This window comes from Neopelma chrysocephalum, unplaced genomic scaffold (assembly GCF_003984885.1).
Source record: "Neopelma chrysocephalum unplaced genomic scaffold, ASM398488v2 Primary Assembly neopelma1_347, whole genome shotgun sequence".
NCBI lineage: Eukaryota > Metazoa > Chordata > Aves > Passeriformes > Pipridae > Neopelma > Neopelma chrysocephalum.
The window spans coordinates 1,677,479-1,745,656 of NW_020898011.1; the positions used below are offsets into that span (position 1 = coordinate 1,677,479).

Consider the following 68,178-nt stretch of genomic DNA (forward strand, 5'->3'; position numbering starts at 1 on the left):
GCAACACTTGCCAGACTCAGCTGCAGCCTGGTGGTGAGAATTCTTGTTGCCTGAGGAAGTCTCCAGCAGAGCTGCAGGGAACACAGAGTACGGGCGAAGGACGGCTCTTTGTTTTTCCCGAGCTTTGGGACTGCTCCACCTTCGCGGAGCCGCCGGCCCGACAGCCTGGGACAACAGCTCAGCATAAAGCCAACTGCTTTTTCTCCTGAAAAATAAGCAGGGATAAAACCTGATTGCGAAATTGGAGATAGAGGGACGTGCCAGGAGGGAGAGGAAGAGGAGTGCCCAGTTTGGCAGGAGGAGTGTGAGCCAGGGGAGTGGAGCAGGCAGCCCCTCCGGCAGGAAGCTCTCGCCAGGACAACAGGGAAGGCTCAGCAAACACGAAGCCTTTGGGATTAAAGCAAATGCTTCAACTTGGGATGGAAATGCTGATGTTTCAATCAACCGGGCCACAACAATTAAGGGGTTATTTTTATTTCCTTGAAGGAAGTGGGAAATGGACAGAAATGGGGAATTTTCTCGCCTCTCACCTTCAATAGATGTGCAGGGAGTGCTGAGGGAGCTCACAAGGCCCCCGTGACTCCCAGTGCTCCCCAAGTTCACTGGGCAATACTTTTAAGTTATTTGCAGGCAGTAATTGACAGCAGTAGTTTAATTAAACAAAAACAGCAAGACAGTTTCTTGCTGAAAGGGCAGACAATAATAATTTTCTAGAAATGGATCCCTCCAGCTCTCACTGAGGATAAGCACTCAGAGAACTTGCAAATACTGATAAGTGACTTTGAGCCTGCTTTGTTATCTTGCTTTTTTTCATACTGGGAAGTTGTTGGGAGGAATAAAAAGAGCTAGAAATCTTTATTATTCCTCCCAAGGGATTCTTTGCATTCTACTTTGCATTGCTTCATCTTATTACCAATTTTCACTGTACATGCTTTTAATAAATACTTTTTGCTATAAAGATAATAACACTCATCACATTAATGGCTTTGCAGTAGTGTAAATGAAAATGATTATTAATAATGTTAACAGTAACCTTGATACAGTAGAAAGCTGCTAACTGGGAAATTTTTGAAGTGCTTTACAGTATAAGAAACCTTTATTTCTGTTTTTTCTCTGCCAGCGCTGGAAGGGAAAGTAGGAGACGGAAATTTAGATATTTGTGGAAAAGGCTCAATGATTATTTCCTATTATAGATCACTGCAGTCTGGTTTATTAAAAATATCTTTTCATCCCCAACTTCTTCTCCCTGAGGTATTTCTACTGCCTACCAGCACTGCAATGAATGAATGAAGACACCATATGGGCACTTGCCTTCCAGAGAGTGTGTAAATCTTTTGGGCTTCTGCACAGATTCCAGCATATGGGTCAGACTGACATTGCTTTTTTGAACCAGAAGTAAAAAAAGCAATGGTGCTCCAGCAGCTTTTCTAGGCAGTTCTGCATCTTCTCATCCAAAAAGCTTTCCTTTTACATCATTTTTCCCTATGAAAACCATACACCAGCTGAGTTTAGAGCAGCCTTAGCTGCAGCCAGGACGTGCCAGACCAGCTTCACTGATGATTCCATGACAAGGATGACTGTGCTAGCACAGGATTTTATTCCTGCGTGGCAAAATAGAGCCAAGCCAGAGGTTGTATCCCAGGACTGCCTGATGTCCAGGGAGCTGGGAGCTTCCAGGAAGGCACAGATGTCCTGTCCACACATCAGACCTGCACGTCTCCAGCCCATCTGTGCAAGATGAGAGCTGTTGGCCTGGCATGGGTCAGGAACACTGCAATGGCTGTGAACCATCTCTGTGTTTGATCTCCATCACTGTGGGAAACACATCAAACGTTTCCAGTGGTCTCACTGCTTGGTATGAACCACTGCAAATCACTGAGTCACAGACTGGTTTGGGTTGGAAGGGAAATTAAATGTCATCTTGTTCCAACCCCCTGCCATGGACAGGGACAGCTTCCACTAGACCAGGTTGCTCCATGCCCCGTCCAACCTGGCCTTTAAGTCCTGGACAAGTGAAGAAAATCCTTGAAATTGCAGCCCACCAGAGCAGAGAAGTTCGAGGAGCTTTGTAGAACTCGTTCAATAAATCAGTCAACCCCACTGAAGTTTGCACCCTTCTACATTGCATCACTTTGCACGAAAAATAATCACCTGCAAGTAAATCATCAAATATGGTTTCTTTTGCATCCCTGTAGATTTCCCAACCATTTTTCTTTGTTCATATGTAGGCTGCATTTGAGATTGGGAGCACATGGAACTGAGCACCAAAGGTTTTTGCATGATATTTTGCTATAGGCCTAAAAACTCCTACAGAAGCCTTTGATACTGGTAGTTATATGTTCTACAAGAGAGAGAATAATCTATTCTGAACAAAGAGCTCTCAAACATAGGTATTGTTTTGATCTAACATGAGAGGTAATTCCAGTATTCTGGAAGTGCAGTCAGAGGGAAAAAGTATTACAAGATTTCCAGTACTAAGCAGAGATTTTAAACTTAAAGCCCAAAAGTTTACATAAGGTTGAGCCTTGAGATTTTCAGGTCTGAAAAATCTGATAATGTCAAAATTCTTGTCTTTACAGCACTGAGAGCTGTCACATTGCTCATTTGCTTTCATAGTTTGTGGATGTTTTTGCACACTAAGGCATAAATTTAACAGAATAAACAGTAATGTAAAATACTACAGATGGTAACTCAGAGCAGCCAAGCATTGCTTCCAAAGGTGAATTTAACTTTAGGGTTCCCTGGTTTAAGAGGTGGTAGATATTAAACCTGACATTGTACTAATGTAACTTTCATGAATGCAATTTTTTTTGGGGGTGGGGGTCAAATTCACACAGAATTTGCTTTAGCTGGGGCTGCTACATTACCTCAAACACCACATGTATGTGTGGATGTGTAACTCATCTCATTTCAGGTATTTGGGTTTGGCTTTTCAGTTTGGGGAAGGCAGCTGGATTTTACAGAGTATCAGCAAACACCTGGTGACAGAAGTTAGAAGACATTTGAAGTGAAGACGAATTTATTGCATATGATCACCTAGAATAATGTATTGCTCTGCTTCTACCAGGGAGGTGTAAAGAGAGTGGGAGATGTAAATAAGAAAATGTGACTGAATCACTGTAGGAAACTGCACTAACTCCATCAATGACTCCTGCAGAGCTTGAGGAACTGTGCAAGAGCTTGACCTTGCTGTCAACACATCTTTTTTTCCCCTCAACATTACAATGCCCTCAGCATTGGGTATAAATTAAATGTAGATGTATTTTACAGGAATATGTAAATCCCAGCATGCACATCCACCTCTCTGCTTTGGCATTACTAATCTGTCTCTGTTCCTCACTCTGATTTACAGCAGTCCTTAAAATGCACACTAAGGCCTCTCAGTAGTGTTTATGTCGCTGTCACTTTTTCATTTTGTCTTGCTCTTATATTTCCAAGCAGGCAGAAACTGGCAGCCACTGTCTTAGCCATAAAAGTGAATTGAAAAAATTAGCAATGGCCAAAGGATTTTGTGGAAACCAGAGGCGTGAAGGGAGGTGTCCAGGCTTCCTAACAGTGTGATTAAATATGGCAATACAGCCTTGGTGAGTTGATACAGCACCAACTGCCCACAACTAACACCATAATTTTACCACCCAGAAATATTCCAGGGAAAAAGACATTTCTTGTCATTGTCAAGAAAGCTGAATCGGTAATAAACAGAATGATGGTGAAATGCAGAAAGTCTTGGTTCTTAAGCAAAAGCACATTAGTTTCTGGGACGTGAGGATTATTTGTAATAGGGATCTGATTCATATAATCAACACAAAGGCTAAACACTGAAGAGAAGATTTTCAGAAATAAAGATTGATTTCTGTGCCAGTCCTGCTATGCGAAACACGCTCCCAAATTGCATTTTTGTGCCCAGAAGCGGGTGTTTGGATGCCTCAATATCTATTTGTGCCTACCATTGGGCAGTTTGCCTGTGCATCCAGAGGAAAAGCAATAGAGGGATGGGTTTTCCAAATCTGAACTCCCTGGTGGTGCTTCTTGGCTCCCAGTTTGAGGAGAGCTGGCTGGGTGTGCTTCCCTGCCCTGCTCGCTGTTGCTGGGTAGAATCCACAAGCCATTGAAGTGCTCCATGGCACCGCTCCAAGCTCTTGGAATAGGGATGAGACTCTCCCTCTGTCTCCTCTGCTCTACAGCCACTCTTGATATTAATATTTCACTTTTCACCAGAAGTTCTCAAAGCTCTTTTCAAGCCTTATTAAGGTTCACATCACACTTAAGGATGATGCAAGTGTCCTAATGACAGGAAAAATGAGGACAAGAGAAGCGAAGGGACTTGCTCAATATCACACAGTTGCAGCCCTGAGACTGAAACATGAGATGTGAGTCTCGGTAGTTTGCTCTAACCACTAATAAATAATAATGACTGGCCATATTGATAATTAATAGTGCTTTTACTGAGCTTAATACACATAAAGAGCTGTTGAAATACTCATTTGTTCACCCTTGCTGATCACTGGGGCCATACATGGTCTTCATCCTGCAACCCCCTCCACTTTGCAGATGTAGAAAATCACTGAGTTAGTCAGATATGGCTCCACAGCTGGAAGCTGAGCATGGAAGTGCTGGCAGGATGAGGCATGAAAGAGGATGCTCAGAGTGTCTGGATTTTGGTATGTCACTGGAATGCCTGAGTAGGGGTGCTTGAGCTGAGAACTTGGTCTACCTTACTGCCAGAAGAGAAGCAAGCTCCATTAGAAGCCCATTCAAAGCATGTGAATTAGAAGCTATTTCCCTCTGCTGAGCCTCTGGAGAGACGAACATTAGAGATCTCAAGCCAGACATGTGAATATTCTCCCTTAAGTGCTTATTATTATTCCCATTTTGCAGGTGGGTGAACTGGAAAGGACAGGACTGTGCTAAATTAAGCGAGCTGCCTGCACTGGTTAGGCTCCCTCTTTGCTCCCCCATAAAACTCCTGGAAATGTGTCTGAGGGGGAAAAAAAAAAAAAAAGAATGTAAAGCTGAATAAATCTCCAGGGAATATGTTCAGGTTGTAAAAATACAGAGGCAGTATCGAAATACCTCAAAGTGCTCTCTGAATATATGGTGAGTCATGAGCACTGTATATTAAATGGTCAACGCTTCTTCAACAGAGGTAATTTCTCATGCGAGACCACAGGAGTCACAGGAATTGGCTTTGCACCAAACTGCCTGATTCAGCAAGATATTAGCAGTGTGCAGAAGCTCTGCTCTTAGGTTTCAGCTTCTAGGCACTGGGAGAGGACAAGGGGAATTGAGGGATTCCTCACGGTTTCAAAAGTGGCAGCGTTTTAACTGTATGACTGGAAACTTGTCAGAAAAAAAATGCATTAAGAGTAAATAATCACAGAATCACAGAACCACAGAGTGGTTTGGGTTGGAAGGGACCTTAAAAACCATCTCATTCCAACCCCTGCCATGGGCAGGGACACCTCCCACTAGACCAGGTTGCTGAACATAATATATGTATGAAATTCATCTTTCCCATGCTATTTCTTCTGCTTGTGTGAGGGAGACTGAGTTTTATCTCTCTGTTTTCCGCCATCTCTGGTATTTTTTCTAATGTTAAAATTAGGCTGCAACTGTGGTAGTCATTAAAAATTATCATATGAGAAAATGTTTATCAGTTCTATCATTGCAGGTGCACTGGAAGAATGATTGCAAATTAAAATGGCTTGGTAACAAGGCCTGAGTTAGCAAAAAAAAAAGGAAGAAAAAAAAGCAGAAGAAAGGTATATTAATTTTTCTGAAATTAGAAGATAGAATAACACTCGGAGAAAACATTTATCATTATGTCAGCAAGGAGGTATGTGACTGATCTTTGTAATAATGGGTTTCATAACTTTGAAGGTAAAGACAGTTGATCTATGGTGGTATTTTTCATATAACATCTTGCAAGTTAAATGACTTTATTTGTGTATCTAAAATGAAGGCTAATCCAGCAAAAGCAGGTTTGGAAATTCATCTTGTTGCAGTTGTACAAGGTCAAGGCCCATCCTCTGCTCTCGAAGGAAAGCAGGATGGCACAGGCCATCTCCACACCAGTAAACCCTCTTAGAAAAGCAGGCTGACCTCATGCAGTGACCTCATTGATGATGTCATAGCTACAGGAACAGTGAGTGACCTCACTGTTCCTGGAACCAGGTACCCTTTGGGCTAAAATGGAGCATGGAAAAGCACAGAAGCATCGAATCATAGCACATCTTGAGTTGGAAGGGACCCACAAGGACAATCAAGTCCAATTCCTGGCCCTGCACAGGACCACCCCAACAATCCCACCGTGGCAGAGTGGGACCTCTTGGCTGGGCTCCAGACTCTGCCCCTCCCTCCTCTGACACTGGCCAGGTGGCAACTTGTCATCAGGTGTGAGGAATGCCCAGATTCCCCCTTGGATCCCTTCTCATACAGTGACAGGGTTTGCTCTTTATACAAGACCCTCTATTGCAACAGATAGCAGCAATTTCATACAGTGAGTGCTCATCCCACAAACTCAGCATTAATAAATCAGCCTTGGTACTTGAAATATTTATAAATTGTGGCTAAAAGAAACAGTCTTCTTTTTTTTTTGTCCAGCAATATGAGACATTTATCCAGAATGTAAACAATTTTTAAGGGGAGACTCATATGTGCATGGACATATCTTCTATTTCTATGTGTTTCATGCCACAAGCTGTTTTTATAACTCTGGAGCCCCTGCTGAAGGCTGGGGTTTGCAAGGAATTTTGGGTTTAGGCATGAATAAAGAGCAACAGATGGGAAAGAGGAAGGACTAGAGGATGCAGAGAAAAAAGCTTATAAAATGCAGCTAATCTCATTTTTCTTGAGGTAGATAGAATTGTAAAAATCACTTAAGGAAAAAGGGAAAAGGCACACATATAATCCAACACTTATTAGAACACATCCCTGATCAAATTTTAAATGCTCCATTTTGAACCCAGGAGCTGGAGGAGAAGTAATAAATGACATGAAGGTGAAAACTCAGGGCACTAGAGTATAAATGAAAGGGCCCAGTGACCCACAATTCCCTACCAGTGGCTCAGAAATCAAATGTAGTAACACACAAAATAGATCTGGAGAGTGGCAGCTTATGTCTGTGACACAGAGGGAAAAAGATTGTTCTGTAACAGAAACTAAACTCCTCCAAGAGTAACACCCTTCCCTCGTTATCCACAAAAGCAATATGAAACCACAGGGCTGTTCATATGGGAAAGGAGGAACCTGGAGCAGAGCTCCTGCTGACTTCAGTGGCAGTGAGATGTGCCTTGAATCACACGTGATGGGGGCAGAGAAGCCACCTCATCCTTTCAGCAGAGATCTGAGAGGACTTGGAGCATCTTTTCTCATGACCTGATCATTCCAGAGAGATCTCAGAGATCTCAGAACATCTGAGAGATCTCAGAACATCTTCCCCTGTTTAGTCTGTGCTTAGCTGTCTCAAGCTCTTTGTTAATCCAAGCTCATAATGCATTAGAGATTTCTAAAATTTTTTTTATTTTTTTATCAAAGCAAAACCAACTTAAATAGAGCCTGAACCAACCTAATGTCAAGCTGCTGCCTCACCTAGTTTTGCCATTGCTGTGATGAGCCCTTGGGTGCTGTCACATAAGAGTTTTAGGAGGAGCAGTGTCAAACCCTTGGGCCATCAGCACACACGAGCTGTTTCTGGTGCCAGTTGAACCCGTCTCCATTTGTCTTCTAAATCATAACTCCCAGTTCAGATTCCTTTAGAGGCTCACAGAGCTGTGCACATGCAGCAGGTTTAAAGGTTTCTCCTGCCCTAGAAGTCACACACACGTATTTCCAAGAGCAGCAGGTTTCCATTGGCTTCAAGCCTTCTCATGTGCAGTGCCACGAAAGCTTTATGGTAATTCTGAGCACTGAACCATTTAAAATCTATTTTAATTGATTCCTGGCTATTTCACAATTCCAGCATATTGTTAAATCAGTGGTAGACAAAAGTAGCAGGAGGTAACATCTTTTGCGTTGCTGCAGGGAGATCACTTCTAAAATAAGGCAGTAAATTCTGGGCACCTCACTGCCAGAGAGATGCAGACAAATTGGAAGGAATTCAGAAGAAGAGCAATAAAAATGATTAAAGGTCTGAAGAGACTGAATTATGAGTGCAGATTAAAGGAACTTAATATGCATCACTTGGCTAAATGATGACTAAGAGGGGAATGATACCCTTCAACAAGTACATGGAGGGCATAAAGATCACAGCTAAAAAGGAACTCTTTAGGGTGCTGAAGGACACACAGCTCAGGATGAAAGGATGGCATTAGGCAGAAAGAAACTGGCCCTCAACTTTCATCATTAAGATCTAACAGACCATTTGTGGGAAAACAAATTCTGACACATTTATCTAATCAAGTTTCAATATTAATTTTTGCCAGTTCCAGGGACAAAGGCATTGTCTTCAATTAAAGACTGAGCATGAATTCCCAGATGCACTCCAGGGATGTGCCTGCCAAGAAGAATAATTCCCAATCCAAGTTGGTAAAAGAGCAAAAAAGCATTTTGAGTATTTGAAGGTTGATATACCCTTTACCAGGAGCTGAAGGATGTACAAGATACGAAATTAGCGATCTGTATTTTAGGAATGTGTCTGTTGCCAGGATACCAGGGGCAAAATGAAAGTAATAACACATTTCTTTAAAATATACACATTCCATTAATTCCAGTGAGAATTATACCAATATTTTAATGGGAGAAGAGAAAACTAAGAATAGCAAATCTTCCCGCAGTTTTCTCACAGCACCAACTCGCAGCTCAGAGCAAAGTCTCAGAGTTGGAAGAGAGCTGAAATAGTCTCTGGGGGTGTCGGGGGGGCAGCGGCTGCACATCCTAAACCCAGCCCGAGGCAGCAACTGTGCGACTGAGCACCCTTGTGGGGTTGGGCTGTGCCGTGTTGGGCTGTGCCGTGGCTCTGCTCGGCAGAGCAGCTCAGCGGCACGGCACTGGAAATCCTAAAGCTGTTAAGTACAACATATATATCACCTTGTGGTTTTCCAGGCTCACTGCATGGAAACTCCCCGGACAGATTCAGAGGTCCCCACCCAGGAAATTATTTGTTTCCAGCTCCAACTACCGCTTTGCTCAGCTGGGCAAAGGGGGAATCCTGAGGGTGCTCACTCAGGCAGCTCCCTTGGGGAACCTGGTAGGTCCCTTTGCTCCTCACAGCTCAGGGCAGAACAGGGACAGAGGCATTTGGGGGAAGTTTTTGTCTTTTCCCCTCACAACCCACATCCGTTTCTGGTGGAATCACATTTGATGTAAGGATATTAGTTTATGCTGGTACCCTGCAGCAACATCCCCTGAGAAAAGCTTTGGAAAGCACTGTCTGGTGATGGATGGGAGGTCATGGGAAAAGGGCTCCCCAAAAGCAGCCGGAGTGGGAAGCGAAAGCCTCCTGAGTGCTTGTGGGCAATGAACTTCTTCCTCTGGTTTTTGACTTTGGGAGAGAGGAAGCACAGAGCAGAAACATCTGCATTTCTAACCCCTCCCTGTGAGAATAACCTGGAGATGCTGATGCTGTAATAGGCACGTGGAGGAAAAGCAGCCCGTTTCCCGGGATTAGCATCCCATTACAGCGGTGCTCTGAGGACACAATCTGATTTATTTATCCCAGAGTTAAATCTGGCTACAAATGCACAGCTCTGCTGCTGTCAAACCCAGCCAGTGGACCTCTCCACCAGAGTTTTGCCCCAAACCACAGCCAGCAGCAATGAGGAAGGACTCCCCAGCTTAAAAACCACCTTTTAAATTCACACACTTTCGCTGCTAGTTGTGTGTCCAATTTTCAACACTACTAAAGGGCTCCCTCATCTTTTTTTCACCAGATAAGCCTGCTCAGAGCTAAGAAATATGTATAAACTTGTTTTAGAAGTGAGATGATCCATCATATGTTGCAGAGTAAGCATGGCAACCAGCTGAAATTGTATTTACAGAGGTGGAGGTCAGGAGCTTTCTTTTTATGAAAACCAATCCAGTCAGAGATAGTTCTACTATAATGTCTATATTGAAACCTCTTCATTTCCTCCCTCTTTGAACTCCTTGAATCACGAGAATTAAAGTTCAGTCTTAGCTTTTAGATTTTAGGCTATTTATTCCAATTTTCTTCCTCTGGTTATTATTACAAGAACATGTACTGACAGGACAAGAGGGAATGGCTTCAAACAGAGAACAGGGTTAGATTGGATGTGAAAAATCCTTTACTGAGAGGGTGGGGAGGTACCCCATCCCTGGAATTACTTAAGGACAGATTGGATGGGGCTGGTCTAGTGGAAGGTGTCCCTGCCCACGGCAGGGGGTTGGAACAAAATGATCTTTAAGGTCACTTCCAACCCAAACCATTCTATGATTCTGTGATTGTTCATGGTAACACAATTAATTCCTGGACCGTGATTCATTATTCCATAAAAATTTGTACTTCCCTCCCCATCTCACCAGGTAACATTGAAGATTGTTTGTAAGTGTCTGTGATATGAGTAGACACAACCTTTATGGAGTGCCTGGAATTTTGAAGTACCACATGTGGATACCACCATCAAGATACCTATTCCAGCTACTGGCTGGGGAGGAATAATGTAAACAGAGACTTCCTCAGGGAATGAAGATCTTGTTTTCATGACAGCTTCTCTGATTTTCTTTATTTAAAAAAAAAAAACAAACCAGAAAAAGGAAGGGAGTATAATTACACAGAAATCTGGCTAAGGGTAATTGCTATTCAGAGCATCCCAGGAGGCTGAAAAAGACCTTGGAGGGCAGTATATTTAACCCAGAATAACTGAATATCCGTGAGTATTTTATAAATCACAGGTTTCACCTACTCAGGGGCTTTATTTTGTGTGAGTTTTTACCTAAAACCTAGGGGACAGTCAGATGTGATCTGAACAGAGATATACTCACTGTGGTGTAGAAAATGTGTGCATGTGTGACTTTTAAAGTCTGTCTTTTAGTTATTTATATATGGTCTTACAGGTGTGCAATCACCTGCTTGAAATCTTTAATCTGTTTGGCTCCAAGTCATAGCTGTGTAATTTGTAAGCTTCTGTTTTGCATTTTACTATTAAGTTACATATGGTTTCACTTCAAAACAGATTTTCCCACAAATCTGTGTAAGTTTTAGATGCTTCTGAAAATTAAAACCAAAGATGGGTTTGATCATGAAAGGAAGTACTAAAATAGAAAATTCACTGTTCTTTCATGTTTAGCTCACGCTTCATCACCTCCAACTTAGAAATAATATTGCTGAGTCTTAAACACGTGGATTTAAGCCTAGCAGTTAGTGTTAGGAGGGAAATATGAAGAATTTTCCTTCTTCAGATACCATTGGCTTTGCAAGCAGTGCATTAAACCTTCATGTGAAATGGTATGTGCTCTGTCACAGAAGGGATGTGCACGTATCACATGGATGACTTAATAAGCAGACTATACATTTAAATACACATTTATCATCATAGGATCATACAACAGTTTGGGCTGGAAAGGACCTTAAAGACCATCTTGTTCTAGCTCTCTGCCGTGGGACAGGGACACCTTCCACTAGCCCAGGTTGCTCCAAATCCCATCCAACCTGGCCTTGGACACTTACAGGAATGGGGCAGCCACAGCTTCTCTGGGCAACCTGTGCCAGGGCCTCAGCACCCTCACAGCCAAGAATTTGTTTCCAATATTTAATCTCAACCTGCCCTCTGTCGCTTTAACAGTTATGCATATACTCAATTTATCTGTATATATTTATTAATTTGTGGTATGATCCTCTTGTTTGAGAATGAGCCTTGCATGCACCAAGTAAAAGATTTTGGCTCCTTAGCCCATGTCTGTCCTGTTGCCATTTCAAGCCTGGCCCAGGCAGTAGATGGTCTGGAAGGTGTGCAGCAGGAAGGTCTGACTTGCTCCAGCCACAGAGTCCTGGCAGCATCTGAGCCCAGTCTCCTCGGGCTGACCTCTGCCTGCACGCCGGGATTTGGGATGCCGGTCCCACCTACACGCCATTCGCTCGGGACAGCCTGAATTCCTTTCGGATGGATCACGAGAGGTCCGTCTCCTTCCCAAGGCTCTCAAGCCATCCCACCCGGCGCTGCCGCGGCGGTGCTGGAGGACCGGGATGCCGCGGGGGCGATGCCCGGGGGAACCCCCGCATCCCGCTCCGCCCGCACCGGGGGGCTCCGCGCCGCTTCCTCCGCGGGAGGACGGCTCTGTCCGTGCCCCTCTTTCCCCGCCATCCCCGGGGGCACCGCCGGGGACCCCCCGCCCCGCGGAGCCGCGGGGCAGAGCCGAGCGGCAGCACTCCGCCTCCCGGGCTGCGCAGCGCGGCCGGGGAGCGGCGGGGCTGCTCCCTCCCTCCTCCTTCCTCCTCCTCCTCCCTCCCTCCTCCTCCTCCTCCTCCTTCTCCTCGTCCTCCACCCCCCTCCCGCAGGGCAGAGCCGGCGGAGGCGGCGGGCGCGGGGCAGAGCGGAGCCGAGCCGAGCCGGCGGAGGTGGGTGCGCCGGGAATCGCGGGGATGGGCGCTGCGGGAAGAGAAAGGAAGGGGAATGGAAGGGGTGCTCCCCCAGGCCGCGGCTCCCCAAGTTTGGAGGCGGCGGGACTTTGCGGGAAGTTGGGCAGGCGGCCCCGGGAGCGGAGCCCCGCGGGCACGGGGGTCCCGCCGCTGCCTCCGGCTCCGCGGGCGCGGAGGCGCCCCTGGGATAAAACCTGGGGGACACACGAGTATCCCCCGTTCTCAGCGGGCTGGGGCGCCTCGGGGCGCTCCCCGGGAGCAGCATCCCCCCGGTGCTGCGGGAGGGGGGGGGCACGGCGTGGGAACGCGCCCCGGAGCGGGGTCCGGGGGGACGGAGCGGTGACAAAGGTGCCGCAGATGGTGTCACCCCGCCGGGCTGCCCGCGCTGGGCAGGTCCCTGCGGCCGCTGATGGCGCTGGGTTTGGGGGGGTCTGGGAGAGAAGACACTTGTAAAGGGGCTTTTCTGAAAGACCCATTCAGTTCCGGCAGCGCATCCTACCTGGAGTCGAGCCGTGGATGGATGTTGCCATTCACCGATGCATATTTTTAGGTGAAGAGGGGTATTTCTTAAATGCGAGCTGGTGGCTGTTAAAAATAGCTTCATAGCTGCTGAGAATGCAGGCAAGGTTCAGTGACGGGTTATTATGGTCAGAGTCTGTTAAGCAACAATTCACCAGCTGAACTTTGGCGGTGTTATATATGATCTTTTTTTTCTTCTTTTTTTCCCCTGTGCTGCCTCATTGTAATACTACAGCTGTACTCTGCAGTCATTTGGCTTTCTTAGACACAGCCAGATTTGTAGGTTAATAGGATGAATGATAGTATGGCTTGGATGGTGCATCTAAACACCTAGCAAACTTTAAGATATGGATTTTTTTTAGTTTTATTTATTATATTATTCTATGACCTGAAGTTCCCAACACATTGACTTCCTTGCATATGACATAAGAATGCTTTCACTTCTTGAATTGTTAGCCAGCCCAAAAAAACCATCATCATCATCTCCTGTAGAACAAACACGTGCCTTTTATATTTTGTGACTAAAAGAAGCAGAGTAGCCAGCTGAGCACATCACAGATTAAATCTCACAGATTAAATCTCAAAGTTTGCTGGAACTGTTCACAAAGAGTAAATATTTTTAAGGTTTAACTGAAAATCATATGCACTCATTTGGATAAACAAACACCTGATTGAACAGCACTGCTCTTGATACTAACTGGGGAGTACTTGATCTCTGGCAAAAAGGGAAATTTCCATCAATAAAAGGTTTCAATATTTATCTGAACTCTACATATATATTTATATCTATGCTGTTTACATGCATTGATATATGTGTTTTATACACAGACATATATATACACACTCACTTATAAATAGTAAATATCACTTATAAACAGTAAACACTAGTGCAATAGTTGTCTTGAAGCCTTTTTTTGTCAGTGATTAAAATGTTGTCACATGTCTCTTGCCCTGAGAGCTTCTCTGCTGCTGCTGGTGCCATTTCACTCTTGGGCATTGAGTCAAGGGATTCATCTGGTTCTTCACATGCCAAAAGAAAGAAAATCAATTTGAATGCAGAAAAGAGGAAACTACTTGTATGAAGATTTAGTAGTGAAACTACCTTCTTTCTTTCCTTTTTTTTTTTTTTTTAATAGCACTTAGATCCTGTGTCTGAGTGCAGTCACTGTGCAGTTCTGAGATCAATAACAAAACAGTTTTATGGTTCAGATTTTGTAATAGGAGGGCTAATCTCAAATTCAGAGTGTTTTATTTGGTGGTTTGTAACAGGAACATTATGATACAGTGGAGATTTACATGGCAAAACACTTAATTCCACTAATGCAGTGGAAGAGAGTAATGGATTTTATCTTTGTTGTTAAACTAAAAGTAGGTACCTGGAAATCATAGAAATGAGAAGGTTGAAGCAGACCCTCATATTTGAATTATTTCATGTGGTTTAAGTGGAAGGATGAAGGTATGTAATCCACTAGCAGCATTAGCAAGGACAGGATTATGTAGGCATAACCATAGAGATGCAAATAAGATACTGCTTATATTATATTTTAACATTATTTTAAGCAGCCTGTGTCAGGAGCTCTGTGAGAATGGGGAGTTTCAGTGGGCAAAGCTTATATTGGTAGCTCAGGAGATTTCTGTGTTACTGAAAATGTATTTAAAGATGGACTATGGTCTAATACTAAAGCATCTCTCAAAGTGTCTGTGTATATTGAAGATCAAGTTGTTTGGGGGATGACAGCAAACTCTGCCATGATCATGAGCCATTGTTAGGTGTGATACTGCAATCCCTTCACCAAGAAGGATTTGTTACCAGATTCCTCTGCTGACTAGGAAGGGAATCTTTCTTATTATGAACTACTTTTCCTAGTCTGAGTGCTTCCTCATAGGTCCATGGAGCAAAATCTTTGGGAGCTGTAACTCAGCATTGTGTTACCTTCACATGCTGATGTACTTTCTCCAGAGATGAGCCAGCAGTGGTCTGATCTCACCTAAATAACAAATTGTTTTAGGAAGTTAGAGAGCCCATCCGCATTTCTCTTTCAGCACAGATACATCACTAGGGTGAAGAAAGCCATGACACAAGCAGGTGCCAATATACTCCCTCTCCCTCCCAATTACTCTTACAGCTACTGTATATTCCACAATCAGGAACTCCAAGGAAATGTGCTGTTTAAACATTCACTGCTACTCTGGATACTTGCTGTGGAACACTCTGTTCCAAGCATCTTAGAGAGCTGCAGAAGCTGCACCCTGGTTTAAACTGGGCTCTTTAATCACTGTCTTCAGGCTTCCATTCCTCCCCTAACCCTCCTATTTCCCTCCATACCTCGCACAGTGAGGGGTAATTCTAAATTCCCACCATACTCCTTGACTGGAGTTATGCTGCTCAACTGGAAGAATCCAAAGTGCTGTGGCAAAACAAGGTAGATTTCCAATAAGATAGCTTTTTTTTTTCACTGCTTTCCCCCTTAAATTAGTATGTCTTATTTATTCATCTTTTTTAGTGAAGTGCCCTGTTTTTCTTACTGACCAAGTGTGGTGCCAGATCTGGAGTCTAAATACAGCTATTCAGGAGAGGGGAAGGGATCTGTGAGCTTCTGCAAGTCCTTATCCCAAAGCAGCTTGACCAACACCCATCTCTCCACTTACACTGCAATTTCACTAAAATGAACTGATTATCTATAGCACTGTCCACCTATCTCTTAAAAACACGTGTGGCTGCCCATGTATCTCACAGAAAACGTGTTGTAGAGTCACACTGGCTGTTTGTCCCTACAGCCTGTTCATCTCTGTTTCCTGGGCTCGAAGACAGGATTACAATTCTGTCCTGGTTCCTGGATTTGGGTTTTACATGCGAGGGAGACAGGAAAGCTCCCGAGGAGGTGGAGTGCGGCAGGCACGGAGCAATGGGAGCTCTGTAATCCTTTGATTACACAGCTGTGCCTGACATGCCACTAAACAGCACTTGAGGGGCAAGCAGTTAATGTAGCTTTTCCGTGGAATATTTATTAATTTTTGTTACACCTGGTTTCAAGCAGCAGCTGAACGTGGCTTGTAAGCATTAGTTTTAAGGAGCGTGGCGACCGCTGAGAAGAGATAACCAGGTGATGTCCATGATACCTTGTGAGGAGAAACAGAGGGAAAAATATTGTCCTGTTGGGTTCTGGTGGTTGATGGCAATGACAGGGCAGCTGTGGTGGGGATGGGAGACCTGATGTGCTGGTGAATGTGAGTAGGAATGAGTGGTCCACCCCACACTCTGTCCCAATGCTCTACCTCTGTCCTCTAGTGGCAGCACACCAGAGGTCGTAAGATAATCACAGAATGGTTTGGGTTGCAAGGGACCTTAAACAACTACCAGTTCCACCCCCTAGTCATGGCCAGCGACATCTTCAACTAGTCCAGGTTGCTTCAAGCCCCATCCAGCCAGGACTTAAACACTTCCAGGGATGGGGCAGCCACAGCTTCTCTGGGCAACCTGTGCCCATGTCTCACTACTCTCACGGGGAAGAATTTCTTCCCAATATCCCATCTAGCCCTGCCCTCTGGCAGTGGGAAGCCATTCCCCCTTGTCCTGTCACTCCAGATTCTTGTCCAAAGTCCCTCTCCAGCTCTCTTGGAGCCCTTTTATGCACTAGAAGGGGCTCCAAGGTCTCCCCAGAGCTTTGCCTTCTCCAGGCTGAGCAGCCCCAACTCTCTCAGCCTTTCCTCATGGGATTGATGCTCCATGCCTCTGTTCATCTTCGGACTGGAGCAACTCTCCTGCCTGCACTCTCCAACCCCAACACATTGCCTTACCTATTCTCATTCCTTGATCCAGCTTCTTAGAATTCCCACAATAGTTTGAACTGGCTGAAACCCTTGTTTTCCGCACCTCAGAGGTGACTGCTGACTTCCATATGAACTTGTCAGAAGTGAGGCAGTACACATAAGCTCCAGAAACATTTTTGGTGCTCCTGATGCAGTGAACCTTCTCCCCCTTGGTTTGCAGAAAGCTCCTGAAGTGTTAGGGATGGTGGGAGGCACGTGGCTCCCAAGGTGGCTGCCTTTTGTGTTATAGGTTTCCTTGGAAATGAACACAGCTCTGTGGAGAAATGGGGTGATGGAGTGGTATAATATACCAAGCAGTACTAAATACACACTTTTTATTCAAAAACTTAATGTGCCATCATTTGGGCTCATCAAATATGCACACCATTTTATAAATAATGTGTTTTTTCAATGCCAGCTCTGTATCTAAGGTAGGTCGTACACTGTACACTGCCCAAGGTGCAGATCTGTCCCTAAATAGCAAAATACTAGAACTGACATTTTTTATTTGCTTCACGCCCTCCAGTAGGAAAAAATAAGTTTCACAAGGAGATATATTTTCCTGTAAAAAACCTTGATGTTCAGTGTGGGTGAATGTACCCTGCTATCTTACCATAAAATTAGAAAAAACAGATGAGATTGAAAAAGACTTCTGTATTATTAATTTTTTGGCATGTGTTGGTGCTTGGCTTAAATCTGACAAGTTTGACTGGTAACTTCTCAGGATTGCATGGAATATAGGGAAGGACATTTCTTTCAAACAATGGCAATCATTGAGTTACAGGTGAGTTTTAAGTGGGAAGAACTCTCAGATCAAACAAGGGCAAAGATAAAATGTGAGGTTCAAAGTCGTGCAGAGAAAACAAGGTAAGACTGCTTTGAAAAATGAAAACCTCTGTAAGATACATAAAAAAAATTAAAAGGATTTATCTACAATGTGTACTTTGGAGGTGGAAGAAGCCTGGTGATTGCAGTGTTGAAAGAGTGCTCTGAAGGTGGGCAGGATGTTGGAGGTGAGTTTGTAATATTGGATGATTTCAGGTGATTGAAGATGGGAATGTCCTTACGTGCTCCACATACCCAGCTGAAATTCAGGTCTTGGAACAGTGTGGAGAAGAAAACACTTAATGAAAGTGTTTTAGAACTGGCACCAAATTTGTAGTGACATACCAAGAAACAGGAAAGACTTCTGGAAAAAAGGAACAGAAATCAGGATTCTGGAAGGTTTTGCCCATAATTTGAAGAAAATGTAAAAGCCCAGTGTTAACCTTGGTGTGCTAAGGTTATATCCTAAGCAAGGATATAATGGTCCATAAGAACCAGAATTTATTAATCCAAAGAAGAAGAAGGACTCTTTGTCTGGTGCAGCCAGGAGGTTTGTCTGTATAAATCTAGAAATAGCAGGAAATGGAGAAGGATGGTTTAATAGTTTATTAGGAGAATATCACATAATGAGATGGGTTTGCCTGCAGGGCCAGCTCCTCACAGGGGAGCTCCATCTCCTGAAAATTCTTCAGCAGACCTTAAAACCAACACTTCATTGCAAGTCTGTCAAATGCCTTATCAAATATCTCTTCCAGGCCTCTTTGATTTCAGCTACTTTTTAGTTGTAATTTGTCTTATGACTGAGCTATGAAGGTATTAGATAATGTTAAACAGATAATGTTAAGTAAGTGAAGGGGATAATGAATCTCAGATTTCTAAGATTCTCCAGGAACTCTCTGAAAATTCAGCTTTTCATGGATTGTTTCACTATGTTAGGCTGGTGATCGTGCTCCTCTTCTTGTCTCCCATCACCACTTAGTTCATTTGTAGGGCTGCTGCTGTACAGTTCGTCCTTCTGGCTTCATTGCTGAAGCCTGAGGAAACTTCCTGGGGCCACTTTTACAGTGGATTTTGGATGCTGCTGCTGAAGTGGAAGAGGAGCAGGTTGAATGTGTCCATCAGCAAGGTGATGGATACGACATCTGGTTGTAGCAAGGTGGGAATCCATCTCCTCTCCCAGGCAATTAGTGACAGAAAAGAGGAAACGGCCCCAAGCTGTGCCAGAGGAGGTTCAGGTTGGACATCAGGAGGAATTTCTTCGTGGGAAAGGTGATCAGGCATTGGAAGGGGCTGCCCAGGGAGGTGGTGGAGTCATGATCGTGGTGGTGTTTAAGGAACAACTGGGCCTGTCACTCGGTGCTCTGGGTTGGTGACGAGGTGCAGGTCGGTCACAGGTTGGATCTGATGATTTCAGAGGTTTTTCCCAACCTCAGTGGCTCTTTGATTCCGTGATCGGGTTTTGATGCCATGCAGAGGCGGCACCAGTTCAGCCACCTGAAGGAATATTGGTTCCCACTGTGAGGTTGTGCCCCAGGATCGGGGACTCTCTGCTTTGTTTATGTTTCCCTGGAGCTCTGGGCTGGGAGAGCACCGTGGCATCTGGGTTGTAACTGCATCTATTGCAAGCAATAAAAAATCAGATAAAAGCACTGCTGTGCACTAAAGACTGAACATAGAAATTACAGCATGAGGTGTAACGATGGGCCCTTAATTTAAAGAGAAAACCCCATGTTCTTGAGCCTGTCAGCATTGAGTGCTACAGCTTTACACCCTGAGCAACTCATCAGAGCCATTCATAAAGTAAATAATTCAGGTGAAAAGTTTCATAAATTATGAAGCTCTGAAAACAGTTTCTCAGGCTGAGAATTAACTTGCCTGAGGATCAGATAAGGATAAATCAGAATGAAACCACTATTGCACTTGACATTTCGTATTAGAATTACTTTGCAAAGCTATTTATACCATCTTTAAAACAGTTTTAACAAGAAATGAGATGTGAGAGGTGAACAGAAGGGAAGAGAGGAACCTAAGCTCATCCTCTCACTGAGGAAAGAGGAAATAATATGTTTAACATCAGTTGATTTTAAATACTGAAGTTTTTAACCTTTCAGAGTGGATTTTTGGACATTGCTAAGGAGATCAGCAAAATTAAAAACACAGAGCATAGTAAAATGGAATAGATATTGGTATCCATGGAAATCCCATGTGGATTCATCTTGCATTAGGGTAGATCAAGAATAATTCAGCTTTTGGTTTTCACTGGTGTGAGAGAACCAGAACCTGCCTGCTCCAAAATAGGAGCACTCCAAATGTTTTCCAGTTGTTTTGGAGAAATCCAGAGCCCTCTGCTCTCCAAAGTGTGTGGCTGCAGTGGTGGGGCTGGAAAACCTGAGCAGATCTTGGCTGTGACACTCCAGAGCTTGACGGGGAGTGGCTTTTAACTTAAGTCACTAATTCTGGGATGGCTTCTAATCACCTGCTGCTCATTTCTGCATCCAGCTTTGAAAACTGAGCATTCCTGAGGTTTGGTATCGGAGTTGGAATGTTGCAATAACTCATTTTGGTGTAATACAGGGGAATGCATAAAAAGCCTCTGCTGTGTTTTGATAGTGTTTTCTTTTAATGGTACCCATTAAGTGGGTGTAGTTATCTATCCAGTGTTCCAGGTTTTTGTCTTGCTGTGCTAGTACAATGTATAATAAATGAAAAAAAACACAAACAAACACTAAAATGTACCGTGAAAATGCAGATAAACATGTAAATATCAACAGTGATTTTTGCTTCACTATTACAATTCCTAAATTTTAAAGCTTTTCATAATGACAAAATGAACATAAATTTTTATGACCACGAATATTTAGGTGTCAAAAATACTTGCCTGTCCCAGAAACAAGAATATCCCATCCATAATCACTAAACATTTTCCACTGCAGCACCTTAATAACCTTCTTTCTCTATTTTCAAAGATAGCAAATAATTCCGAAATAGCAAATATCATTAAGTTGCACTTAACAAAAGAATTGGAAGGTTTCAAATGAGATAATATAAATGCTGTTTTCATTCCAAATGGCAGTTCTCAGGATGAACCTCTGGCTTCATTAAAGTCAATGAAATGTCTTCCTGCTGACTTCAGCATGCCAGGATTTCAAAAAATAAATTGAAATGGAATCTTAAGAAGTTTTCCCTGTGATGAGTGGCTGGAGCTAAAGTCAGTCAGCTGTGCTTTTCTCTGCATATGTTATTTAGCTCAGCCAGGAGGTCGTAAGGTGAGGGTAATGTCTGGTGGGGATGAGGGAATGCGAAGAGGAAATAATATTTCTCTTTGAAATCATCTATCAGTAGCTGTGTTATCCCTGAGGTTCCCTTTTATGGAGACACTGCAGATGTGCAGCCCCATTTCAGTGCTAAGGGAAGCCAACCGTGCAGGTGGACATTCCTGGGAAGGATATTTAGGCCTTAAAAGTGATGGAAAGCCCCGAAGTCCAACTCTTTATTTAAAGTATTGCATTGCTGCAGGGCGTGGAAGGGGGTTTGGGCAACCTTTTACATCGAGTGCAGCATCCAGACATGGGTTTAGGGACATTTTTAGCTTTGTCCTTTTGGCATCAAGGATTTTTATGCAGCAGTTGAATAGGAGGAAGGAATTAATTTGATTTAGCGATGTCAAGCTGAAAATGAAGTTCCTCCCTGCACATCCTTCGAGGAACCCTCAATGGGCTGGATTTATCCTGCCATCCGCTTCGTTTTTGCTGGGATATTTTTGAACTTCCTCTGCTGATAAATATTTAGAGTCTGTTTATATTTCATCTCATTTCTGTTAAATAGTGCTCACAGATTTTTTTCCCCCCATAACTACTTATTACTGCAGAAATTGGTGTTACAAGCCTAGAAATTGCAGTGCCAGCAATTTTGTAATTTCAACTGTAGCTGACTGACAGTGTGTTTATTAATTATCCAAGAGAGGCTTATAGCTTTCTAAAAGAAAAGTGTATTTCTGGCTGTAGGAGTTTGGAGTTGTAATTGCTTTATGTCTGGAGTGCAGGTTTAGGTGCAGGAGGGTTGGCTGGATTAGATGTGGCCATCACTGAGGATCAATAAGGTGTAAAAAGTGAAAAGGTCGTTTCAAATTTGTAAAAGTTTTAGTCACCAGCTTGCTGCTAAACTCAGAATGAAAACTGCAGCTGTTTCTTTTGTGTTTAATTAAAATCTAATGAGAAACAATCCAGAGAGACCTGAGTTGATATTAATTGCTTTGAGCATGTGAATTCTTGGAGTATGTGAAGGTTTTCTTTTGCAAAATTCTGTACAGCCTTTTCTTACAAACTGGCTCTATTTGATTCTCACTGGTGATGCCCAGCTAAATCTTTGTGCTCTTTTCTTATCCCTTCCTAATTCCTTTCTGGAGTCTTGTTTTTGAATATGAAAATCCTGCTTGAATTAGATAACAGCAGTTGTCACCATGCAGAGGGCCTGTGATGCCCAGGGGTGTCAGAAGTATCTGTGTGAAAATAAGTAAATAAAACATCTAAAAAGCTTTGCTAAGAAGCAGTAAACTTAAAAATTGAATTAGTTAACAGCATTGAAATGAGGTGCCTTATTCTATTACAGCATAAAGCCACCAGATGTCACTTATTTTGTGCACCACTATGCTGGGGAGAAACATGATCTTGGCATGGAAAAGATTAAAAAACCAAAAAAGGCAACTTGCTGTAAGTGGCTTTGTTACTGTTTGTGTTCCTAATTGGCACCTGTCTTCCTTGATAAATATTTTCCTCTTAAAATATATCGTATAAACTCATTTCTCACAGATCAGACAGACTTGTATTTTTTATGAGCCCTAAATGTCAGCAGTGCCATTTTGAGATTCAGTCTTTAAGAAAATAATTAATAGGCTTACTCCATTTTCCAAAGGGGGACAGTACATTTTATGGAAAGGACGGTTTTATTATTATGAACTGTTCTGTCATTAAAGGCACTTTAATGGCTTACACAGATAATTCATCTTGAACCAAGGTAAAAGCAATGAAGGGAGTTTTAAAGTCATGCAGAACTGAAAGCAAGGTGGAAGCACATGTAGAGAGGGGAAGGAATACTGAAATCAGAGAGCAGCATCCACTTACAGAATGATGCAGCTCATCCTCAGGTTTTAAAGGCTTCAAAGAAAAGTGGAAGCAAAGATGGACAGATGGGGATATATCTCCAAAGTGGAAAAGCATCACTTGGCACCCAATGCAAAGCTGTTTATCCCAAGCCCAATGAGCATGACCAGTGTCAGGCAGCAGGATGAGATGACCAATTGCTCACCAGTGAGAGTGAGAAAAGGGCTCCTCATCTGGGTCCTGGTGTTCCATGGTGCGTTTTTCCTCCCATTATCAGAGGTGCCAAGTTGACAGGTGCAGACCCTCATCCTGCTCCGTGGTCACAGAAACCTTGTGCTTATTTATTTTTTGGCCTGTACTCAAAGGCAGCACCATTAGAAAGGGGAAATTTAATTTTCTAGACTTGAAACAGAAAGGCTGAAGATTGAGGGATTTCCTGAAGGGTAATGATCAGTGGTTTGGTAGGTTTTTTTTGTTTGTTTGTTTGTTTTGTTTTGTTTTTTCTTCCCTCTCCCCCAGTGGCAGTACTGTAGTGTGTTTTTACATTCAAATGTGTCCTCTCCCTCTGATTTCAGTTTGGGATGGAGCCATACTCACTCTGTGGATCTCATGCAGGTTGGAGGATGTAAATCCATTGTTCTGAGTGAATTATGTGAGAGTTGCTCTCCAAATTATTTTCCATTTGAGTCCTCAGGAGCAGCTGTGCTGAAAGGCTACCTGCCTTCATTTGTCATCTGAGGTGAAAAATGTACTTTAGCATGACACTCACTAGCTGGAGGCAGAGTATATGACACACTCTCCCCCTCCTGTTTTCTTCTGTGCTTGAGAAAAATAAAGGTCAGCAAAACACTCCTTAACTAATAAAAAAGGTGTCGGCTTCTAAATGCGGTGAATTAGTGTTTTAGCACCTCATATGAAACCAGTTATATTAATGAGGGCTCCAGTTCTTAGCTGAGAGTTGTTTATGAGACTGAGGGTTTCATTTCCTCGCTGCAGGTCTTGCACCATTGCTCCTGAAGGTGCCATCTGCCAGCTTTGGCCCCAAAAAGTGCTCACTGTCACTGTGGTGCAGTCAGATTCTGGCACAGCTCTGGGATGGGGAGCACGGCTGCAGCTTGAGAAGCTCGGAAAATTTACTTTCTCTGTGTGCTGAGCTTATGAAAAGACTGAAATTCACTCAGTTTAATATGGTTACTTGGGGAAAGTCAGATTCAGTGCTGTCTGCCTTGGTTTATTTAGAAATTGCATTGCCTGTGACTTTCTATCTTGTATAATACACTGAATTTCTTTCAAAATCCCTCAGTTCCCATGTAATGAGATTCTGAATGGTGAGTTAGGAGATCTAAATTTTCTTGGCATATGGTAGTGTAGGTAACAGTACTGTGTCATTTTGTCACCCATAAATTGAGAAGCACCTCTGAAAAGCACTCTGACATCTGCCTTTGGGAGTTACACACCCTCCATGCCCCAAAGGTCTGATGCTCATGGACCATAACCAAACTCCAAGGTATATTTGAGTGAATTCTGGCATCCCTCGAGTCTCCTGTGCATGACATGAATGGGTACAATGAAACTACTGCATTTACTCATTTAATTAGTTTTCAGGTTGGACAGAAGGTGTAGGAAGATTAGTGAAGTAATACATATGTTGTTTTTCAATGTTCATGTTTGGAGGATACATTTTGTCTGTTCCAGCTCAGTTTTGCTGGTGTAGCTTAGCCTGTACAAGTAACCTTTAGGAGGAAAAGTAAGAATAACTTCAAATGCAAGTTTTCATATGTAAAGGAAGGAAACACATATAATTTAAAGGTTTCATTCTGATTTACTACTATTATCAAAGTGTAATTTATAACACTGAGCCAGGCAATAAAGAAACTGAGGTATGTTATCAGCATATAATTTATTTTTTCACTTAATGAGAAGAACTGTGAGCTTTTCTGAGTTTATAGATTATTCTGAACTTCTGAAGTCACTTTGATTATAAATGATTTGGGTGCTGAAGGCATTTTTCAGGATTTTAACAAGCAGGAAAATTGTAAATTAAATCAAATAGTCAGTGGTGAGACTTATCATTTCTCTTATGCAACGAGGATGGATGGGTTCTACAATGCCTAATTTCTCCACATACTGGTGGAGTAACTGCTATAAAAGGAGCAGGACTGACTCAGTTATTCATAGAGTAGAATGATAGAATACTTTGGGTTGGAAGGGACTTTAATGCTCACCTCCTTCCCCACCCCTACCATGGGCAGGGACATCTTCCACTATCCCAGGTTGCTCCAAACCCCATCCAGCCTGGCCTTTCATTTTTTTCCCCCCAGGGCCAGAGAACTGATCCCTGGGTGCCTTCCCTTGTTGACTCTGGTTTGGAGCTCTGCTCCAGCTCTGCAAACCAGGACCTGCTCTCCTGAAGCACTTTGGAGGTGCAGAAGGGACTCATCACACTCGAGATGCCAACTCCCCCTTGAAAGCACAAGCGAGGAGATGAGCTCATGGAACAATTGTTTTGCCCTTTTTTTTCACGGGGAGAGCACCAGAGCAGTTCATGAATAAAAAACTGAACCAAAAAACAGCCTGGCAGCCCCATTGCCCAGACTCAGGGGGGCTCTCACATATGGATGGTAGCGATGAGGTGATTGTGGTTTAGTGGTGAAGGTGACAGTGGTTGATGGTTGGATTTGATGATCTTAGAGATCTTTTCTAACTGTAACAAGATTCCATGATAAGGCTGCTGACTCGATGCTGGAGCTCTTCCTGCTGAAGCCAGGGCAAGTAAAGCTGATGGGGTGTGGGCAGTGTTGCTCTTGTGGGAGCTCTGCTGTAGAGGACACAAGGCAGAGTGGAGGGGTTGCAGTGTCCAAAACTGCTGGTGAGTCACATTCCTGAAGCTTTGATGGAAAATTTGGCATTTTTTGTCGCTTTGTTGCATATTGCTGTCCTTAGCTTTGGGTGTGGGGTGATCCTTGTAGAAGGCAATGATTGATATGGCTTTTGGTGGCACCTGCTGTGTTTTCTTAAGTGTTATTGAGGGTGGAAAGTGTTAAAGGAGACTGAGCATGGGCCAGCATCTACAATGCCTTATTCCCAAAATCATACAGCTCCTTTTAGTGACCACTACAAAAACACCTGGAACTCAATATCATTATTGGCAGAACAGCTCAGTACAGACCCATTTTCCACATTTCCCTGGATCTGAGGCACTAAAAGGAGCCTTGACTCTGGAGCTGCAGCTTGATGCATCATCTGGACTAAATTCTTCTACTGACAAATACAGCCTATTTCTCTACAGTTATCTGCTTATAATATACATATTTTATTTATCATTGTTTTATAGTGGTTATGTGTCACTTTTGAAAAATGAGCACTGCTTTCCTAGGATGCTTGTGTTGTCACTTATTTGATAGGGCTTTAGGGGTTTTCCTTATTTGTATTTATTATTTATATTATATAGTAGTGTTTAGAAAGAATAAATGGGCTTGGAAGCCATCTCTTGCAGCCTAAGACACCCTAGGAAGATTTTATTTCAGTGTAGTCCCTGCTGCAGACATATATTAAGGAAATTCTAGTTTATATCACATTAAAACCACCCTCCACATGCATCTGTATGCTCTTGATGCCATCTTAGTCTCCTGTGTGTCTGAGAGCTTGGAATGCATTAACAGCTTAAACCAAATTATTACATTAATCTCATGAAATCAAAGAGTCATGTCTTTGACTCAAGGTAAACACTATTGGCAACAGAGAAATTTAACAGATGGAAATGCATTTCAAAACTTGGGAGATATTTTCCTAGAGATGTTTTTTGGTTAGACATGTTATTTCTGCTAAAGTTGGAGTGATAAGTTCCTCACAAAGTATTTTTTTTATGGGTTGTATTCTGGAGATGCTTCCAGTTCTCTGCAGAGTTTTATAATGTTAACACTCTTACTTCCACTTTTCTGCATTAGAAACTAAGTTTTTTGGGTTGTCATTAACAGCCATGCATCTGTTCTTGAAAATCTGGCTGCCAACTGCAGTTGATGGAATTGGTGTCACTTCAGATTTCTTCTGTGAATTACTTCAGTAAATGGTTTATTTCAAGAAGTGGAACCTGAGCTCAGAACTGGGTCTGATTTCAGCTGCAACGTCCTGTAGCGACTCTGTGCCCTCCTCTCTTTGTCTGGAACCAAATATATCAACAAGCACTGCTGTTTAAAAATAAAACCTCATTTTACCTCCCACTGTTCAGTTTTGAGTTGTGCCCTGCTACACAAGGATTTTTGTTTGGAGTGAGAGGTTTCTGGCCGGGGCAGAGCATTTGAGAACAGTTGTTCCCCCTTTCTCCTTAGATCTGTGTTCTCTGGGCCATCCCAGGAGGTGCTTTGTCTCACAGAGCAAGCCATGGAGCATCCTGGCCTCAGGTATCCCTGTGTAGCACCCAAGAAATGTTCAGGTAGGGATCAGTAGGGATCACCTGCTGATTTTACCATCATGATTCACCATGTTATGGAAATAGCATCAAGAGCCGAGATATTTTTGAGAGGCTGGGGAAAGAGTGTACCATGTTTTCTTTCCTCTAATAGTGGAAACCAGAAAATTAAGATATTTTAATTCCTTTGGAGTTTGTGATAGAAGGAATTAGGCACTTGTGCCACCTGGGACCTCCATCAAGACTGAGAATTTATTTTTTTTTCAATTTCTCACAGCAAGACCCTAAAAAGTGAATTTTGACCCTGCTGCAGTTTAAGCAGAGGGAGAGTGGAAGGTTAGTTTGGGACAGTCCCCCTACAAGAGAAGTTAAATAATTAACATATCCATTGGAAAAAAAAAGTCTCTTGGAGCGCTTGCCTCGAGTTGCCTCTGCCCACAAATAAAGACCATCTAGTTTGCTGGGCTAAATGTTGTCTTTATATTGCAGAAAATGTTGCAGAAGAAGCAGGGTGTGAGGGAGTGTGTGCCAAATTTCTCTTGGTACATTCATCATTATGCAGAGTTGGGGTTTTGATTTTTTTTGATTTTTTTTCCCCGCTGGTTTCTTTTCACGGAAATTCAGTAAAGAACATTCTCAGATTTTTATCCTGTTTGTTTACAGTCTGCAGGCCAGCTTAAGTGCAACGTAAAGCATGAAATGGTATTTGTGGTTGTGTTCTTTCCAAGTGGAAAACAAGTAAACTGAAGCCAAACACGGGGGAAACCTGCAGGAATACAGAGCCAAGTCAGGGCAGGGAATGACTCAGTGGCTGAGGAACAGATTTATCTTATTGTTGTTCTGGATATTACAGTATTTACTTACTGGGCTCCACACATAGCATAGATTTTTCCCCTTTTGTTGTTACTGTTTTAAACTGGGGTCTTTGTGCAGCTGCAAGATTCCTGGGCTAGATTTTACCGTGTTATGGAAATAGTATCAAGAGCTGTGATATTTTTGAGAGGCTGGTGAAAGGGTGCAACATGTCCTCTTTCCTCTAGTAGTGTAAATCAGCAAATTAAGATACTTGAATTTCTTTGAAGTTCATGATAGAAGTGTTGTTCTTTAGGTGTGATGATCTAAAGATAGGAGAGGACAGTAATGAGTGTTTAATTCATTATCAAATGGCACTGGGTTCCATATCAAGTGCGTGCTCTGCTAACAACATATATCTTTACAGGCAACAAAATCCAGAGTATAAACTTGCAGAAATGTCTTCACAATGGTGGTGTTTTATAAGCTGGTTAGTAAAAATGTCTTGCACTTTTGTGTGGTTAAAAAGCACATGCTACAGATGAGTGATGGAGCCCAAGCCTTGGATGAAACACTTAGGAATAGTGGTAGGAGACTTTGGAAGTAAATGTTCTCGACTTCTGCAGAATAAACACTTTTCTCAGAAGCTGAAAGCAGTATAATGATACTATGTCAGAAAGGTTTTGCTTAATTAGGTGTAGCCAGAAGATACCTGCAAGAATTTTATCTGGTGACTCTTACAGAGATGACTAATTAGAAATTTCTTGACACTGCTTAGCTCTTTTTTTTGGGTTCTGCACTTCAGACTTTGATTCTAATTCACTTTGCACAAACGTGTGGTTTCTTGTTAAATGGGCTGAGGTTTATCTGACATGTCATTGCTTAAAGAATTAAAGTTGTTGAACATTTATAAAAGTTACTACTAAGCTTGTAACGCGGTTGTTTTTTTAAAAGTACTGAAACAAAGCCCCAGTTTTGATTTGGCATCAATGAATAGTTTTAGTTGACTAATTTTTGTTTGAATTTACAAGAAACTTTGACGACAGACTCTAATGCTGAGTTTGTCTTTTCAGGATGCAGCTGTGTATGTTTCCTTTCACCCACTCAGCACTAGATGAAAGATGAAATGCTCTATTCATGAAAAAGGACTTCCATGGTACTTATGTACGGATGAGACATGTTTTTCCATCCATTTTAATGTATGTCTCATGGAGAAGGTACCATATATGAGTCATAAGGAAAAAAAATTCAGATGACTGCATTAAGATAGTAAAGTTTATGGAGAAAATTTGGCTTGGAGGTGGAGGAAAATCCCTTCCCAGCCAGTAAAAATCAAAGGAGCAGCTGTTACGTTGCTCCAGAATTGTCACAACAATATTGTGTTTAAAGCAAAGTGAAGTATCACGTAGACTGATCCCCTTTCAGAAAAACTGCTTATTTATGAAGTGTGAAGGTGTATCAAATGAATTCTAGCAGATACCACTTGGTTGCATTTTTGCATGTAAACCATTTTACCACCCCATGAGATAAACAGGCACTGAAGGCATTACGTGATGCATATTCTATTTATCCCATACAATGTTATTCATCCCTCAAAAGCAGCCTCAAATTAGCAGCTGATCTCTCACAACCCACAAGATTTAGCAATTTATGCTGCATCCCCCTTGCAAAGTGGCAGAAAGTATTAGAGATCAGATGGTGGAAAGAATTTGTTTCTCACTTTAAATCAACCTGAGGCAGCAGCTGCTAAAATCAAGTAAAATCAAATGTGTAAAAAGAACAAAATGGTAATCAGAGTAACATAACTGTGAATGCCCACTATTTTTGCAGCATGTCGAGGCTGAAAATGCTTGGCAGGACATTGGAAATACTCTGAGAACGTTTTTCTCCCACGTGCTTGTTCTGGATCAGTAATCAATGCAAGAGACAAAGACCTGGGCTTAAAATAACTCTTCAGCACAGAAAAGATTCTTTCCTGCAAATCCAACTGTGCTACACCAGCCCTCCATCTCTTCCTTGAATAAGAGTCAGCTGGCAGACTGAATGGGAAGGTTTAATTTTTCTTTAGCACAGGGAGGCTTTGGTGTTCACCTCCCCAGTCCTTAGAGGTGTGGATGGTGTGTGCTTCAATCTGAAGCAGTAGCTTGAACCTCCTGTTGTGGCTGACACAGAGAAGTTGGCTGTTCAGAGCAATCTCATAGAATCACAGAATAGTTTGGGTTGTAAGAGACCTTAGAGACCATCAAGTTTTACCCCCTGCCATGGGCAGGGACACCTTCCACTAGCCCAGGTTGCTCCAAGCCCCATCCAACCTGGCCTTGGACACTTCCAGGAATGGGGTAGCCACAACTTTTTCTCGTGTTCAGGTAAGATGATGAAAGTGAGACTGTTACCATCACCTAACTGAGCTTTGCATGAAGGGAAACCCACGTTTCTACTGAGTAAGTTGCTCCAGAAGAGCTGTTTGAGTAAATTGCAGCAATATCTTTCCAGAGACTCAAACAACGAGCAGGCCTGGGAGCCTGAAAATAAAGCAGGATGGACAGCTGGGAGAAAGAAACAGGCAACAAAAAAGCAGCTGGGTTTGGTACATGAGCTCTGTCAATCCCAGACCAATTCTTTGCCTTGGGAGTTTTCTGAAGATAAGTACTTTTTTATTTCTGATTACAGCCTGACTGCAGGGTGGATGGGAGCTGTATTTAGAGATGATATTTTTTCCCACCTTCCTACCCCCAAGCCTCTTCAATTTGTTTGATAAAAATAACTGGAGTGAAAGAGCTTCATAACAGATTCAGCCTTCATTCTTCCTGGTTCCCTGTTGCATTCGTACATATAACAGGAATTTGGCTGACTTGTGGGATGATAGTGGGATGTATTCCTTGAAAGAGCAGGTAGGTAAAAATTTCTATTATTCTAAACTATTGTGATACCCTGTGTTGGGAATGAAATTTCAACAGCTGTTTGATCTTATTAAAAATGTAATAAAAACATCTGTGGCAAGACCAGCCTTATAAAACATCTACTTTCTGCACGTGAAGCTGTAGTTCAGGTGATCCCTGTACGTTCACAGGGAGCTCTTGGCTTGTTTTCCTTTTTTTCTATATAACAAAAGAAAGTATATAGGACAAATTTATAATGAAGAATTCTCACTGAAATTAAATCACTGAATAAATTATTTAACCTTCTACATCAGTCTTTATCTTATTTTGGCATTGGTGTTTTTCTGGACATGTGAGAAAATACACTTAGGAAGGGGTAAAAATCAAAATAACTCCCATTAACACCAGTATTTTATATCTATTCTGGCTCTCAGTGATTTGATTGTTTTAATGAGGGATTGAGTGGTTTTTGTTAACTAGATATGATTTCTGGTTGTATTTTGAATATTAGAACTTTTTGATCTGGTTCCAGATTTCTGGGAGAGGAATCTGTGAGCCCCACATGATGGATGCATTGGTTTACCACTGTTTCCATGGAATGACCTCAAGGACCATGTGGGATATACTGGGAGGTTGCTCACAGTTTCTGTGAGGGTTAAAAATAAAGATACTAAACTTTGACCATGCCTGATCATTTCTGAAACTGGGTTAAAGTGGCTTTTTATGAGAAGAAATACACTGGAGTAATTTATGTAAAGACACAGGTTTTGGGTTTCTTTTTGTACAGTGTGCAATTTTTTCATAGTCAAGATAAATCTGTCAGTGATTCTGTAGCAAGACACTCTGTGAGATGAATAGGAACTAAGTGAAGGGAAAAGATGAATTGCTGGAGATGTTGCACATCGTAGGCAGCAAGTTTTGATCAAGAGTAGAGAAGCCAGTGTGCACCACAGGCAAAATTCTGCTCTGAACATCCTTATAAATGCATCAAAACAGGGCTTTGCTCCATGTTTGTACAAGAAGAAAGATTTAAAACATTGCTGGGAGCTCTGCCCTGACACAGGGGAGGGATTCGTGGAGCTTTGTGGTGGCACAGGTTGGGTGGCTGCTTAGTGGTGCTTTTTTTTCTTCCAGGGTTTTTGGACCTTTGTTTCTGAAGAAGTCACTGCAGTGCTGATGCCCCAAATCCCTACAGTTCCATATAAATCTTGAGTGGGAATAGCTTTTGGAAAATGACCTTGTGTGGATTTGAGGCGGGTGTTGCTGTGGGGGAGCTGTTGGGGAGATCTCATCCCTGCCTTAAATGTGGAGGAACCAGCCTGTTATCTTCTAAACCTCTGTGCTAGTTTAGACCTAAATGGAGGGTTTAGCTCAGAGTTTATCAGTGGGCCAGAGGTTGGCTGACTTTTATCCTATTTTATTTTTCTACTTGCATTGTTTATCCTGCAAGTAACCCAAAAATAAATGATGAATCTGAATCTAGACTTATTTAAATCAGATAAAAAAGAAAGCGAGAGTACGGAAATAATTAAATATAATTAGTGGTATTTTTTTCTGCTGAAAAGTAATTTAAAAATGGGTAATATCAAGCTTTATCATTTTCACATTTTCAAGGGAGATCAAAAAATAATAATAAAACATATGGATTTGGCACGCCAGGAGTACAAGAAGCTGGACCTTGGTAATTTCCAGGAACCTGCACAAGACTTCAGGTGTAATAACAGATTTCTGGGGGAGGCCATGACCCTGCTGTAGCTGACCCAGGACAGGGAGCTCCCCTTCCCACTCCCCCCTCTTTTTTCCTTGCTTCCAAGAATCTGTTTATTCAGGCAGTGTTTATGCCTTAATTGAGCGGTGATTCAATCTCAGTAACTATTTCCTGAGCACTGCAGCACAAATAATAAGAGTCATCCTTGTGTGATTGAAACAACCACTCTGGTGCTGATTTTAGGGGAGTTTGCTGAATTATTTTTTTTTTTTTTTGCACATGGAGCATTTCGTTTGTTCCACTCTCGCATTTTCTTTGGGAGTATATTGATGAGGAAGGAGCAGATTGTGTTTGGATTAGATTTTGAGAAAGAAACCAGCTGGGTTATGGAAGAAGCCACAGTTGTTATTTAGGCGAGATTGCTGATTCAGTGGGGATTCGGGAGGTTTTCTTTGGCTTTAAAAACCCCCAGAACTGGGTTCTTTAAAGATTATTTTATGTTTGAACAAAAGTGCAGCAGTTGTTCAACAGGTTGAATGTATAATTATGGGTTGTGACCACAGATTCCCCCTTTGAGAATGTGGCTGTTTTCCAATTGATTGCCATGAAAATGGTTGTATTGGGTTTATATAATTTCTTGGGAGTTGCATTTATTGATGATTTTTTTAAAAAATTAGGGGGGTTAAGTAAATAAAGGAGCTTTACATAACTTCAGTCTGCAGGAGGTTGCTGAGCTTTTAATGAGTCCTGCGGCTTTTCTAAATCACTGCAATTGCATTTTAGCTTTTTTTATTGTTTTGTTTGGGGTTTTTTTCTCATATTTTTTTTGCCAGAAGTTTGTAGAGGTCAGTGATTCATGATCCTCATTTTATTGACATATCTTCTTTCTGGCAGCTTGCTGATTTCTCTGAGGTAAATAGATGTGAGTTCAGGCAAAGTTTATTTCAAAAAATGTTATCTTGAGGAGCCAAATGTGTCCAACAAGCAGGACAGAGAAAATCTACAATTATTTATCTCCTTTCCTTACATAATTTCCTTATTTTTTTTTTAATTTAGCTCAGGTTTTATTACTTCTACTGTTGTTTTATTGTATTTAAATGGTACAACCTGCCCACTAACAGGATGAACTTCCTCCCTCTGTACAAATACTTCATTACACTTGTACAAATACTTTGGCTTGTTCTGAACAGATGGTGTCTAAGAGCAAAAATCCTTTTGCTGCCTGTAGTCTGGCTCAATTCAAATAATTTCCAGTAAGCTTGATAGCTAAAAAGTGTCCATAATTGTAAAGTTTTGTGGGTTTTCTGTGTCCAGAGCCATAAACTTATCCTGCATTGGCTAAAAAATTGCTATTGTACAGGGACAAAGCTGGTCCCTGTTGCTGTGGACAAGGTTGCAATGGGTGATGGAGGAATGGAAAATTAATTACATGGCGGTGCTGCATTGCTACTAAATATTTTGGGTTGTTCTTGGGGTTTTTTTCCCTATGAAAATGTTATGAGGATTTTACTCTACCAGCCTCACTTTGCCCTTTCATGTTTCCATTCCTCTTGACGTGAGTCACGGAAAGTTTATCACTGTACGACTGTGGGCAGCGTTTCACTTACAGACCTACAGCTTTTTGTGACTAATGACAACCTTGTCTTCACAGGAGCTTTGGAGAGTGAAATATTTCCAAAGGGAAGTTTATTTCTGGAGTGTTCATGGAGGGCGTGGGATCAGCTTTGTGCTGAGATTTAAGAAACCAGCAGCAGTGCAAACTGAGAACTTGAATGAAACAAACCTTCCTGATTTGGCAGGGAGGGCACTTTGGCAATAAGAATATTTCTCCAGATTAGTGGAAACAATTAGGAGGCTATGGATAAAACAACAAAGCTATTACTTGAAGAATGTCATTAGATATATTAAATTAGAAGGCATGTGCTCCTTCAGAAGTTACTGACCAGATGAGATCCAGCAGTATTATTTTTTGCCTAATCTTTTGCTTGTTTGTATTTTGCTAAAGGTGTTTAGCCTTATTTTTATAGCATCTGTAGCTTTCAAATGAAAAAAAAAGAAGGGAGGCAAGGGTTTACCTGCTGCAGAGGAGAGGTTCCATGTGTCTGTATTGGGTGATGCTTCAGCTGAAGTATCTTCTTGTGATGCAACTACTTCTGATATCGTGGATAAATAATGAACATCACAACTTAGAATCAAAGAACCATTTGTGTTGGAAAAGCCCTCTCAGACCATGGAGTCCAACCATCCCCCCAGCACTGCCAAGGCCACCACTAACTCATGTCCCAAGTCCCATGACTTTTAAATCCCTCCAGGGATGGTGACTCCACCACTTCCCATGTTCCAGTGAAGAATTTTCCCGTAATATCCAATCTAAACTTTCCCTGTCACAACCTGAGGCCATTTTCTCTTGTCCTTTCACTTGTTACTGGGAGAAGAGACCGACCCCCACCTGGCTCCAACCTTTCAGGCAGCTGGAACAGAGCAAGAACAGGAAGTACTCTTGTGTTTCTATGTATTAATAGTTCTGGTTTTTTTACTTTTAATGGGAAGTAATAAGATTCCTTGGGAAAAAGAGCCCATTTTCTCTCAGCTCTAATAAACACATCAACATGCAAATTCTTGAAGTGATGCCTGACTGGAGGGACAATAGGAAAAAGGGCAGAAAAGGACTAGAAGGTGTGGTTTGTGAGGTGTGGAGCCTGTTTGGGGGAGCTGTAGCTGTGGGACATTGGCTGAGCTTCATCCCATCTCACCTGAGAGCTGGGGGATTATTTTCTGATTTACCTTAGACATCCATATTTTAGACTGTGACCTACCCAACAAGACTGTCTCACCTAAAATCTCCAATTGGCACAGACACCTGTGCCCCTCCCTTCTGCCTCTGACCAGTAATAAATAGGGAGTAAAAGAGTGTAAGAACAGGTATTCATAGATTTCTCTGATCCCCACTCCTTTCTAGCTTCTGGGAACTGGGGATAGCAACCATTGATAGAGTTACTCTCCATTAATTGTCTAATGTCTTTCAAATGCATTCATAATTTTGGCCTCAGTGAGTTCCAGGTTTTAATTATACTGTGTGAAGAGGGGAAACAAAGTGCTGTAGCTCCACTGACATAAACCAGAGAAGCAGTTAAACCCCAAGCTGGGAAATGTGTTACTGGGGTACTTGAAGTGTGTTTATAATAGGTTAACAGCACACCACCCTTTCATGTGGTGGTAGAAGAAGCTGAACATGATTAAAAGTAACAAGGTTAGTACAAAATTTAGCCTGGAGAGTACTAGAAAAAGTTTGTTTTATCTTTGTTTTAAAGAATTATGGCAGACAGGAAAGCATATGAAATATTAAGGCTGGTGACCTGAAAAACAGGTGATACACTTAGATATCCAGAAGATGTATATGCATGTAAAATCTGTTCCATCTGTTTTATCTTATTCATAGTTGAGAGGAGAGTTGTAGTTATATGACTGAGCATATGAAAGCAATTTCTTCTTATAGACTGTTGGTTTCTTCCCCCAAGGGTTAGGACAGGAGGAAATGGCCTCGAGTTGCAACAGGGGAGTTTAGGTTGGATATTAAGGAAAATTTCTTCTCTAAAAGAGTTGTCCAGCCTTGGAACAGCTGCCCAGGGCAGTGGTGGAGTCCTTGTCCCTGGAGGGATTTAAACTCATGTAGATGTGGCACTTGGGGCCATGGGTTAGTGGTGGCCTTGGCAATGCTGAGTTAACACTTGGACTCAATGGTCTGAAAGGGCTTTTCCAGCCTCAGTGATTCCATGATTCTGTGATTCCATAGCCAGTTTGATTGCAGTCTTCCCTTACAATCCTTTAAGAGAAAAGAGAGGAATTTTATTAAATGTTTATTTAGTAGAAATTAAATAGAATTTGAAATATTTTTATATAGTCAACAAAACCATGTGAATGATGAAAAGTCTTGCATGTTTTATTTTAGAGGTATTTTCTCTTTTTACCCTATTTAGCTTCCCATCTGGGGATGAGTAGGGCATGTTGGATACTGCATTTTCAGGGGGTTGGTGTAAAGCTCCAGCAGGGAGCTCAGCCTTTTGCTGTTTGCTTTTGTGATAGCTGCAAGTGTTACCTCCCAGGCTTTTCTCCTGCATCCTGAGCATCCAAGGGCTCCTCCTCTTATGAGGAGAATGAAGGAATTGCACAGGGAAACTGGCAAAGTAAAGGGCTCACCTGTTTGTTATTAAGTTCTCTGTTGCATAGAAATATATTTGTTAGCTTGAGCCTGCTTCAATTTGAAACACTGATTCAGGTGCCCTGGGCTTCAGTGGGAATATGTAGAAACCTAAGGCAGCTATTCCTTTTCCCCCCTTTCCACTGTGTGTCATCTTGTATATCCACGTTTCCTACTTAGGATATTTCCCAAAGATCCTTATTTTTCTGAGGAGGATTGCTTAGGGCCAAGGAGCTTGCAAAGGTTGATGCTGATTCCTGCTTTGTGGTTAGAGCTGGCACACGTTAATGTACAGCAGACAAACGCCGTATAGACAAGGTCATAAATAATTCACTGTTCACCTCAACAAGAGGAAATTACATGCTACATTATTCAATATACAAAGACACTGCTGGTTGTGTAAAGAGAGTAATATTCTGCCAGTGAGCAGACAGCAGTTTTGCAACTAAAATATAAAAAGGCACACATGGTTTATTGCCAGCTCAAGTCTCGCAGCCTTCCTTCTGCTGCAATCCTTCTGCTCTCAGCAGTGAGACGTAAAAAAGGTGATGTGTGTTGGTGGCTGTGGTTATGACTGCTGGGAATGTTGAATGGAAGGAACAAACAAAAAAATAGATTCTATAAATGTCTTGATTTCATGGGGTGGATGAGGAGAATGAGGGCTGGGGGAAGATCCTGCCCTTCTGGCGAGAATCCTTCGTGGCGTGGCAAATTGTTGGGGAAGGAACTTCTGTTAAAAGCTTCCTGGCAAAGAGAAGGGAGCAGCAGTAGGGAATTTTATCCTGACTTTTATGTGTTTATTTCATTTTTTTTTTTTTTATTACATGAACATGATGGTTGAAGATCATGTAAAATGGTATATTGGCAACTAGCAGTTATTAAAAAAAATGAGCTCAATGTCTCTATTCTATTAGCTGAGTAATCTGTCATATTGCCTTGTAATAGGTCATCAAACTGATCATCTAATTAAGCAGCCTGTTGTAGTGTGTATACATGAGTTATGGTTATGATTAAGATCTCAGTTTTACTGTAGCCTAAACATATTTCTCTTTTCTTCCTTTGTATGAGCTTCCTGATAAACCATTTAGTTCAGCTGTCAAATATGTGGTTAACATGTTTTTTCCTTGAGTCTGTAATATTTGTGGCAGATTTTCAGGAGAAGTGTCTGCATCTGGGAAGGGTTCAATGAATTCCAGTCCATTTTATTAACACACAAATGGACACAAGAAAGGACAGAGAATGTAATGTGGTTTTTATAAGATCCTGTGCTCTGTATTCATTAATGCATCTCTGATTGCTCTTTTAAAAATTTGAGAGTTAATATCAAATACACAAATCTAGAATTGCTTCTATAAGACTCAGATAAATCCATTCAATCAGTATCACTGAGCAGCTTTCAGATCCCTGTTAGAAGAGGAATGGAAAATAAATTGTATTTTTTTCTTTATTCTACATAGTGCATAGTAACTGTGGTCCCTCTGAAAACAAAACTGTAGTAACATAGTAACATAATCTCTCTGAAAATAAACACCTAAGGAGCTGGAGAGCAGAGGTCTGGGAGAGTATTGAGATACTCACTGGGGGTCAGAGTGAAGGAGTTCAGGGTAAAAGGATTAGGAAAAGAAACATAAAAACAAACGTGTAGCACATGATTAATTTAGTTGAAGAGATGCTACAGGGTACCTTGTGGTTACCAGATCTTTTACAGGTACTGCTGTAACCTGTAGTCACTTCTTTGTGGATCTTTTTTAAGAGGGGCTTTTCTTCCACCTCCCTTTCCCTACCTTTTGTGATGAAGGCTCTCATCTCCATCCTCTCTTTTTTTGCAGGTTTTTTTTTTTTAGAATTATTTCTGTTTTGATTTTTCTCTATTGCCTCTCTGGGTGATGCCTGAATCTGCCCTGACACTACTTCTGCCTTCTTTGCTTCATCTTTGAAAATCTTTACTCAGGTGTCTCATTGCTGCCTGAAATATTTACTTGTAAAGAGGAAACCTTTCACTTCTTGTCAGGACATCCCCTTCTTGTCCTCCTGTCCAGCCATTAGGACCATTGATTGTGTTTGGACAACCATCAAAGTCTTTCTTTTGAACATTCATTGGGGGAATATTTTATGTATAAGAAAGCACAAACTTTCCAGATTTAATATTACAGTGAATCTGATTTAGCCTCTCTAGTCATTCAGACTTCTGTCAAAATCATCACAGTTCTGTTCCTTTGGAGAAGTGTTTAAGATTCGTTTCTTTGAGAACTCTTTCAATGATTTCTTTCCCTTTGGTTTAAATATAGTCAGGAATGATTATGCTACGACTTTTGTCTGTCTCATCTGACTTAGAGAATTAACTCATTAAGGAAATGAACTTTTTTTTTGGTTAGGAAACTATTTTGCAAATACTTTTGTTCACTATTTATCTAATTATTCTTGAGTCCCTTAGACACAGCCTACTTGCTCTGATTGCAGAAAGCCTCTAACATGTGTCAGTGTTACGTGGAAGAAACATCAAGAATACAAATAATCTTTGCAAAAGCACTTTGTCTCACAACAAAAACACAGCCAGAAGGATGATGATTAATCTGAAGTGACTGCCTCATTTGATCAAGATACTTTTGTAGGAATGAAACAGGAGTTATTACCTAGATTATAGCAATGTTTCTTAAGCATTAAAAATAGGTGTTGATAGAGCTAAAGGAAAAATAGTCAAGTTGTGGGACTCATAACAGTAATGAAAATACTTCTCTGATTGAGTGTGTTATAAGAGTAGTAAGAGGACCCATCATTTGCTCCAGAAACATGAGATCCTGTCATTAGCCTTTCCTTGTGTCTGGTTTTTACTCACTTCAATTTTCTGAATGTTTTACTCATGGCTATTGGGTTTTTTGCTTGGCTTTTTATCTCATATATTTGGTAGGAGACTGTTATCTCATCCCTGCCCTGTTCTCTTAAATAGGCTCCTGCCCCACTTCAGGACAGTTAATTTAAGGTCCCCACATAGCGACAGAGTGTAATTATTTAAACCTGTGTAACTGGACACTGTCCAAAAATGCTCCCATATTTCAGGAGCAGATTAAGATCTGTTAGATAAGTTACTGAGCAGATGTGGGAAGTCGTGTAGTTTTACCTGTGGCAGCAACCAGTCCTTGATGTGAGCAGATGGGTGATTGAAAAGCAAGGGCAGCTCACTGTGAACCTGGAGCCAAATGTTTCCTGGGATTAATATCATGAGTGCTGTAATTAATACACTTGACAAACAGAAGACATCTTTCCAATAGAATTGTGAAATTACTTGTGGTAGGTTGTGCTTTGCTATGGCTTTGGATGAAGGGGAATGTAGATATTATGTCTGTGTATATCTATATATCTGTTTTTGTTTCTTTAGGTTGTACAGTGCAAATCTTTGAAACCATCTCTGGGAAGATGAAACCTCCAGTAGCAGTAGTCCAGTTTGGAACCTTCTTATTTTAAGAAAACCTGGAAATTTCTACCCATATTGGCCTATTCCAGCAGAAATCAGAGGACAATGAGTTATTTTTGTTTTTTGCATATTTTCACACTACGTAACAATTTTTCTTCCTTCTCGTTTTGTTCAATGGGAAAAACTTGAGCCAGTTTTGCAGCTGATTCTTACTTCGCCACATTCCTCTTACTGAGCCAAATTTTTGGAAACTACATCCAGAGTACATCTATTTTTATGTCTTGGTTGTTGTTTTTTTTTCTCTCTATGTGACACATGTCACTTTTTTTTCTGGTTTGAACCTGTCCTTTTGCGTTGCTGAGTAGCTGCAGAATCACTCAAGGAATTAAACAATTTCAGACTTACAGAAGATGACTCACACGCTTCAGAAACATTTTTATGACTGTGCTCAGCTCATTAATATAGGAGTTTAATGGTAGTAATATGAGGTATTGTATTAATTGTTGCATACATTTATTACCAAATGACTTGCACAGACAGTGTTTCAGATGCCGTGGGCCTGATCACAATAACCAGAAGTGTCCTGTTTGCAAAGGGGAAAACAAGATCCCTTTGTACACCGACAGCAAGCAGATGAAGTGGCTCGCAGTTTTGGAAGTCAGGACTGACCACTGTGAGAGCTGGAATGGGTTTTTCTGCTTGAGGAAGGGGAAGCTATGCAGCCTGATGTTTGGGTTGATTGTAATGACTCTGGTGATGGTATCCTACATACTGACTGGAGCCAAGCACGGCCTGCTGTTAATACCGTCTCCCTTCCATTACGGAGCTTTTGCAAGCAATCCAAGCTTAATGGACAATGAAAGCCTTAGTGACATGAAAGACCATTACCAGCCTTCAAAAATGAATATTTCATATGTAAAGGATTACTCAAGCATTAAATTAATTATTGACACCATTACTTCAAAGATAGAGTTTGTCACGAGGCAGCGCCCTGATTTAGAAGAACTGAGGAAACAAGAGCCACATGTAAGTGTGAATTGAAGCGTGTCTTAAACTGCTTAATATTTCCTTATTTTGGGACTTCTGGATCAATCTTTTACCTACATATCAAAAAGTGCAACTGCTTATGTGTTCATACAGTGATTAACACCATCTAGGGTCTCCTGATTTACACCATCTGTAAAGTTGACACTGTAGATCACGTCCTTCTGAGTCATGGGCAGAATGGATGTGTCATGTAAGTGGTCTTGACACTTGAAACAAAAAATCAGGCAGTATTCCCATAGCTGTACATCCTCATTGAATTTTTACCTTGTCTTATGCAAAATCATTGGGACTTAGATTTACCTGTCACCTTAAATGATAAATGAGAAAAGAGCCTTTCTAATAACTGCTTACCAGTGTTCCTTCCTGCAAACCTTGTATTGCAGAGTTAAAAACTGGAAGATAATTTGATCTGAGTATTACATGCTTGAGTTTAAAATTCACTTCCTGGGGCTGCAGAGGAGTTGGACGATTATTGGGGCCCTTTCTGGCCTTAAAATAAAAGGACTTCTAAATACTTCTCTCTCAGTCCAACAGTTTGTACAGGATTTGGTTGTACAGAAGCAATAAGTGGGGTCAGCTTTGTATTAAAAAAAATAAGGGTTAAAAATGTCCACATAGTGTTTCTATTCTCACTGTGCTAAGTAAGAAGATAACTGTTGATTGTTTGCTGCCTTGACTGAAATTGTTGTTCTTTATGTTGCAGATGTTTTCAGTAATTCCTAATAAATTCCTTCCAAATAGCAAGAACCCTTGTTGGTATGAAGAGTACAGAGGGAACACAACCACAGACCCTTATGCAACAAACTCTTACGCACTGTATTCAAAGCGCTTTCGGATCGTCTTTGATTACCTCAGGAAGGTATTTTGGAACCACTTGTACCATTACAAGGGCAAACACTATCGCCTGCGCTGCCTGCCCCATTTCTACATCATTGGCCAGCCCAAGTGTGGCACCACGGACCTGTACGACCGGCTCAGGCTGCACCCCGAGGTCCGGTTCTCAGCGAGCAAAGAGCCCCACTGGTGGACAAGAAAACGCTTTGGTGAGTGAACATGTCCTCTGGTATCCAGGCAAGTTGTGTCTCCTGAACTTTGGTACACTTTTGGGATGAAGTTTATAGGTTTGCTCCTTCTTGGCTTGCCCAGAAACCACTGGAGTTGATAGTTTTGAGAAATCCAGGTGGTGGACGCTCGGGACATTTCAGCCTACATTTTGGGTTAAACCTTTTGAGACCACGCACGTTTCATTTGGTTTGTTTCCAGCCACAGAGAGGGTATTTCATGATTTTGTTGTGTTCATAGATATCCCATTTTTTCCCTTTGCCAATGCCATAAGAACGTTGCTAAAATAAGTATTTTAAACATTTTCTAAATACCTTCTGCAAACTAAGATTTAAAGCAATATGATGAAAATACAGTTTTGCTTTTGAGATAATTTGGATCAATTTAAGAGACATTGGAGGTACTCGTGTGAACTGAGGAGTGAAACCGAGTCAAGCAAGAGAAGCATCATGGGGCTCCTTGAAGAGCCATGAAAGGGACTCGTTCATCACAATCAGCAGCTGACTGAAGACAAAACATGGAATCATAGAATGGTTTGGGTTGGAAGAGACCTTAAACACCATTTCATTCCACCCCCTGCCATGGGCAAGGACACCTTCCACTATCCCAGGTTGCTCCAAGCCAGTGGTTTGGAAGATGTAGGAAAAAAAATCCACAAGATATTCGTGAACCCTGAGAATTCATAAAGGCGAGAAGAGGAGCTACTAGGTTGTGATGGGGGAGTTGGAGAACAGCAGCGATGGTTTTGTGTTGCAAAATTCTGTAAAGGTTTTCTCACATGAATGAATGATGGGCCAGTATTTAAAATGTGGGTGGGTTCAGTCTTTATGGTTCAATAAATACAGCTGTGATAGGAGCTCTAGTCAACACTGAACAGTCAAGATGCTCTGCATGAGAAATCTCTCTCACACCAAGGAACCTGCACATATTTTCGATGTTCTTTTCCTGGGTGACATCAATATTTCATGAGGTCACCCTCTGTCTCTGAAGGAAGGTTTGAGCAGTTGAGGTTACAGCCAGCTGAGCAAAATGCATCCACCCCTCATGATTGCACCTCCAAAGGCTGTCTCGGGGCAGTGGGGCTGAGCACGTTGTTTCATCTGTCTGAAGTGTTTATCTCCTTCTACTGCTCTCTTCTCTGGATGCCAAGGAAGGTCAATCTCGTGGTTAGAGACTAGATGAGCCATAGAAGAGCCATTTTCAACTCCTTCCTGCTGTGTGCTTAGTGGCTCCCTCTAAATGTGGATGAGTATTCCACCCAGGCACTGGATTTTCCCACTGAGTCTAGTTGCTCAGTGCTGGCGTGCCCTCACTTTGTATGACTTTGGTATCAAAGATCACAGGCTTTTCAGTGATTTTACTGTTTCTAAGAGGAAGATAATGGTTATTTTAGGAACATCTTTGTTTCTGTTTTTCATTTGCTGTTGCTTCATGGCAGACACCGCCTTGGGAACAAGGACAAACTTAATGCTGTGGGGGAGATCACTTGATGAGGACTTCAATCACTACTTTCCTTTGGAGCTTTTTTAAGTTTCCTTGCAATGGGAAAATATCTCTTCTAATGAACTGCTGTGTCTAAAGGCAAGGAAGGCCACTTTCTGAGGCATTGGGACACCTGCAGTGCTGCTTCTGTTCCTTGTTTTGGGGTCATATCTTAAATTCTTTATTTCTCCTGCATGTGGTCTTGTCATTGCCATCTTTCTTTCCCATGTCCTGGATCCCAGAAGAACCTTTGGGCTCCTGCAGACAGGGATTTATTCCTTGCTGCTTGGTGAGGAGAATTTCCCAGCCACAGAGAGGGTATTTCATGATTTTGCTGTGTTCATAGATTTTCTATTTTTTCCCTTTTCCAATGCCATAAGCATGTTGCTAAAATAAGTATTTTAAATATTTTCTAAATACCTCCTGTAAACTAAGAGTTGAAGCAATATGATGAAAATACACTTTTGCTTTTGAGATAATTTGGACCAGTTTAAGAGATGTTGGAGGTACCTGTGTGAACTGAGGAGTGAAACCAAGTCAAGCAAGAGAAGCATCATGGGGCTTCCTGAAGAGCCATGAAAAGAACTCATTCATCACAGTCAGCAGCTGACTGAAGACAAAACATGGAATCATAGAATGGTTTGGGTTGGAAGAGACCTTAAACACCATTTCATTCCACCCCCTGCCATGGGCAGGGACACCTTCCACCAGCCCAGGTTGCTCCAAGCCCCATCCAACCTGCCCTTGGGCACTTCCAGGGATGGAGCAGCCACAGCTTCTCTGGGCAACCTGTGCCAGGGCCTCACCACCCTCACAGTCAGGAATTTCTTCCCAATATCCCATCTAACCCTGCCCTCTGTTAGTGTGAAGCCGTTCCCCCTTGCCCTTGTCCAGAGTCTCTCTCCAGCTCTCTTGGAGCCCCTTTAGGCACTGGAAGGGGATCCAACATCTGCCTGAAACCTTCTCTTCTCCAGGCTCAGCTCTCCCCACCTGGATCTAGAGCAGAGGGGCTTCAGCCCTCAGAGCATCTCTGTGGCCTCCTCTGGACTCCCTCCAACAGATCCAGATCCTCCTTATGTTTAGGCCCCAGAGCTGAACACAAACGATAAGAATTACCTCCTGCTCTGAAGGTGGAAAGTCAGATCAGTGAAGAAAGGCCATTTTAGACTTGGACACTTTCCAGTGGAGGATGCTGTGCTGCTTGTGTCTGGGTTTGTAGATGCAGAGACTGTCAGCAGAACCAGCTGTGGAAGATTTTGTGTTCCATGAGAGTGCTGGCAGGAAAGGCTGAACTGAACTGATATGTTAAGCTAAAATGTTTTATCCCAAATAGTTCTCTCCACTTACTTTAACATCAACATAAATGCTTGGAATGAATGTTGGAGGAGGTAGTACATCCAACCTCACTAAAGCAAGACTGGGCTCACTGAAGCTCAGAACTTGACCTGCCAAACAGGCAGAAGAATGCAACAAACCAGGCTGGAGTGCACATAATTTGAGAACAAGGGTGAATTCCTATCTCTGTGCTGGCATTCACAAACCCTCCACTTGCACAGTCTTGTGGTCAGCCACTGGGGACCAAGTGCTGATCCTTGAAGAGAACATTCTTTGCATAATTAAATTTTTTGAAGTTGTTTTGTAAAGCTTGAGAATGAGGAAAGATTGCAGAGCTTGTGATCTCATGGGAGAAGGATCTGTAGAAATGACCTCCTGATCATCTGAAGCTCTCTGCCACTGAGAATGAAAGATTAAGTTTGCTCCTGATGGCTCAGTCCTTTCATTCTGCCTCAAAAGTACATTACCTAATGGTTGCTATTTAAAAATAAAGGAAAAAAAAACAACCAAAACAGAGAATATGACAAATACACTAACAAGTGAAACTGAGACAGCCGCTTTTGTGAGCCAGGGAGTGGATATGACTCCTATGCTCCTGGCTATTAACATGGTTTGGTTTCTAACACTTAATCTGGACAAGAAAGTCTCTTTGTTCAATGGCATCCTCTGATTCAGTGGAGTTTTATGAGACTGACTAATTTCAGCTGAAGTTTAACAGCCCTCCAGGGAGGCCCCATTCTGCAAATCACCGCTTTCCCCTTCTGCTGGGGTGGTTGATGCTCCACAGGACTTTGTCCCAGCTTGACTGTTCCTCTTTCCTGGCTCCTTGCCATTGTTTCTATTCCCAGGAGTGGGGTGGCAACAAACCAAGGCTGTCTGTAGCACCACGCTTGCACTTTTTTTTACCCTCGAAACAAGTCAAAATACACTGTTGAACTTTCTCCTACCCTCATTAAATCCCACTTTCCTAAAGGGGAAAATCAGAGGGAATGAACAAAAGAACTCCCTTGCTGAGCTTTCCTCTCACATAATTGATAATTATTGGCCTTGTGGGAACAAGAAAGGGAGAGCTGAGAAGTCCTGTGAGGAGCACGTACAGCAAGTGGAGAAGTGAGACTAGATTTGGAAACAGGAGTGGAAAGAAGAGTATAAAAACCACAGATGTGGCTGAAGATGTTGAGAAATGTGGAGAGAAGGTGGTACTGAACACACCCTGAAGTGTAGAGGAGAGGATAAAAATAAGACACTACCATGGAGCTTTATTTTCATACCTGTGAAAGAAAAAAAACATGAATGATTTCCCAGTGTGTGTTTATTTGCATATTTGGCATCAGTGCCTGTTCTCATTCTCAAAACAGTAAATCTAGTGGGAGTTCCAATATTACTTCAATTTATATTGGTGCAAAGGACGGTAGAATCTTATCTTTCGTACTCATTCCAAAAGCTAAATTTAGAAGAAAATAAATGCAAGCTATTCATGTAGGAACTATAAAGCAGAACACTTAAAATACTTCCTATCACTGTGAATTTATGGTGTAATCACACAGCATCTCGAATCTCAGCTACTTCATTATTGGCACTTTTGTCTGAGGGTTGCACTTCGTCGGCGTAATTTTGTGCTGATGTCGGCTGGCTCAGGGCCAGCCACGTCCATGAATCCATCTTGGCTTGCACCAGTGGTTAATCTTGCCCTGCTGTTGTTATTATTGTTGGTTTTAATTCTCTTTTTTTTTTTGCTGTTTTTTAGGAATCATCCGTCTGAGGGATGGATTTCACGACCGCTACCCGGTGGAAGATTACCTTGATCTGTTTGACCTGGCAGCACATCAGATTCAGAGCGTGCTGCAGAGTGAGGCAGTGAGGGAGCGTGGCAAGATGAACAACATCATCATTGGTAGGGCAAACACAGCCTCTGAAATGCATCTCTGTGCCTCCACGCTGGCAGAGTTCAGAGCTGAGGCATGAGAGGGGTGTTCTCCCACATGTGAATGGTTCTCAGCACAGAGCCCCTGACTTTGGCTTTCTCTTGTCTTTTGCTGGAGGGTGGTTACTTGCTTAGTTAAAAGGTTGTGATTATTTTTAGAAAATGCCAGAGCAATTACCCAATATCTGATGAATATCAGCATTTAATTAATGTGGGGTTTTTTTTTAAGAATGGAATGACCTTGGTCACTCCTTCAAACACAGTTTTCATTTTGTTTTCATAGAATCATTTTGGTTGGAAAAGCCCTCTGAGATTATCGAGTCCATCCATTAACCCAGCACTGGCAAGGCCACCACTGAACCATGTCCCTAAGTGCCTCATCTATGTGGCTTTTAAATACAGTTATAAGGCATTTGCCTGTAGTGATGGGATTGTAGCTTCATGTCCTATTGCTGCAGTAATTGTCTGGATAACACACTAACTGTGCTATTATGACACACAGTGGGTGCTGCTGAAATCCTGTATCTGATCCGACAGCTCCAAGTGGCTCTTTTAAAGCTCCAACGTAAGATATTGATATATTGATATTAATGGATATTAAAATTAAATTGCCCTAATTACCATTACAAATGGTCTAGAAGTGCTGTTGTATTGTACCTTGTGGAAGCCCGTGGTTAGTACTGGGCTCTGGGGAAGGATCCCTGGACTGCTTTCCATGACACACAGTGGGCTCATCCCCCACTGTCTGTGGGATATTAGTTTACAGTGCCCATGAGGAACTTCAGAAGTTTCTAAACTCTGCTTTTATTACTTGCTAAAACCAGAAAACTTGAGGATATGAGAGTTTTACCAGTCTTACTCTGTCACCTCAACATTTCCCAGGGAAACCAGACACATTCCACGAAAATATTAGTTGGGCAAGTTGCAGCTCCCTGTTGATAAAAGACTTTTCAATAGGCTTGAAGTCAGTATTCTACAGAAGATAAGAGACAAGATTTTTGCTGCCTGCCCTCAGAATTATTGAGGCTTTGGTCTCGTTATAACCAATTAAGTTTAACCTATTGCTGCCTTGATGAGGTGGTGATGGTGCCTTGTTTAAACCAGAGACTTGGCTGCAGTCCCATTTGCTCAGTACTTCCCCAGCCTCCTTTTAAGTTGATCATTCCCTTTATTACATAGTCAACATTGAGCAACGTTTGCAAAATGGGGTCTTTAAGAAATGTTGCCATCAAGGACATCTGCAGATTTTCCTCCTACTTACAATATCTCCAGTCCTTTCATGGATGAAGTGCTTATACTAATTAAATTCACTAATCTAATTGGCAACGTACATCTTTGATTACTTACCTCCTGTTGCAGCTTTTTCTAGAGTTCACTTTGTGTTTCTCTTTCCCGTGGTCTCATTTCTGGTTTCATTAAGGTTCTGTTCACTTTTCTTATTAAGTTTACAGGAAAAATCTTGAATGATTATACTCATTAAGGCAGCCTTTTATGACCTTGGTAAAAAAAAGAAACAAAGCCAGCTGGTCTAAAATGGATCTGTATTAATATCAGTTTTGCTTAGAATCTTCCTTTTCTTATTTCAGATGGCTACAAAGAAATTGAATTAAGACTGTAAGCATTTCAGTAGTTCATCATGTTACATTATTTTGAAAAGTTAAGCTTCTTTGGATATTACACATAGTGGGTAATAATTGCATTTTCCAAAAAAAATCCCAACATCTGCTTGGAGATGAAGCAGAGAGGACAGGGCTGATCCAGCCTGAGGCGTTCGGAGCAAGATTTGTTTATTTGGGATCATTAATATGATAAATTCAGAGGAATGACTTGTGAAAACATAGTATGACGTTAATCCATTAATGACTGAATAAGGAGGTTATACATACTTTCTTTAGGCAATTTAATAGGCAATTCTTTAGGCAATTCTTTAAGTCCATTAAAAAAATAAAAAATTTTGGTTGCACTGGAGTAATTTAACATAATTGTTGGTGATTAATTTATCTCATGTTTAGTATGGCCTGTTCTGTTTACAGATATTGTCTGTATTAAAAACCAGAAAGGAACACTGTCAGATTGTCAGGAATATTTTTTTTGCTATTTCAGAAAATTAAAATTATAAGAGTCAGCAGAGACCAGAATCATTTAGGTTTTTTTAATATATATATTTCCCCCCCCATTTAATTCTTGACAACCATCTTGTGGGAAGATTTGCCCTTTTGAGCCCAGGCTATCCTGGGCTCATGCATTAGAGGAACACCTTGAGTCCCTGTTAATGCTTTAGCATGATGTGGTTGTGTGCCTGTGACCTTGGGTTGGACTTGATAATCTTGGAGGTCTTTTCCAGCCTTAATGATTCCATGGTCTGCAGATGTGCTGCCTGCAGATTTGTGGTGGTGGGAGCTGATCCAGCTGACACCATTTCTGTGCAGTGTGGGCTGTGATGTTAAGAGAATCTGCCCCTTTGTGTGTAAATGCATTGGGGTTTTTTAGTTCACACACCACATGTGTAAGCAGGTGTTCTTAGGTTTGGAAACTCTACATGAGCTAATTGGGATAAATCCAGTAGAACATCAAACGTGATCAGAGAACAGGGCAGAGAAACACGAAGGAAGACCTAAAAATCTATTTGGAGAGGAATAGGTGGCTTGCTGAGATCAGAGACTTTAATTACTTTGGAATGATTTAGGCAAACACCTGTGATGGAGCAGTCTAAGTCCAGCCAATTCTGTCACAGAGACGTAGCAGGGACTTTCCAAGGTCGCTCTGATCCCTGGAGTGCACTATCCTGTAAATCCCTACCTGCAAGTCCTCGTGCCTGTTTGCATTTTGCCATCTCCTGACAGCTCAGAAGGAGCTGCCTGATGTTTTTGTGGCACAGCTGTCTCAGCCCTGGCCTATATTTAATCTTTTGTGTTTCTGCTGCACCCAGCGTGGGAGCTGGGCTAATTGAGTTTTAATTGACAAGGCAAAGCCCACTGATGATTAGGCAGTGCTTTGGCTAATTAATTTAGAATGGAAAAGCAGAGCTGTTTTGGACACCCAGGTTTAGCCAATAGACCTGAACACCTCCTTCTGAAAAGAGGCAAAATGAACATGACAGAAGATTAATGTGTTTTCTAACAACTCCCAGACTTTATTAATGAATCACATTATGTTCAGCTGAAGTTTGGAGCCAGTACCTTTCTCGTGTTGTGTTTTGGCCATCTTTTAAAATCTCCATTGGACTTTCCCAGCAGAGGAAAGAAGAAAAAGGAAAAAGGGAAATCATGTGCAAGTCTATAAGCCTACCACATTGTTATTTTTTCACCTCATTCCTTTTGATTTGAAAAAGCTCATTAATGAGAATTAACTCTCCTTAGGCTGTCAGAGAGTGGAAGTTTCCAAAAAGCTTCTGTATATGTTTTATTAAAGAGTAGTGTGCCACATAAATGCCAGTATTACTTAAAAAGACAGGGAAGATTACAAAATTCAAAACACCCTATCAGATCATTTATTTAGCAGCTGAAGCATCGTATATCTCATTCTGGCAGAGATGTTACTGACTGGGTTTCTCCCTGTAGCACTGCATCCAGAATGAGCTTCTTCAGACACCAAGGATATCACAATCTGGCATTTAACCAAATGTACTATTTCTTCTATGCACTTTTTGTCTAATAGGAAATAGTTGACTTATTTTACATTAATAATTATAATCATATAAATTAGTAAGTATTATATATAATTAATATTATTATAAAAATATTTAAAAGCTCAAATACACAATTCAGCTGCTTTTTTGATATTTCCTATGAAATTTTGAATTCCACTGATTTTTCTGATTATGTTTTCAACACTGTTGATCAACAGGGGTGGTGGTTTCCACATTTTTCTGTGTGAAATTGTGCAGTTTGTCAGCAAGTTACTTCTCTTGAAATCAGGTGCCTTAATAGGTCAACTCTTGGGGTGCTCCAGAGACAGGGGCTGGGCTTTGGCAGGAATCAGTTCCTGCTTCCTCAAGGCCAGGCTGGACAAGGTTTGGAACAACCTGATCCAGTGGAAGGTGTCCCTGAACGTGGCTGGGGGTGGAACGAGATGATCTTTAAGGTCCCTTCCAACCCCAGCTATTCTCTGATTCTGTGATTCCTCACTGGAGAATGTGCTAAAACCCTGAGCAGTCTATTGCAGCCCTGATTAAATATATTTGCATGTATTAACCACTAGCAGGAAATGTGGTTATGGACAGTAATATTTTAGGGTGGGATTCCATAAAACTTGCCTTAACTATCCCTACATTCCCAAAAGTACAAGGCAGTGGGATTGCCCTGGCTCTGGGAAGCATTGGCCAGATCAATTTGCAAGGACTAAGATAGGCTGAAATTCATAGAGTCAATTTTGATCCAATTCCAAATTCCGCCAATTTCTACTCCAATGCAAAGAATGAAATGAGTTACCAGCAGAAATACTTTTAATTTCCAGGGGAGGCCAGTGCCTCGACAATGTGGGACAACAACGCTTGGATTTTCTTTTATGACAACAGTACTGATGGAGAACCTCCCTTCTTAATCCAGGATTTCATCCATGCCTTCCAACCGAATGCCAAACTTATCATCATGCTGAGAGACCCTGTTGAAAGGTGAGCAAGGATCACGTTGCTGAAGTGTGCAAGAAAATTTTCTTATTATAATAATTTTGTCCCCTCTCGCTCTCCTGGATGCAAGGAAACATTCACGTGGTGGTTGACAGAGCTACTTGGCCTGTGATAAGAGCTGCCAAGGGGTTTTATTCTGTGTATTTTGGCTCATGCAATTGTGATAACGTTTTAAGGAGAAGCATGTGAACGTGAGTGCCGTGAGTGCCATGCATGGATACCTGAGCTGCTCTGAAAAAAACAATTTGTAGGTTGCCAAATGCCTGAGCTAAGATTCCCTGGTTCTCAGCAGGGCTCACTGGGCTGAGGAGGGCACTGCATCTACAGGTCTCAGCATAAGTGGTCCTTTGAAATGTTTAAATTCATTTCAGTAATGAAGTTGATGTTTTCACGGGGCTTGCTGTTCAAAATGATTAAATAATGGTGATTAATAATGATGAAATATCTCCAGAGTCAGCAAATGATGCAAAATTTTTTTAAGTCTTAAAAATGCCTGGTGCAACACTCATGTAAAGGATCACTGGGCAATTTTAGCCTGTACATCCAACAGCTACTCAGGAGTTCACCCTTGGTCTTCCTGACTTTGTTTGCAGGAAGAGGGCCCTGCTTTTGCCAAGGAGTGGCTGTTTTGAGTGACATGATGGGAGTCATGTTAGCCAGGAATGCCCAGCTTTCTCTTGGACTTCAATTTTTCTCTCCAGTCTTCCTCTGCAGATTTCTGGGGTATTTCTTGCCGCTGTGTCCTCTGAGGAAGGACAATAATGATGAGGGTAATGAGGAGGGTGGAGGGGATGGAGGCAGAGTCCAAAAGGATCAGACCCAAGAGGGTGTGAATTCCTTCTCTCTACAGCTTCATAGGGATATTGGGGATACTTGGGACTTCAGTGCCCAAAGGCAAAGCCCCAGAAAAGGGGGTTTCTCGAAAGTCAGAATAGGAAGGGGATGGGGATGATGGTGAGGACCAGGCCCTGGTGGCAGTGGGAGAAGAGCAGACACAGGGTGTTTGTGCAGTAGCTGCCCAGAGTGACCTGGAGTGGGAAGGGATGGTGCTTCCTGACAAGCTTTCCCTTTTCTACTGGTGACAGGCAGAGGTGTGGGAATGCTTCCCAGCTCCTATACCAGCAAATACAGCTCTCAACTTCAATGGCATCTCCTGACCTCAGGATTTAACAGATGGTAATTTTATGCAAGAGAACTGGCTGAAGTGCCTTCCTCATGTAAATTCCCCACAAACTCCCTGATTGCTTTAACCAGCCTCTGTAATGTGGGTGTAGCTCTTTGCCAGCTTTAATAGGGGTGAGAGGAAAAGTCAGCTCCATCTCCCTTACTGTATTTATGATAAATTGGTTCCTTTTTGTTTACAATTCCCTAAGTTTCTGGCAGCTCCTGTGGACTGCAGGAGCAAAAGCAGCCATGGCAGAAGGGGTAGTGGGCATCTATTGGTGATGCTGGGCAGTGGGGCAGGTTCTCTGCAGTAGCCAGCAGGACATGGAGCTGGGACAGGCTCTGATCTAACCTGCACAGGGTCAGGCTTTTCCCCCAGCAGGGGATATTTGGTGGGCATCAAGGTTTGTGATGGTGGATGTCAAGGGCATCACTATTTCATTGTAATGGTTAGTAGTGGAGGGTAAGGACTTCAAGTAGGTGGAACAGCTGAAATCTTAATCTGAGAAGGTTTTATTTCCAGGCAGATGTCCCCAGAATTAAAAACAGATGGAAAGAAAAGAAAAAAGAAAACGGGAAGTCTCAACTGCCCTGCAGAGGGAGAACTTGTCTTCAAGAACGTAGTTTTTGATAAGATGTCAGCAAGTCTTTAAAGCATTTATTTTAATGGGTGATTAGAAATACTAAGCATTCATATTAAAGCTTTTAAAGAAAATTGGAGACAGAGCCATGCTGTACACGATGCCTGCTGGCTGATTTCCCCCAGCAGGAAGCCTTTCACCTGCTCTGCTGGGAGCAGTCAATCCCCCATTCCTGGGACAAGTAGGGCAAGCCTGAGTCTTGGTGCACACGCTTTTCTACAAGCAGGAGATGCTGTTGTGTGCCTAATTTAGTCAAAGTCAGCTGGCTTGGTCCCTCAGCTTCTCCCCTTCTCCTTTTTTGAATGAACATAGAGTCTTCATTTGTTTCATATGAGAATTAAAATCCTATTTTTGCTGACATAAATAATGAGTGCAGAGGGGCTATTCCTGCACTTAAGTGCTTTGCTGGATTAGGGCCTAAACTTTCTAAATTAAATGATGTCTTTTTAAGTACCTGTGGAAATCTAGGGAAGTTAAAGAATAAATAAAGTGCAATACAAAAGGTTACTGCAGCAATAAATGAGGCCTAAACAGACTGATTTTTTTAGGTCATTTCTTAATGCCTGTGTTTTTTTCAAAGAGGCTGAAGGATATCTAGGATTTCTGCAATTTTGTTGAGAGGTGGGTACTATGGAGGCATGTGCTGCAAACACACCTGGGGAAGTGAGTCTGTCTCAAGTGTTATAAAATTGTCTTCAAAATCCTGTGGTAGTGTTGGGGTTCTGGTCATAATTTCTAAGTCTAAATACAAAAGTTAAAATATCATGTTTGGCAGATCTAATATTTAAGCCATGTAGGAGAATTTCCCTTTTCTCTTTTAACAATGTTTATCTTGCAAAAGCTTCCTCAAGATTTCAGGGGTTAATGCTAAAGTTGATATTTTCCTTGCCTGTGGGTTTTGGGTTATTTCATCACCACCCCCCTCCCCCCCCAGAGGAATTTGAAATTAGATAATTTTTTTAAGTAATTGTAAACCTTAATTGTAAACTGTTCATGGAGAACACGAATTTAAAGTCTATACATTTAAAAAATGTGCCTTCAGGAGAAAACATTGGCTCCCACAATCACTAGGGTCAGGTCTTCAGGGATGCTGACTTTGAAAGTGAGGATGCTGTTAAAAGTTCCCTGGAGTGGATGTTACTCTGAGCTAAAAATGTGCAGTGAGGGGATACTCTTCTGCTGTAACTTAGAGAAATTCCTGTTGCTGGTGGCTTTTGCTCACAGCTGAACATGCGTGGCCCTGCTGTTCTCAAAGCTGGAAGTGTTTGGGGAATGCAGCACTATGGACTGCAGCACAGATGGGAACCATTCACCTACCTGCAGTATTTCAGCTTAAAAAACATAGGAATCAAGAGGTGGAATGTTGTAAATTGGAAGTTTTTGATGGAAAGGCAATGTAGGATTGGAGGTGGAGCTTCCTGTAAAAAATATGAAATCTGGACTCTTTCTTGCTGTTGATGGTACTTAGCTTGGTAATCATATAAAAAATTACTCTTTCTAACCCATCCCATTCCTCTGTTGGTTTTGAAATCAACTTTAAGCTTTTGAGACAAGGACTGTTCCTGTCCATGGCAGTGGGGAGCACCAAGTACAGAGGGGCACCAACATCAGCAGAGACCAGTTCTACTGTTCATGGAGAACACAAATTTAAAAAAATGTGCCTTCAGGAGAAAATATTGGCTTCCATGATCACTAGGGTCAGGTCTTCAGGGATGCTGACTTTGAAGGTGAGGATGCTGTTAAAAATTCCCTGGAGTGGATGTTACTCTGAGCCAAAACCCAATAAAATGAATGGAAAAGGTGTCCCTAGATGAACAGGGTGTGTAACACAGGTTGTGTAACTCATTGCTATTGTCATATAAATAAACCTTTCCCATCCTCAGTCAGTCACTGACAGGTTTTCCCCTCTGCAGGTTGTACTCCGATTATCTGTACTTTGCCAGTGCCAATAAATCCGCGGAAGATTTCCATGAAAAAGTGGCAGAATCCCTGCAGCTGTTTGAGGGTTGTGTGCTGGATTACTCCCTGCGAGCCTGTGTCTACAACAACACCCTGAACAACGCCATGCCTGTATGTATCTCCAAGAACATTTGATTCCTTGCTTGTTTACTGGTACCCGGGGTCAAGGTTAAGGTACCAAAATTAACAAGGTACCAAAATTAATAAGGTACCAAAATACTGTGCAAAGAAGCAGCAAGAAATCAAACTTCTTCCCTTTTTCATTTGTAAAGCAGATAGCCAAAATGTATATATAAGCATGTAAAAGCTGGTGTAGAGGCTCAGCTGTCTCCTCAGCCTGTTCCCTGCTGAATGCCAGCAGTAATAATACAGTCTTTCTATTGTGCAAGCGCATGGAGAGCACATTTAGTGAAGATTGCAGTTTAATGTGTAAGCTTTCTGCAGATGTTTCCAAAAAGTAGCTCTGGCAAGGATCTTTGCGGTACCAAATTGCCTCAAAATCGAAATAAATTATGTGGAGCATAATTCTCAAAAAAAGGCTACCAATCACCAGCTAAAACTTTTTCTTTTTTTTTTTTCTTAAGTTGTGCACATCAGAAAACGACAAAAGGAAACACAAAAACTACTGGCAGGGAAATGGATAAGTATTACAGGCTCAGGATTCCAAAATTCACAGTTTTAGTGTAGAGCTGACATCAGATTTGCTTGAGGGTGAAGAATAATACGGAAGAGATTGACTTGAAATATCACATCTGGCCAGTTTGCCGTTCAATCCTCTTTTATTTGTTCAGGCTGTAAAGGATTCAGGGGGAACAGTTCCCTCCTTTGCCTCTGGGCTGAAGTTATTGCCTCCTCCACATGATAAAATAGCAGTAAAAGAGTGTCTTGCCCAGGCTGGAGCCCTGCAGCAGTTGGGCAAACAGGACATTCCTCTTGCTTACCTTGGCACGTGGAGTGGAGCCGCTGCTCTCTGATTGCAGCCTCCAGGACTGACACCAGTTGCTGCTGGCCAATCTCACAGTATTTCCCAGCCATCTGCTTGCACAAATGCATTCAGAGAAAGGCAGAGAGAGAACCAGGAGGAAAGGATTTTCCTCTTATCTTCCTCCTCAGAGTGCAGAGCCAATCTTCATTTGTTGTCTTAGGCAGTCCTCTGAAGAAGGTGCTTTTGGAAGTGAGCAGAAGAGGCTTCTTTCCACACAGCCACAAGCAGGTGTTCATAATAAAACCCAAATGCTCACGATGCTCCTCAATGGCCTCTTTTAGCTTCTTCTTCAGCCAAGTTGCTAAATCTGTTACATTTGTGGTTTGCTGTGTGTTGAAAAAGTAAGGATTGTTTTCCCCAGTGAGCTCATTAGTTTGTTAATTCCATGACTACGCCAGAAAAGAATTGTTTTGTTATTTGTTAATATATTTCAGAAACAAGAGAGGTGTCATAGGCATCGTGGCTGCTGATAGATGTTAACTGTGAAAAAGGGGTGTTTGCTAGCTTATCCTCATTTAGAATCAGTGAAAAGCATATTACCCAGAGAAAGACATTCTGAGCCAGGCTAATCCTGATTGTGACATTCCAGTACATGAAGGGAGCTACAAAGAAGGTGGATAAGGACTGTTAAGAAGGGCCTGGAGTGACAGGAGAGGGGAAATGGCTTCAACCTGAGAGACAGCAGATTTAGGTTGGATATTAGGAAAAGAGTCTTTACTGTGAGGGCCCTGCCACAGGTTGCCCAGAGAAGCTGTGGCTGCCCCATCCCTGGAAGTGTCCAAGGCCAGGTTGGACAGGGCTTGGAGCAACCTGGGATAGTGGAAGGTGTCCCTCGTTTGGAACGAGATGATCTTCAAGGTCCCTTCCAACCCAACCATTGTGTGATTATATAATGCTGTGAAGGTGCAGAAATGTATATTATGGAGGGGAAAATGGCTTGGGAAACCCTAGTAATGCCTTTGATGTATAGTGAGAAGCACTGGAGCTTTAAAGGAGGAAACAGTCTGGTTCAGAAGAACAGCAATGAAAAAGAAGTCAGTAGAACACACAGTATACAGAAGAAAATCAAAGATCTTTCTCATCCTGAGAGAACTGAGAATTAGAGGGACATATTAGTTAAAATTTCTCTTTCTGGTGAAAGGCTTAAAAGGATTCTAAACCCATCTGGGAAAGCACTGTGCTTCCAAACTGTACCATGCAGATGACTCTTGTCTATCACTTACCTCGATCTCCCAGGTGAAAGAAAAGCAAAACCCATTAAGAAAAAAACATTGAGTCACACATTTGCCCCAGTGTTCAGTGGAATGAAGGCTGGAGTGTTGCCCTGTCAGTATTATCCCATGTTAGCCTGATGTTTTAATCAAACGAGTTGTTTCAAATCCTTGTGTAACACATATATAAAGAAGTCTGCTAAATATGGAGGCTTATTGTTATAAGCAGTCAAAACACACGTCAGAATCACACATTATGATAATAATAACTTAGGAATAATTCAAAACATGGCTTATTCTACTGGAATTTAGGTATCAGTGTAGGTCACAGGTCAGGGTAAGAAGTGAAAGACGCTGTTGTTGTCTGCCTTCAATGGTTCTGTGGTAATGTGACTTGAAGACATTAAGTCTCTTTTATGAAAGATGTTTAAGGCTTGGGATTTGTGTTTCTCTCTTCTGAGCCTGGCAGGATTTAGAAAAAATATTTATAAATGCAGTTGGAAGCTGGACTATTAAGAACACCAGGCTACTCTTTTTGTGTTTCAACTTGTTATGTAAAATTGAGGAGGGAAAAAAAACAGAGATTAGGGCAGGACAGGCTGAAAAACTGCCTTTTCCCATCCCTGGTCTGACATAGTCTGGGGCTTTCACTGTGCACTCAGACAAGGCACCATTAATGCTGCTGAGCAGCCACTGCTCCTGCAGCTTAGACCCCAATCTAATTATTGCAATCAGAGGATGCAGCAAAATGCACACAAATCTAATTCCTGGCAGAGAATCAGCATGTTTGTGCTACTCGTGGCAGCGTGGTCTGATGCAGCTGATAATCATGGAACCATAGAATCGTTTAGGTTGGAAAAGAACCTCTTGGATTGTTGAGTCCAACTCGTAACCCAGCACTGCCAAGCCCACCACTAAACCATGTCCCCAGGCACCACAAGGTGAAATCAGGTGAAATCAAGGTGGAATAAGCAGAGTTAGGGCCTGTAGAAGGCAACAGGACTAAGCATCTTCCCTTCTACTGGTGTTCACCCAGGGGCTGATGTCAGTGTCGCCATTTCTGGGAATTTTGCTCAGAAGGCAGAGGTGAGTGTTGGTTTCTTACTGCTGAAAGTGTTGTAAGGTGAATTAATTTGGGGTTTTTTTTTGCTTACAGGTAAGGTTACAGGTCGGGCTCTATGTTGTGTATCTTTTGGACTGGCTGACGGTTTTTGACAAAGATCAGATCCTCGTTCTTCGCTTGGAGGACCATGCATCCAACATGAGGTACACCATGCACAAGGTGTTCCACTTCCTGGATCTGGGTAGGTGTCTTCTGGCTGTTTTAAGTGTGAAAAAACATTATTATCCTTCTTTTAGGTCATTTTTGTTTCATCAAGAGACAAAAGAGAAGCCTGGGAATCTGGCTTGAAGGATGCAATAATTTTGTTGCCTGGAGTCAAGCAAAATTAAAACTCTCAAACTCTTATAGAAAGGCTGGTGTTAGAAGACCTTAATAAGACTGTATCAAGAAAAAAAAAATCCAGATCATTCAGAATGTATGGATTTATTCCACCACATGGAAGCCAGTTCTGCTTCTGAAGGCAGTCAGGGCTTGTTTGTCATGGGCCTTACACAGATGCAAAGTTATCCCACCCATTTTAAACAAGTTGAAGTGCTACCAACCCAGAACCTAAATCTGAGTATGATGAAAGGTTGTGTTCCCAGCCGAGGAGAAGGGGGAAATTGTGTTTTTGCTGTGTTGATTGAGACATCTGTTGCTAATCCTCAGAGAAATGCCGGCAGACAAAACGTTGCCCAATGTTGATTTGACAGTCGCAAGAGAATGAAAATGCAGATGAAAAATAATCTGTCTGGTCCAAAGATTGGTCCAGATGATGAGAAAGTTTGAATGTAGCAGACTGAACAGATGAAGAGCTTGGCATCTTCTTCCCAAATATGGTTTATGCTGGAAAAGTCTGCAGGATTTTATTTTCCTGATGCACATTTATTCCCAGAATAGGGGCATCACTACACCTGTGTGCCACTTTGAGCCCACTGACAGCCTCCAAGACAAACAGAATACGGCCTTAATTCACATCATAAAATGAAATAGCAGTAGAAAAGAATGGCAGCTCCAAAACGGATGGCAAGTTGTGTTCAATGTTGTTGTTGTTTTCTGAAAAAAAAAATTTTCCTCCAGAGATGATTTATGCTGCTTTTCATAGAGATGATTAATTAATGGGAGAGGAAAATGTATTATTTCCATATTTACTAACAGTGATTTATTTTAGTAATCAAAGCCTGTATTCAATATTCCAAAACATTGTTGCTGCTAACAAAAATCACATTTGTCTTCCCCTGGCAAACCTTCTGATTTAGTCATTAGTCTCCTTTAGCACGGGCATTTTTGGTGAAATATTTTAAGATAATATTCTGTTTTTCCACAGGACCTTTAAGTGAGAAACAAGAAGCTCTGATTACCAAGAGTCCTGCATCAAACACCAGACGACCTGAAGACAGAAGCCTGGGGCCAATGCTACCAACCACGAAGGCAATTTTAAGAGATTTCTACAGGCCTTTTAATACAAAACTGGCACAAGTTCTTTTTGATGATGCTTTTTTATGGAAGAGGACATAAAAATATGTAAATTTCGTGCCACAAATACAGTGCTTAAAGGAGTTTTTATTTTTTTAAATTCTATTTTTGTGCGTGGATATTTACATTGTTCCCATTCCAAAGAGAAGCCGATTGATGAGCTGAGACTCTCACCTTCAGTCAGCACATTTCACAACAGTTGTACCACATTTTCCTTGTGAGAATGGAAAGCATCTTGCTTATCAGTCTATTTGTAACTTCTTTTACCCCAGAAAACGAGTGGAAAAGCATTAGGACAGAGATGATGTCTGACACTTTTCCACAGGGGTGTTGAAGTTTAACCTTCTCTAAGATGCTGCAACATCCTACAATTAAGCTTATAATCTCATTTTCAGTATATGTTATTCATTCATTTTTTCAATCAATCAATCAATCAATGTCATTTAGTCATTAAAATTTTTAATTGAATTCAACCAAAAATTCTGTCTCTTTTTGTCAATATATATTCACCCCCAGATAAGCTCAGGTGGTTAGAGCAGGGTGTTAATAATGCCAAAATTGTGGGTTCAATCCCCATATGGGCCATTCATAAGGGTTGGACTTGAAGATCCTTGTGGGTCCCTTCCAAGTCAGAGTATTCTGTGGTTCTAAAATGGTCTTCACTCACACTAAGTTTTCTGTTTCCTTAATTCTGGAACAAAGATAAAGGATAATGGCATTCACATAAATGTCCAAGTTTAATTTATATCTTCAAGTTAAATGGATTTTCCTAGTCGCTGTTCTTGTAAAAGGAAATTTTACAACCCAGGTAAGAATGGGTGACTAAAACCTAAACAACAGGCCAATTCTTTGCCTTATATATTTTGTTCATGTATATATGAATATGTATCTTTTATTCATATCACTCACACATTTTCCCAAGAAAGCACTAATGGCCTTGATGTAAAGTCCATTCCTGGTCATGGAGAGCTTTTATGGATATTTCTGCTAGGTTCTACATTATTAGTTTTCTCCACTGAGAAGAGATATGCACTTTAAAATCCATATGAAATTTTGTTATCAAAAGCATAGTTTTTCAGGATGCCCAGTATCTTACATCCTCAACAAAAAAGATGTGTTACCTAAGGAATTAATTGCACATTATCTGTTTCTCTCTTCAGGAAAAATGTCTGCATCTAGTTAAAGAGGTTGAGATATGCAGACTTGAGGAAAAAAAACATTTTGAAAGTTATGGAGAAACTTTGGACTTTGTGAAAGTTTTTTATTTGACTAAAATGGCCAGATTTGTATATAGGTGTGTACCAATTCAATATTTGATTTCAAGCACCCCTGTTTAGCTGTCACACACTGTCAGCTGCAGTCTGCAGCCTTCCTGCAGGTGGAACTGGCCCCCACCTGTGATGGACTTTTTTAAGAGTTAAAAATTAATGCTGCCTATTGATAATTTCCTTTCAAGGGATAAACCCACTATTTCCTCCCTAAGTTTGAGGTGAGTGAGTCAAATGAAGCTGCTCTCTAGGTAAGAGGTATCAAAACCCCAAAGAATCCTCTCTAATTGGCTTCATGTATCCTTTTGACCTTAATGTTGGACTCCACAACAGTTTTACTGACGGATTCAAAAATACATTTGCAAATACTAAGGATAACTATTCCCCATCCTCCTCCACGGGGACATGTTATTCACTTTATGTGTCTCTAAATTGAGAATTAATGCTGAAAACTTGATGAATCCTGAACATTTCACACGGGAATACAATTGATGACATGTGAGATGTTTTGTAACAGAAGACCATTTCTAGGTCCTTTGCCAAATGGTAATGTGCTGTTTAAAAAGGATTCAGTCTGGGATTTGGAAAGCCTAAAATAAGTCATTTAGGGAAGTGCTCTAGACAACCAGAACAGATTAGTTCTAGTTCAGAAATGCTCACAGACCAAAAATGGTTAGAGAACTGAGAATGGACTATTTTAGCAGTACAAACAAAAAGTATCATGGGAGCGTGAAACAGAAAATCAGAATAAATTCGCCACTGTTTACAGATGTAAAAAATTTAATCAAAAACTTATTTACACTAAAGATTTCATCCAGCTGGAATGATTTGGAATCAGCACTGTGTGGTCAGGGTAACTCTATACAGATGCTTCCTAACCTGATCTGCCACAGTCGAAGATTTCCATTAGTTGTCAACTACTACCGTGATCTAATGGTATTATTTTACCAGCCCTAAAAGCTGATGAATGCATGTGTCATTGTCATTTAGCCTGAGCATTAATTCCATGAACAGATCACCCACACTGGTTTGTGTCACACTGGTATCTGGTGCTGAGCTCTGATCCCTGCAGTCCTCCAGTTCTCTCTGGGAGGTTCCCTCTGCCCTTTGCCTTTGTATAGAATCCAAACCAAAACATCCTTTGAGGTCAAAATTTCTGCTTTAGGCTGAATCACACCCAGCACCCTGCCAGGTCAAGGTCTTTCCCCGTTCTGAGTCAGAGGAAGAAGGTTGAAGGTTCCCTGTGTGATGCTGGACAGCGGGGACCAGCTGTGCCAAAGCACAAGAGTGAACAGAGAGCAGGTGGTGCTGAGTGTCATCATGGTTTGTGCAGCACTGTAACATGGGACAGGGCTACAGCCGTAGGTTTTCTTTTAGGAGCCTGAAAGTGAAGTCTTCAGTGAGGCTGCTTTTATGTCTTCATCCCCTTCATGAGCTCCAAAATATGATCTCCTGATTTTAACACACTGAGACCTTATACAGTTGGGTTGTGGCACGACTAAGTATCAAAAAGCAGATAATTAATACTCAAGAAGTCACCTTAGAGGTAAGGGTACTACTCTAGTTCAGACTGTAAAGATGCTATTGATCTGGTGACTTGGAACAAAATAAAACCACATTTTCTCAAGTGATGTGACAGTACTGGGTGTCCCATTCCCTCTTCTTCAACCACAGAGCAGACAGTGTATCACTGCCTTTCGGTGGCTTCACAGCAAATCTCCAGATAGGATAAGGCTCACACCAAGTTCTTCCAGTTCCCTTCACCTTTCTCTTGACAATTATAGCTGTTAAAAAAAAAAAATCAATATTATTATTAGTCACTGTAGCATTGAGCTGACCTGCATCCCCCAAACATCCATTTACTAAGAAATTGGAGTTAATATCAAGACAATATGTTTTATGCCAGAGCATAGCAGTGGCTCCTTGCAAAGACCTCAGAAAATTCGTGTCTCATACTATGTTTTTACTCCCATGTCTGCTGAACAAAAGTAATCAAAGATGCAGCTTTCCTGAGTGCAAAGGCACTGAGGAAAGGGTCGGTTCCAAATGTTCCTGCTGCTACTGCAGAAGAATGTGAAATGTGTTGTCTGTAAGACCTTGACTGTTTGGGCCAAGCATCTTTGCTGCCTGGAAGAAGTACAATAAAAACAAAGGATCTCCTGCTGAGGAAAACAGGCAGCGGTTGACATGGAAAGTGGTGTGTTGTTATCTGTCCTGTCCAGGGCACAGGCTGTGGGCTTCAGCTCAGCAAACTGAACATAAACAGTGAAATAATCACAGTCCTGCATATATTTTTTTCTGCCAAGAAATGAATCCATCTACCAGCTGAGCTAAATGTCCTTTTATTAAAGACAAGGCACAACAGAGTCATAAAAACTCTCTCCTGCTTGATCCCCGTAACACGGGCACATTGAGAGGGGCATTTGATAGGACAAGAGGACACTGCCTCAATTTGCACCAGGGGAGGTTTAGGTTGGATATTAGGAAAAATTTCTTCACTGAAAGGCTTGTCAAGCCTGGAACAGCCTGTCCAGGGGAGTGGTGGAAGGGATTTAAAGGACCTGTAGATGTGGCACTTGGGGACTTCGTGGTGAGCTTGGCAAGGCAGGGTTAACGGTGCGACTCTGATGATCTCAGAGGGCTTTTCCAACCTTAACGATTCTATGATTCCATGAGCACATCTTTCCCGACAGGAATGCTTGTCTTGCAGTACCATCTTGTGGTCAACACCGGCAGTACTTTGTGCCCTTGACGTGCAAACACTTTTTTCGTACATTGAAAACGGAAGAGGCAGGTGGAAAAGAAAAAAGTGATTTCCACTTCATTTCAGGTGCTCAGAGGAATAAAATTTCCAGTGCAGATCAGGAGCTGGGGACCCTACGGAAAAGTGCTGACTTTGCACAGCTCCAGCATTATGGAACCACAGAATCCTTTAGGCTGGAGAAGCCCTCTGAGATCATTGAGCCAACCTGTTAACCCAGCACTGCCAAGGCCATCACTAAACCCTGTCCCCGGGGGTCACATCCACACAGCTTTTAAATCCCTCTGGGAAAGGTGATTCCACCACTTCTCTGGGCAGCCTGCAACAGTGCCTGATGCACTTTCTGTGAAGAATTTTTCCCTAATCTCCAATCTAAACCTCCCCTGCTGCAAGTTGAGGCTGTTTCCTCTTGTCCTCTCTACTTGTAGAAGAGACCGACCCCCACCTTGTCACAACCTCATCCTTTCAGTCCCTCTCGGGGAGCTGGTGTGGGGTCCTGCATGTGCTGCAGTCTCACACAGGGATTTGGATTTGGCAGCGCCAGTGCAGACCATCAGGGAGAACCACAGAGGGGATTTGTTAGGTCATGGTACTGTAGTAATGCTTTTAGCTATTAATAAGTAGTCAGTTCAGAGCAGCTCCCAAAATGCTGTCAGGCTGTGCCTGGGAATCCCGCTTTTCAGAGATGCTTTGAAAAGCAGATCCAGGGAAAGAGGTCACCAGCATGTCATCCAGGGAGATGCTCACCTCAGCTGGTTTCATCTGTGTCCTGCTGGGACCCATGCTCTCAAATCACAGCTCCTGTGAAAACTCTGCCATCTCCCTGCACCGCCTCAATCAATAGAAAGACCCTTAAAATGATTGCCAGCATGGCAGGGGCTTAATGATCTGCCAGGCTGGAAGCTGCCATTAAAAATTAGAGGCCTGCTGTGTACATATTAAGCCACAATTAGCAGAAAATAAGGTTTGAAAGAGACACAAATAGTAATCACCACATCACGTTTCAAAGGAAAAACACCTTCTGTCCCTCACCCTCGTTATTTCTGAGCACCCCTTTGCTGGGTGAAAAGGCTGCCCCTTCCAGCAGGTGTAGGTGGGCTGGGTTGGCAGGGGCAGGGACATGAAAGATCTACTGGAAAAATGTTGAAAATCCCACTCTAAGACCTTTAAATTTGCTGTTTCGTTGCTGAAGTAGCAGTTGCTGCCACGTACTATCTAAAGGAGGGCAGAAGGATTCACAGTTCTTTCTTCAGTCTGAATATCTCACACACTTAGCCAATTATGTCTTCCACTACTAATGAGGACAGAGAAGGGTTCTGCTGGAACTCAGAGCATTGCAGTGAATGAAGAGCCTCAGAGCAGCTCCTAAAACTTTATTTAGTTTGGGTTATAGAGGCCTATGACTTGTAAATAACTTGGAGCTTATCTTTTGATGAAACTAAAATCAGTGAATCCTGATTATTGAACCCACTGGGTTTCTCAGAGACCACAGATTTGGGGTTGTCTGCATCACACATGTACTGAGACATCATTCACCCAAGGCTGATCACAGTTTAGTAAAACAATTTGGGTAATCTTCCACAGTGACATTTTGAAAAAAAAGAGTGGTAAAAAACTTCAACATTTATTTTTCTTGATTTATAGACTTGTTGAACACATCTGCAAGTCAGACCAGTGCACAATAAGATTTAGACCATTCCCAGTTCTCTGTCTTCCCAGCTCAGCCCTCATGGTGACACATGGTGTGTGTATATTGATTTATACATAAACTTTATTTAAGTGACTTGCTTTCTCAGGTCTTCTATGAGAAGAGTGAGAGTTCCTTGGGGAACAGTCATGCTGACATTAAACAGGCATTAAAGAAGAAATACACTCATATCTCCAGCCAAGCAATCCCAGGACTGGAAGAAGGCAAGGGTTGCCCTCTGTTCTGTCCTGTCTACACATGTTAACTCCTCCTCTATGACATTGAAATCAGAGATAGAAAGCAATGAAAACTGCTGTCTGTTGATAAAAACCAGGCAGTGTGGCCCTACAGCGGGGCAAGGAGGCAAAGGCTGTGACAAAATAGTTAAAGAAAGGGTTGTAGAAAGAGGGAAAATCAGAAAGAAATCCTGAAGCTGAGCCAAATGAAATCCTGGAGCACTGAGAAAAATCAGGAGGAACAGGGATGAGATCTATAGAAATGTGGGTTCCTCACATCCCTCTGCCTGGCTCGTACAAGAGTCTAGCACCCAATTTAGGCTTGGGAAGGAGCAAAAACTATTAAAGGGAATAGAACAATTATTGAGGGGAAGGGCTAAAATAAGAACAGGAGCTGCTTGACTGAATTAAGAGCCTGAAGGAGAGGCTAAATGCTGCATTTCTAGCTAAGGAGAGGAAAGGGTTGTCATTCGATTTCTCAGGTATCCTCTGTCACTGAATGCAGGCTCTAGATGGGGGGACCCATAAAGGGTAGGATTCCGGTCCAGAGGACCTATAACAGGTGGTAAAAATATAATATGCCTTTTATTTTGGGCTCTGTTTGTGGGAAGCCTCGTTAGTGATTTTAGGTGCTGGGGTGTGATGTTGCTGACAGGGGCAATGTGGGGCAGGAGCACAGAGGTGGGGTGCAGCACATTGCCACCCCAGCCCCTCAGTGCAGCTTTGAGGGGTCACCAGGCACCTATTTTCCAGGGATGTAAGACAATAAGCAATAAGCACGATGAGGCCAACAGGATACCACAAGAGGGCAGGGCATAGCTGGAAATTCAGCTGCAGCTGGAAATCCAGTGGAACAGCCAGATCCAGCTCCCTGCCCTGCAGCACAGTTGCAGTGAGGGACACCCAGGAGGTGGCAAAAGAAACCTGGGGGGAAAGAGTGGAACATGTCTGATGGGACTGCAGCCAGGTGGGCAAAAAGAAAGCAGAGATTTCCCCAGAATTGCACCAAGTGGTGAAGAGAAATTGGTTCTTGTGCTATGTAACACAAAAACATACACAACAACATAACTCGTACCTCAACATAATGTAACACACACATAACTCATGCAGGACGTAACATCAACAGCACTGGGAGATTTAGGCAAAAGGACTGAAATATGCACAGCAGCACAATTTTCATTCAGCATAGACTTGTTTATGTTGAAAAAGACCTTTAAAATCATTAAGTCCAACCTCATGGCATTGATTCTATTCACATAAACCCACTGGCATCACAATGCCCGTTAGCTCTCCTACATGAGCCTACCAGGACTGGGGAACCTTCAAATTCATTCTGATCCATCCTGCTGAATACAAATCCCTTCTCTAACCCCGATGCAATTTTGAAAGTACCAAATAAAAATCCCACTTCCTTACTGTGACAGGCAAACGTAAGCCTGACTTTCCTGAGTTTATAATTTCAATGCGATATTTAGTCATCCTGTAAGATGTATCAGGAGAAGGACACATGAACAATTCATCCCCTCTGAAAATTCCTCCTGGGACAGTGACACACTCAGAAATCAGCTCAGTATTTATTGAATCATTAGCAACATTCATTAAGTGATCTGTTGCCCCAGTGATATTCCCAAACCGGGTGCTGCCAAAGCATCTTATGCTTCAGTGGCACTATCAACACATGAAAACAAATTTCTTAGACTGAAAAAAAAATTAAAAACCACCTACCAAGCTGGTATTTATGAGTCAGCCCTTGACAGTGCTGTGTAGTATGGCCCAGGTTGAATCTGGAACGCTTGTTCCCAATCCAAAGCCAAGTGTGCATGGTCTGGCCTTTTTTAATGGTTAATATGTGCCTTCCTGAAATTGCATTAAAAGAGCATTTCAGCACTTCAGCAGGCGGTGCTGCAGAGCAGTCCTCTCATTCTAAGTGTGGCTGAGCTTTTGTAATGCTGTATTTGAGAAGTCCTGATTTTATACATTCATATTGAGCTGCTTTTCAATAGTTTCCCTTTCTTCTGTATGTGCTACA

The 68,178-nt window shown here is 41.9% G+C and overlaps 1 protein-coding gene across 1 annotated transcript; it reads left to right on the forward strand.

Annotated features, from left to right (window-relative positions):
* The first annotated feature begins 12,429 nt into the window (after window positions 1-12,429).
* On the forward strand, window positions 12,430-60,665 carry CHST15 (carbohydrate sulfotransferase 15). The gene is made up of 8 exons (XM_027705696.1): window positions 12,430-12,511; window positions 40,147-41,208; window positions 41,933-42,272; window positions 46,856-47,002; window positions 51,488-51,644; window positions 55,378-55,534; window positions 58,776-58,923; window positions 60,049-60,665. Exons 2-8 carry the CDS (start codon window positions 40,666-40,668, stop codon window positions 60,237-60,239), a joined length of 1,683 nt encoding a protein of 560 aa, XP_027561497.1. The 5' UTR covers window positions 12,430-12,511; window positions 40,147-40,665; the 3' UTR covers window positions 60,240-60,665.
* Window positions 60,666-68,178: the final 7,513 nt, after the last annotated feature.

Bases quoted from the DNA above. Each gene is read 5' to 3' on its own strand.
- CHST15 (XM_027705696.1), top strand. From the start codon at position 40,666: ATGAGGTATTGTATTAATTGTTGCATACATTTATTACCAAATGACTTG. The intron at 51,645-55,377 runs GTGAGCAAGGAT...TCCCCTCTGCAG, and splicing joins CTGAGAGACCCTGTTGAAAG to GTTGTACTCCGATTATCTGT. The intron at 58,924-60,048 runs GTAGGTGTCTTC...GTTTTTCCACAG, and splicing joins GTTCCACTTCCTGGATCTGG to GACCTTTAAGTGAGAAACAA.